Source organism: Pinus tabuliformis, chromosome 5_1, assembly GCF_031772625.1.
Source record: "Pinus tabuliformis cultivar Carrire ecotype Pingquan chromosome 5_1, CPIR1, whole genome shotgun sequence".
In the NCBI taxonomy this organism is placed as follows: domain Eukaryota; kingdom Viridiplantae; phylum Streptophyta; class Pinopsida; order Pinales; family Pinaceae; genus Pinus; species Pinus tabuliformis.
The window spans coordinates 685379633-685441308 of NC_142305.1; the positions used below are offsets into that span (position 1 = coordinate 685379633).

General features: G+C 36.0%; 1 protein-coding gene across 1 annotated transcript; it reads left to right on the plus strand.

Annotated features, from left to right (window-relative positions):
* Positions 1-53861: 53861 nt before the first annotated feature.
* On the plus strand, positions 53862-57482 carry LOC149166803 (S-adenosylmethionine decarboxylase proenzyme-like). Its single transcript, XM_089430266.1, has 2 exons — positions 53862-54907; positions 57440-57482. Exons 1-2 carry the CDS (start codon positions 53862-53864, stop codon positions 57480-57482), a joined length of 1089 nt encoding a protein of 362 aa, XP_089286392.1.
* Positions 57483-61676: the final 4194 nt, after the last annotated feature.

Here is a 61676-nt window from a genome sequence, read left to right on the forward strand (position 1 = left end):
TGAAGGTCCAAAAAACCTTCACATTTTTTAAAACATTCCAAATCTCCATAGCACCTGAATAGCAGATGGAGATCGCAATTGAGTGCATACCCCAACTTCACAACGTCACGACATCGAAAGATAGGTTTGAGGCAGTCGTTTAGTGCTTGCGGCACTGTATCATATAGTTTTATCATATCAAATATTAACACATTTTTGTCAGTATCAATTTGCAGAATAGAAATCTTGTTTGAGCCCTTTTATTTCCAACTTTTGAGTATCCACTCGCTATCTATTTCCACCAGCCCAACTTTAGTGAATTGTGTTACAGATGATAAAAATGGCAAGGTTTGTATTAAAATAAAACCCACTGGTCAGCTCTACGAAAGAGAGTCTGAACCAAGAGAGTCTGGCTCTGCAGAACACTCTACATTGTTCATGCACATTACACATTAAATAGAAAACATGGTTTTAGGAAGTTAGAACAACATCCTAAGAAATAGAAACTAATTCCTATCCTGAGGTTATATGAACCAACTCTACCTATTCTAGGATATTCTCCATTATTTTCAACGCTCCCTTTTAATGGAGAATGGGTTCACATATATGCCTAACATCTCCCTAAACATTTGAAACTTAACTTTTCCAAGAGGCTTAGTGAAAATGTCCGCAACATTATCACATGTATTACAATATTCCAGATGAATTTCTTTGGATTGCACTTTCTCCCTGACAAAGTGAAATTGAGTATCAATATGTTAAATGTTTTTGTGAAACACCGGATTATTGGCCAGCTTGATTGAACTCTAATTGTCGCATCTGATTATTGTTGTGACTATCTGTTCTTCCCCAACATCCTGGAGAAGTCTCCACAACCAAACTGCCTCACACGTCGCTGCGCACATGGCTTGATACTCTGCTTCGGCTAAAGACAAGGAGACTATTTTGTGCTTCTTGTTGCTCCATGTGATCACCTCGGATCCAAGACTGAATGCATAACCTGTTATAGATCTGCGATCATCTACATTTCCTCCCCAATCAGAATATGCAAATCCTGTTAGTCTAACATCAGAAGAGTCAGTGTAAATAATTTCATAATCTACAGTACCTTGTAGATACCTCAAAACATTCTTCGCTGCATTCCAATGGCTTTCGAGTGGCTTAGACATAAATTGGCTTAGCACATTGACTGCATAAGCCAAGTCAAGTCTAGTTGTGGTTAGGTAGATCAGACTCCCAACTAGCTACCTGTACAGTGTTGCATCCGCCGCTTTTGAGCCATCCTCACACTGAAATTTGATGTTCTGCTGCAATGGTACCAGTGCAGGCTTACACTGATCCATTCTAAACTTTTCTAACAGGCCTTTGACATACTTTTCTTGAGACAAAAATGTTTGACCTGAATCTCTCCAGATCTCATGACCTAAACAGTATCTGAGTTCACCGAGATGCTTCATCTCAAACATCTGTGACATCTGTTACTTGATTTCATCAATTAGATATATAGCATCACTTGTAATTATCAAATCATCTACATATAATGAAATCAGCACTACGCACCCTTGTTCATCTTTCATGGTGTAAAGATTAGGGTCATTTTTATTTCTATTGTAGCCAGCTTGTAGAAAAAATGAATCAATTTTCTCATACCACGACCTGGGAGCTTGTTTTAGTCCATAAAGTGCTCTCTTCAATCTACAGACTAAATGTTCTTTTCCTTTCTTGAAAAACTCTTCTTGTTGCTCTAGATAAACCTCTTCTTTTAGTTCTCCATTCAAAAATGCAGACTTTACATCTAGTTGGTGCATCATCCAATGTTTCTTAGTAGCTAAGGTGATTAACATTTTGATGGTGCCTAATTACCTACAGGGGTACAGGTTTCTTCATATTCTATCCCTTCTTTTTGTGTGTACCCCTTTGCAACCAACCTAGCTTTTAGTTTTTCTATAGTTCCATCTGCATTAATTTTCGGTTTATATAACCATTTACAACCTATGGTCTATTTCCTCTAAGAAGTTCAACCAATTCCCAAGTGTTATTTATGATTATTGAATCATATTCATGTTCCATGGCTGTTTTCCATTCACTACTTTCATTTGCTTCTTTATAACTAGACGGTTCAACCACATTCATTATACTAGTTATACAAGCATTTTCCCTATATCTTGCAGGCATTTGAGCTTTCTTACCTGATCCCCTGAGTGGTGGGGTAGTGGTTTCAAACCTTATTCGATCACAATTTATTTCTTCCTGCTGCTACTACTGTTATTGCTGCTGCTATTCATCCTCTGCCTTTGTTTGCTGCTAACCCTGATTGTTCTCTGCTTCTTCTTCTTCAAAGTACGGAATGTCCCATTCATCATAGTGTTCATTAGGTTCTTCATTATCCTTCTCATGGAATTTAACATCTCTACAAATAAAGATCTTGTGAGTAGAGGGATTAAATAATCTGTATGCTTTATATGATGAACAATACCCTATAAAAGTACATCTGGTGGCTTTTGAGTCTAATTTTCTTCTATCTTCCTTTGGTAAGTGGGCAAATGATTTACATCCAAATATTCATAAGTGTTTTACTACAGGCTTATATCCATACAATGCTTCAAAAGGAGTTTTAGACTCAAGACTTTTTGTGGGAATCCTATTTTTCAAATAAACCACAGTATTCACTGCTTCATCCCAAAAACCATTCGAAATATTCTTACCTTTCAGCATACTTCTAGCACATTCCACCAGAGTTCTATTATTTCTTTCTGTTACTCCATTCTACTATGGAGTATGGGGCACTGTGAACTGCTGCAAAATTCCATGATCTTTACAATATCTGATAAGCTCATCTTTCCTGTATTTTCCCCCTTGATTAGAACGAAGAATTTTTATCTGTTTCCCTGTTTGTCTTTCAATCATATTTTTAAACTGTTTAAAGTATTCAAATGTATGACTCTTCTTACTTAAGAAATACACCCAAGAAAACTTTGTACAATCATCAATAAACAGTAGGAAATACGATGCACCTCCTAATTATTTTGTCTGCATGGGACCACAAAGGTCTGTGTGCACTAACTCTAGTATATCCCTCTATTTCTTTTCCACTCTAATAGGGAATTCTTCTCTATGCATTTTTCCTAAAGTACATGCATCACAATCATTATGTACTTGTTTTAGCATAGGAAGATCTCTTACCATTTCCTTCCTTTGTAATAAAAGCAAATCATTGTAGTTGATGTGACCGAATCTCTGATGCCAAAGCTCTTCTGTAGTCAGGCTCACTGCTGTCAATGCTCGAACCGGTGCAGGTCTCACATCCAACTTGTACAGTCCTCCTGTTCAAATTCCTATAGCAATTGTCTTCATGCCATCTAGTAGATCTTTAATGTAACAATTAGATTTTAAAAATTCAACTTTAAAATTTTGATCTATAATCATAGATACAGAAATCAAGTTTTTTGTTATGCCAGGCACATACATTACGTTATAAATTTGTTTGATATTACCATCAGGTAGAATAATAGAAACTTTCCCACATCCTTTGATTTGATGACTTCTGTCATCACCTAGGTAAATTTGTGCACCTTCGTTGATTTCTTTAAAATCCTCTAGCCAATGCTTTTTCCCTGTCATGTGTGTTGATGCTCCTGAATCTACATACCAAATGTCTGCATCAACATTTTCATCACGATTTGCCATGAACAATCTTAAATTCTGCACCTTATCACCATTCGCGAGATGACCTGCATGTCTTTTTGGCTTCTACTGTTCTTCATGATATTTCTTTTTCCTACACTCTCTGGAAATATGACCCAATTTCTCGCAATAAAAACATTTAGTTTAAGAGTGGTTTTTATTCGGGTGCATACCTTGGGTCAGATTTGGTCGTTTCTGTGAACTTGCTCTGTTTTGTTGTTGTGTACCTCCTTTCCCTTTGTAGAAGTTTTTTTGCGCCATCAATGCAAGATCGACGCTCTGGGGCTTCAGAGTCGATCTCCTCTCTTCTTCCTACATCAGTATACCTGTCAGCTCTTCAAAATGCGGGATCCTCTCTGGCATTTATCCCAGTGATGAACATTTGATAATCATCAGTGATAGTATTGTCCATTGTATGGACCAATATCTGATAATTTGATTTTCAGATCCTTGATCCTTGCTACGAATGAAGCAATTGCTTCATTCTCCTCCATCTTCATGGATAGGATCTTACTCTTGAGGAACAGAAAATGATTTGATCTCGTACAATTCCTTCAGAATTCCCCAGATCTCATTAGCTGACTTACCTTCTCTGATCTGCGGTATAATGCAGTCTTTCACTGACATCTTTAACATTGTCCATGCTCTACTTTCTCGTTTCTCCCAGTCTAGGATCGATGCTAATCAAGCCGCGGGCCTCGGCTCATCCTCATTCACAATCGTCCAAGCACTCTGCGCTTCTAGCAGAGTCTACATTTTGAACTTCCAATTTGCATAATTGGAACCATTGAGCTTGTTATGTTCATTCATGCATGCTTCAAATATATTGTTATTCATCTTGGTGATTTAGAAAAAAAGAAAATCGATAGGTAAAAGATGTTAAGTTTACCCCAGATCTGTGACAAAGACAAATTACAATTCTTCAATGTTGTCTGATTTCACAGCACACTCACAGATCACCATGGCTTCCTTCTTAGCCTCCAGACAACCTTCTCTTGTCAGCTACAGCTTTGTTATTGACTTCCACATGCAACTTCTCTGACAGCTACAGCCTAGTTCTTGGCTTCCCCTTGCAGCCACAGTGTTGTTATTGGCTTCCACGACCGTCACAGAAGTTCCTGTCGTTTCTGCGATGTCGCTACGACGAAAAAGCTAGAAAATATACGCGAAGGAGCTACAGTGCACTCGTCACAGAGGTACACTCAAAACCAACGACGATTTCAGAATCGTCACAGTTATCTGCCTTACAATTGCGATAATATCGGTTCAAAGAACCACCCACCAGCCATTGTATAGGTTCCTCAGCCCTGACGCTCTGATACCATGATAAAAATGTCAATGTTTGTATTAAAATAAAACTCACTGGTCAGCTCTACGAAAGAGAGTCTGAATCAAGAGAGTCTGGCTCTGCAAAACGCTCTACATTGTTCATGCACATTACACATTAAATAGAAAACATGGTTTTAGAGAAGTTAGAATAGCATCCTAAGAAATAGAAACTAATTCCTATTTTGAGGTTATGTGAACCAACTCTACCTATTCTAGAATATTCTCCATTATCTTCAGCAGGAACATCATAAATACCTTCCCTTGTATCTATTCATATAACATTATCTTTTGAAACAAAATCTTCCAAACGCAAGCAACCATGGGCTCATTTTTCTATGTGCCATTTTCAACATGCGCTCATTTTTCTGATGGGAACACTGTTCTACGAGAAAGCTAAGCATAGTTTTACCAAACAAAGTAGCCAGATGTTCTACTACTTCAATCTGATTTTGACTAACCATAAATGCCAGAAATTCACGACAGGTAGAATCTTTGAGGGGAAAGCACTCTAACATAGCCTCTATTCTTTTCTGATCGCGACAGTTGGCGAGTCTCAAAATTATTTGTTCCCTACCTTTCTCTAATTCCTCAAACTTATTAGGATCTACTGTGACTTCCCTTAATTGACTCATCTCAATTAGAAATAATGTGGCAAGGCTGTGAACAAATTGGTCGTTGCTAGACACACTCACTGAAACTTATGAACCCTAGTATCATAATGCTCACCAACTCGGAAGCTAATTTCTTTGCTTCATAATACCCATCAAATGATACTTCTCGTTCGTGTTTCCCGGAACCTTCATCGCCATAATTTGTGCTTTTTATTTTCTTTGCTTGACAAACGCTCGTCTTTAACCTAGACAACACTGTCATGAATAACTTGTTTAGGGTTTCACCAGTGGGTCCATAGACGAAGGCCGAAATCTTTAGGCATTCCATAATATAAGCAGCTTCTTGATTTGGCGGACTGGTTCCTAGGGCATTTTTCATTCTATCAGTAATGGAGGCAAACTTCGAAGATGTCAATCCATTTTGGCCGATGCAATATTGTCTGAGATTAACAGCTAAAAATGGAGGCCATGTGCCCGGTAAGTCTGAAAGAATGTGCAATGTAAGATATTTTGCAATAATCAAAGTTGATGTTGGTTGTTGAAGTCGCCCACGGATAGTTCGACGAACAATTTCTGCAACTTCTAATGATAAAAATACAATATTTCGATCAAGTTCTCGCTCTGCTGAGAAACAATTCCACTCCAACTGTAACAGATGAGAATTCAGAATGACCTTCTATATCTCAGAACGGCCGAGAGAGATTTGGAAATGTTACTATAAGGAGAAAAAGAATAAATAAGATTCAAATCATGTTTTTTTCGTTTAATATAATTGAATTTATAGAGAAAGATAGAGTGTAATCCACGAATCATGCCTCTATTAGCCGACCAAATTACTAGTTTGAAAAGAAAACAAAGCCACGATTTGATTGCTAAATATCAAAAGCCATATAAAAGTTCATATATTTGGAAAGATATTGAATTAATAAGTAAGTATTAATGGCATTAATTATGTTAACGATTAAAACCGAACCTTGTGATGGCATACTTGGAAGACTTATACCAACAAGGGAAGCTGCGAGGCAGCAAGTCCCTGCATTAAGTTCAGCCTGAGAATGCACCTGCACCTGCATTGAGTAGGTAAGTCACAAAAAAAATATATTCTGTCAAACTGAATTGGGAACACTTTTGCATGCACAGTTGCTTCCTGAGCAGATTTAAGTCCCTTCCCTTCTCATGCTTGTCCGACGACTGACCTTGATTGTAGAAGTCACCAAGGAATCAAGAAAACATTGAATACAAGAGGAAATTCACACTGATTATGTAACACAAGTTGAAACTTGGAGCAAAGAGTTGAAACTGAAGTGGAACCCAATAAAACTGGAATACATGGATCAACCATGGATTAATTAGATGAGAGAACTTTGCAACGAGACAACGAGGATTTTGCAATGCAGGCGTTAGATTTGAAAGTGTCACAAGCGCAGGAGCAAGCTCTCTGTCGCAATAGAAAAGTCTTCAGAGATTCTATTGAACAGAGTTGCCAGACCTGACTCGGTACTTAATCCAAATGGCTAAGGGTCAAAGCTGATCTGTGACCCGGGAAAGACCCAGGGGTCAACCCAACAAAGACTCAGTAAAAAGGAAAGCATAAACATACAGACCATATAAAAGACTTGGCATGTAAATCATGAAAGAATTCTAAAAACCAGATCTGAAAAAGAGTTGACCCCATGCTCTTAGGGGTTTCATCATGCAGTTGGCAGTGAATTCTACAGTACAGAAAATGATAATAAATCACATGCTCTGAACATGTTTCTTATTCGGTCATTATGCAACTTGCAATTCAAAGACACATATGCATAATGCAAAATTTGTTGTATGAAATTCAAGATCCTTCTGACTCAGTGTATATTAGATATCTTAGATCTTGGATACTGTTCAATTGATCATCCTGCAAAACCTAGTCGGCCTTGCCACAGTTGCTTCCTGAGCAGATTTTTTAATAGTGTCACCTGAGTCCAAATTATTTTGGGCTACAGAGGCTCCTTGTAGCAGGACCATAAATACCAGGTTTAAAAACATTTGGGCTTGAAGTGTTGCCGAAAATAACCTTTTTCGTTATTTAAATAAGAAACTGGAAAAGGATCAGAGGTTGCTTGAACATTCAATTCCCCATTTTCGTTATTTAAATAAGAAACTGGAAAAGGATCAGAGGTTTCTTGAACATTCAATTCCCCACAACCAACAATGTCAAAGCCCTTGGGAGTTTAACTCTAACCTTTCCTCGTACATGAAGAAGGATCCACTACAGGAATGCAACAATGTTTCCAAGCTCTGTGTGGCATATGCCCAAATGTTAACCATGTCCTCCAGAGAAGTTGCTTGTGCTAATAGAGGGAAAATTTGGCATGTCTCAACTTTCTATCCTTTCAGATTCTCTAATTTGGAAACTTCTCAAGGTTATTCCTGAAAAGACCTACCAGTTTCAACAACATTTCTCTGTATGCGGTCTTGTCAAGCCACTGCAACCACACCATCATAGGCCTGGAATGGGGCATAGATAGATTGTATCTTTGATTCAAGAGAAAGGAACAAAAGCAATGTTTTTTGTTTGAACCAGCAAGCACCAAGAGAAAGCAAGCCAAATGTGTCAGTGGAAAGAAAGCCAACAAGACCTCCCTAATACTAGGTTCAGAGAAAGGCTTATAAATGTTGAGATATAGGCAGTAGGTAAGCACTTAAATAGACCCTGACACTGATAAACCTACTAAATAGAGTGGCAAACCATAGCATAAGTAATTCATTGATTTAGCTATTTCACAATTTTCTCTTCTTTGAGCGGTTAGCCCCTCCCCAATACTTGTGCTATCGCTATGTGCTTATTCATGGGGTGAGGCAGTGGACCTCATAGTGAAGACAAAGCCAGTAAGCCCAAGCAAGATAAACCATGGTATCGAAGTAGTAACACCAACAGAAAGCCATACCGATCACTTTATATTGGAAAACCCTGTTGTCTAGATGAATGTTTGTGCACTCATTCCCTTAACAATTATTGTTGGCTATTGAATCAGGTACTTTTGATGGACATATACATCTATTGAAGACTAAACTGCAATTTCATACTGCCAGAATATGACCGAGTACATTCTCCATTATGGCTCTGACTCCTTTTCAAAAGCTCTGATAAAAAATGGCTGCTAAGGATGAGCGAGTAAAGCTACCATCAATGTGAATAAAATGAGTGTGTCTCAAGCGTTGGCGGGGGGCTTGTGTTGCAATTTCACTTAGCTTGTATTTTGATAGTGCAAACAAAGTTGCTGCCAGTAAAACATTTTTACAAGAGAGCCTAATTATTACAAGAACAAGAGCATTTCCAAAACCTTGAACAACAGATTTTCATAGTGCTTTCTTGGAATTTCTATCCAAGACAAATGTTACAGTAATGATAGCTAAGAAAAAGAACAAATCATGGTTTGCAAGATAAAAAGTTCTTAGGGATAGGAGAAATGGGTAAAGTTAATGCAAGGCCCTATCCTAAGGAGGGTTAAAAGTGTCCAAATTCACGTGAAATGCAACTATAACAAGGGAATTTTCCCATGAACTTCACACCATGATATCTCAACAATGCAACAATCAAGTCATTGCTACCATTCACCTAGCTTGTCTTTTGATAGTCCAAACAGAGTTGCTGCCAGTAAAACATTTTTACAACATTTTTACAAGAGAGCCTAATTATTACAAGAACAAGAGCATTAGTTGTAACCCTTAAATGTGCATCTGAAAGTCACTCTATACATCAACTGGGTTTATGAAGGCATCTAGGAGATGAGGCACATCTAGAGTGTACTTCAGATTAGAGAGGAATTACACCATGAAAACTGGAAAAGTCAAACCCTACAGAGGGTAAAATAAGTCAATCTGTATGCACAATGACATCCAAACTATCCAACAGAAAACTGCTGTGTACGTGGAAATCTTGTAAGTTGTATGTAACATCAGCAACGTCTTCTAGATATTTTTCATATGTCAGACCTGTTAGAGATGGACAAAGTTCTAAAAGCAAACTGTCTTTTAGAATGCACTTGTACTGAACATTTGCCTCTGTTTGGATAATGCAATGCAATTGTAAGCAGTGTCGAATAGTTAGATAGAGGCATATAGAACAGCAAGAATGACCAATAGCTGTGGGTCAAAACGAGAGCAGCATAGCCCAGTGCAGAACGATAGCTAAAGCAGAATAGTCAAAGTAGAGTCAATAAGCACGTATCAGAGCAGCATGGCCTGTAGTAGTAAATTGGTGCGGGTTTAAACGCATTAGGCGCATGGGTTCAGTTGTTGAAATCAGTGTTTGTAATCTCGCAGCGGGAAAAGTTCCCTGATTTCGATGAAACAACAACAGGATATCGGATCTTTTACAGGGATTCCTTTTTCCCTGTAGGTAAAACAACACCTTAGACATAGATCTATATTATTACTAAAACTGAATTGAAAACAGAGACAGAAATCCTAAAATTGAATAGAAAATGATGGAACCAAACCGTATAATATGAAAGAACCGTTACTTAAATGTTTCACATAATATATCAGAAAAAATTGATGGGGTTTAAGTGCAACCTGAGGATGTGACATTCGACCTGACAATGCAATGGTCACGCCAGAGAAGGGCTTGTCTCCGGGAAGCGATTCTCTGATAGGGCGCTGGTTCGAATCTTGCTGCTTCCTTGACAACTGAACCATCGACAAAACATCAAGCTCTTCTTCAAATGAAAATCATCCCACTAGTTACAAAACATAGCATATGCTAATATTTGATGTTTACAATTTTAGTGATTTTTCAAGTCTATGATCCAACCAGCCTATTTGATGTTTACAATTTTAATGATTTTTTAGGTCTACGATCCACCCAGACAAGTTATAAGCCATCTTCAACAAGGTAGTTGAAGGTATGATTATCGCAATTGTATGTGAACTTCTTGTTGCTGGCGGGAAGCTTTTGCAGGCACTGAGCAACAATACTTGTAAAATTGCCTTTGAATTCCATGTACTCTGCAAGCACCACGGTGACCCTCGCGACAAAACTGTATATCAGAGATTGCTGCCCCATAATACCTTCGGATCTAAAGGCCCTTCGCTGATATTAACCGTAGATAACACTATAAAAACCCAACCCTCGAAAAAATTAAGAGAACCTCAGGGATTTTGTGGAGAAAATTGATGAAACCACACCTGATTTAGTAAAGGAGGAAGAGGCCTTTTAGAAGGGAAGAAATCACGCGTAAACCTGTTATGAGAAAGGAGGCAAGGAGTAGCATTAGAATGCTCAAACAATGAAAATATATGAAAAAGGGGAAAACAAAATTTTATAAACAATTTAATATATAATATAAATGTAAGTTTCAATTATTTATAATAACAACTTCGCTTACATGCATTTTGACAGACGTTGTCTTACTTGCTCTTGAAGCTCAGCTTGTACTGAAGGAAGACGTGTGGAAGGTGACCCTAAACACGTTGATAGACGCTTGTCTAAAGCCACACCCTTGAAGCCTCAGTACCCGCAACGAAGGTGTCGTCTGCTGCACCAGCCACGCCCATGGAGGCTCAGTACGCGCCCCGAAGGTGTCATCAGTTGTAGCAATGTCAAAATAAAACCAGATGGGAGCGACATATGCTTCTGAAACCTCCTTTACCATTGGAAGAAACGTTCTTGGTCTTTGTTTTTGTATGCTTTCATAATGCAGGTCAGTAGACATGGGAATGAATTCATAGTGAACCCTGAGAAGGCATTTGTTTATGGGAAAGAATTCATGGTGAACCCTGAGAAGGCATTTATTTATGGAAATGAATATTCTGATGAATTTAGTTCGGGCCTTGGGGTTTTGTATCGACCAACTTCAAGGGAACGCATGCATAGCCTAAGGAGGGGAAATTTGTGAAGGAAAAAGTTGTGAGATTCCAGAAAAATGAGGACTCGAGGGACTTTTTACCTGGTGGCAGTCAGTAGCAGGACCAGAGCCGCCCTTGACGGGATCTCGAGTTGGCCTATCTTTGTTTGAAAGAGGGGACACCCTTCATCAGCTTTGTGCATTTGACGGCGAACCAGGCAATACTCGAGGCACTGGACTCACAGACAGTCTGTTAACTTGTGCGATTATTGCGTATGTTCCATGTAAATTCTGCTCCTCCTCCCCAACATCCCACCTCTTTCATTGTCTTATCTGCTACATTTTTTTTTTCCATGTCTTTCGACTTCCGTCTAAGTTTAAGCCAGACATTCATTTTTTAATGGATACTAAGATCGTTTGCTTGTGATGGATTTACAAGCAAACAAATAATTGATTACTGGTGTGTGAGATATTTAACATGAACAAACATGAGGTTGAATCTGTTTCATTTATGTTAGTGTTGAGTAAGGGCAGGTGAGGGGCTTCATAGGAGGGGAGAGGAATTATGCAGAGCTGAGAGGGGACACAGGACCTTTAGTTTACCCTGCAGGGTTCCTTTACTTTTACACGGCCTTTCAGTTTCTCACAGGGGGTGCAGTCTTCCACATCCGCCTCACGCATCTGACGGCAAACCAGGCAATACTCGAACCAACGAAGGTATGAAAGGAAAAGGTTTCAAGGAAACCACATTAACAAACTCCAACTCCAGGTATGCCATTTGAGCAACCACATTATTAGGATTACTTGCCATATGGTAAAATTTATCATTTAGAAACGTAAGAGTTATAAACATAGTCTAAATGGCAAGACGAGAGTGTTTGTGCCTTGCAGGAATACCATAACTCCTGAGGGGACTGCCAAAATCGAGTGATTGGTTGGGACCACTTCCTTTTGTGATAAGCACCCACCAAGAACAAAGCCAACTACCAAAAACCTGGAATACAAAACAGAAAGATAAGTGTTAGCCAAAAACAAACTGCCATTGCAAGTTGCTCTACAGCAGGCCTCAACTTTTTCCTGTAGAGCATCACTGGAAGTTGAATGTTACATCACTCTCTCATTGCTTATCTTTGCATGGCATTCATTGCTTGTCTTTGCACGGCATGGTTAAACTGCTGTAGTTTTGACAACAATGGAAAAATGAGATGACTTACCACCAGAAGCGAAGACAACCACTTAAAGTGAAGAATAGTGGAATATTGCCTTGAAGTGAGGACAAGTGGAGCAGTGCATGCAAAGTGTGGAATATTGCCCGTGAACCAACGAAGGTATGAAAGGAAAAGGTTTCAGGTGAAAGTACTGATAATTCATGGTGGAAGGAGCAAGGACCATGTTCTTCAAGCCATCAATCTAGCCAGCCTGCACAACCTACACAAAGGTGAGTTTTTTTGTTTCATAATGGAAATTGATTTTGCATGAAACGACAGCAAAGAATGAAAAATTGTTTCTTACTTGTTGCTCTACTGTTTCAAGTTTCAAGCCGCAGACTGGCTCATCATAGCTTATCTTCATTATGATGCAGAAGAACTGACGCAGAAGAACTGGCTCATCATAGCTCATCTTCATTATCATTCAAAAGACTCAGGGACTGGACTCCATTATGATGCAGAAGACTCAGGGACTCCGAAGACTCAAGGACTTTGGCTTATGGAAAACTCTCTTATGCAATCTGGCGAAAGGGACAACTGTTCCAGTTTATGGAATGGCACCTATATTGAAGTGATGGTAGGTGGCAGGCGACAGGTGCACTAGACAGAAGCCTTCGCAGATGGACATGCCAAGTCTCTGACCTTGCCGACCTTGCCGTGAAGCTTATGAGCTTAGGGTTAATTCAATTCAGTTGCTATAGGTTTAATTTAATTCAGTATAACACTTAATGTTTTAAACTAATGCTGGCATTAGTTTACTCTGCTACGCAAAAATTCCAAATGCCGACGGAAAAAAGAATATAACCTATGTTTTAGCCCCTCCCGCCTCGGGAAGAGGCTAAATAAGACTATCAAACTAATTTTTCTTTAAAAGTTTGGTTATTCATAATAGTCGCTTGTCATTTGTAATGGTAAGCAGGTGAAATTAATGTTAAATTCCATCGTTTCAATTGCTATAGTCCCTGGCCATTGCCAGATGGCAGGGACTAATAAGTAACAACCATTTTTATAATTTTGTTGATTTTTTTTATTCCGAAAAGTATAATGTATATATTTTTATAGATTTTAGTTCTTAAATTAGTTACTAAGATATTTTCTAGTATACATTTATGTTTGGCTTTGCTATGATCTTATAGATATTGAGTGGGATTTAAATTATCTTTTAAATATTTATTAAAAGTTGGCTTTTTTATAATAAAGTTAAAAATATAGCATTTTATAGAAGGATTTATGATTATATTTTTAAATATTTTAATTTTTATTAAATTATAAATAATGTCAATATACTATATATTTTTTAAATCTAAAATGAAAATTATTAGAAAATAACTTAATATCTAAATGATAATGTATTCTAAATAAAAAATGAATTTATTCACTAGAAAATTATAAATAAATTTACATATTTTTCTTAATATTTAATTAAAAATAAATAAATTTAGAGAGAACGAAAGTTATTTTTAAAGTTAGCCTCAAACATAACTATAAAGTTGAATGTGTTGTTTTAATTGCTTTACATAGTTTTGTTTTGATAAAATTTATTAAAAAATACTAAAGTTCCTTTAGATATTTTGATGACATGGTTGTTGAAGACCTCTTCTATCTATGTACTAGGAAGTATTATATACCAATTACTACATAAGGAAAACTTTGAATAACTCACAATTGCTTATTTTACTTTGTGATAATTTGAAATTGAGCTTTTAGGCTTTACTGATAATTTTTATGTCACCATTAGCATGTGGGCGAAATGATATGTTCAAGCTACTAATGAATTTATAGTCAATAGATTTGTGTAGCACACCAATAGGAGGAAACCGATGCAATTGAGCTTTTAGGCTTTATTAATAATTTTTGTGTCACGATTAACATGTGACTGGCATGATATATTCAAGATACTAATGAATATATAGCCAATAGATTTGTGTAGCACACCAATAGGAGGAAACTAATGCACATAACAACTAGGCACATGGAAAAGGTCTATAAATAACATTATATTTATTCATAGTCCACCACTCTCATATTCTTCTTATTTAGAATTATAAATATTTCATAATACAAATATAAGTGTACAAATTTTAATGTATATTTAGAAAATATACCATTAAGGTATGGGTATTTCTTTTACATGCCTTCAATGTTGTTTACTAAGAAAAAATATTTCAAAACATCACATTTTTATCAATTGAAATTAAAATATCACTTCAATCTTTTCTTTTCCCTTTTCAAGCTTCCACATTCGCCAATACTAGTACTATCTCCTTCCTTTGGATGTCAATATAGTTTTGAGAATCCCTAACTACATCATAGATCATGCCTCCCCGTGCTTCCAAATGTGCTTCTTTCTATTCTTATTGATCTAGATTTAAGGATCCTTAACCATATCCCCAGATCACATTGTTTCACAGACGCACTTTTCCATCTTCATAGATAGAGTCATGATATATCTACTACTTATCATTGAGATATATACTATTATTTGGTCATGTCACACCACACAAATGATAGGACTATAGCTATATGTTTACCTCACCCTTCCCAAATTTACTATGATCATGAATGACAAATCATTTCACTATTACATTAGGATTATGAAAGACATAAATCATGCACAAATCATTTACACATGATTTTAGCCTAGAAAAACATTGTGGGGAAAAAACATCCAAAAAGATATTTGTTCCCTTTACCAATTCCATCCAAATCAGCTAAGTGATCCTTCATCCATAACCTCTAGGCCCATTACAATGGAGTATCCCAAGCCTTTTTAAGGACATCATTAGGTCACAATACATGTGTAGAAAAAAATGGCCTAGAAAAACAATGGGATTAAATAACACCACTATTGAACTTAACACAATGAGTTATTCATCAAGACAAGGTTACCTAACATTCACAATTTGAAACTTGACTTGAGATAATTATACAAGTCCTACCCTTATCAAATTTTATGATTATGTCTATCTAGGAATATGACATGCTACCCCTATCGCCTAGGCTTATGTCTAGACTTTAGCAATAATTCTCCAATGATACACATGCCTAACTAGGTCATACAATTGTATACCTATATATATATATATATATATCTATATCTATATCTATATCTATATATATATATATATATATATATATATATATATATATATATATATATATATATATATATATAGATATCCTTGAAGACTCCATGAAAATGCACTCACCATGTACATTTTTTCTTTTACCAACACTTCTTTGACCATTGATTCATAAATCCTTAGCCTCTTGTCACAAACATATTCTATCAATACCCTACAATCATAACTATCCTTGATACATTATCTCATTGAGGAATTCCATCAAACACTTTGCGTGCATATTTCAAGTTGTTGAAATTCTCATACATATTGACAATGACACTCTCCATCTTCCTCCAATCATTAATTGCAACAACCTGGGCATTAAACTTATTAGTGATCATCCATATGCAATAGCATATCCATTTCTAGTTATTAATATATTTCTAACCATAGCTAAAATACTAGTTATTAGGAATAAGTAACAGAACAAAAATAATTAACCAACAATAATAATATGAAAATATCATTCACTTATGATTTACCTTAGAAAATCCTTAAGGGAGAAAATCAGCTAAAGAAATGTTTGTTCCCTTGAACATATCTAGCCCTAAGTCAAGCAATTCATCCTCCATTACTCACATATAGGCTCATTGCAATGGTGTATTCCTATCATGATTAATGACTTCATTCCATCAAATTCCATTAGCTCAATAGCATGTTCCTAACAAATCACCACCACTATTGACCTTAACACAATGACTCACTCAATAACTCAAGGTTAATCTAATAGTCCTTGGTCATTGTCACATTTGAGCATTTTTTTCATCCATGTATTGCAAAGGCAGATTGGTAAATGAGCTACAATTGCAAAAAATGTTTTATCCAGGTCATATAGTACTTCATCAAAATATTTATGAAGGTCTAGTTCCAAATCCACATTATTAGCACTCAAGAGGAATTTATTATTGAATATTTAATTTATATCTATTACATTTACAAAGTAGTTTTATCTAAAAACATCATCCCTAATTAATATTTTCAACATACCCTAACCATTAAGCAAATGAATGATTATGAGAAGGTATTTTAGTTTTCATTTCCTAGACAACCTAGTTTACAACCCTCGTCCATTATTCCCAATATTGCAAGGAAATTTTCTTTTTTCCATCATAAATATAGAAATTAAACCATTGACTAATGTGCATTGTAGTCCCTATAAGAGTTTAAATCCATCCTTGTAATACCAACCTTGTATCCAAATTCTTATTAATAGATGATTATTTTGATTGGAAACTCTACTACTCCTAATTCTCATATAGTTTTACTAAGTAGTCCTTCCTTGATGGGTTATGAGTATATTTAGTTGGAAACCTTGAATAATAGTTAGTGGGGGGTGAATCCGTATTGTTTCCTATGATCAATTTTTACCATTTTTTCCCTTTATTATCACAAACCTTGATTCATTCATTTATCAGAAGTATAACACATAAGAATATCTATGCATAACCATGAACCATAAGCAGCAGATCTAAGCACATGACCACAAGGAAATCAAATTAGATAAGCATAGGAGAAACCAACAATAAAATCATCACACATAGAGACACCAAATGTAAGGTGGAAAATGAAAGGGAGAAAACCATCATTGGATGATCTACTTCTCTCTTCTTCTATTGTTATAAAATAATTTATTTTACAAATGCACGGGCCACAACCAGTGTGTAAGCCACAACTTTCCAATCATGCAAGTTGTTACTTGCTCCAGGCCACTACATGCATGAACTTTGCAGGACACCATCTGTAGGAAGCCACCACTCCCTTGACTTTGCATGCCACCATCTACAGGAAGCCACAAGTCCCTCGACTTTGCAGGCCATCGCCTACTGGAAGCCACCACTCCCAATAAGTCTTGCTGAACCACCACTAGACTATCCAACCACCCCTGAATGGAAGCCATCACTCCCAAGTTCTTAGGCCACTACCCAAAGGATGTCGTTACACCCTGAATATGTAAGCAACCACTTGCTCACTGAAATCCCCAACCTTCAAGCTCTCATGCAGATCATGTTTCATAATGTTTCTTACTAGTTCCATGATATATTCATACAAACACTTATGAGCCTCATTTTGTCCAATTTCATATTGGACTCAAAATAACAATCTTCTCATACCTCAAACACTGAATACATTCCCTCCAACACAATATTTGCAATACAAGCTCAATCAATACATCAACCCACACAATCAATCTACTCATCAAACTCAAACCTTTATGTGGCATACAATAATAATATGAACATCACACTCATCCATCACTAAAATATTCTATCATCCACGAAAAACAAATCCAATGAAGCTAAAACAATAAACAAGCTCCAAAGGAACCCCTACAACACAAACATATCAACAATTTGATATCTGGTCTACAGTTGCAACAAATACACTAATACTTTGTTTTCCATATAAAAAACAAGTGGCATCAATAAAATATGAAACACAAGGATGTTAAACATATAGATCCATAACAACTCCATCATCCTCTAACATATGCTCCAAATCTTCTCTCCTAGCCTTCTCTTTATCTATACATTCATGTATCTTATTCTGTCATACTCTCTAACCCCTTCTACTTCAAACTCCATCATTTTATCAATTAAGAAATATGCAATCAATACAAAGCACTAATCCTCATTATCTTTGACTTGATTAACTTCTAAAGTATGAAGGGATCTTGCCCGAACTATTTGACCATTTAAAACCCATAGAAAATACCCCTCGAATTAATTGAGTTTGTGCACAATTCAAAAAAATCACTTAACTATTCATAGCGCAACCCCAACACCTAAAAACTATGTTATAATGCACCTTAGAGGCTAATACTTGTGTTATGGTTGTAAGACACGCCCTACACATATAAATTGCATTGTAGTACACTTTTTGCCTCACTACCTACATTATAATGCACATTAGAGTCTCATACCTATGTTACCTTGATTTCATCTTATGTTTGTGGCCTTCTTCCATTTGATCTCCAACTTACCTCTTCTAGAACATGTCCAACTTTTCCAACACTTGTCTAAGCATCTCCAACACCTATAGATACTCTAAAAATATCAAAAACACCTTAGCAACATGTCATCAAACCTTTGATCATCATGGCAACTCCTCCAAGCTTGTTGACATCAATGCCGACAATAATCGACTCCATAGTTGAATCTTTAGTTAGGCACCCTAGCTTGACATCCATGCCAACACAACAAGACAACATGCCCAACACATTTTTCAGTATAATTATCAAATCAAAAATATTTTGTGTAATGATTGATTTTATGATTAAAGAATAATAATAAATAAAGTGAAAAGTAATAAAAAATAGTAAATATAAGTAAATATAATTTATGGGGAGATAATTAAAGGTAAATTCGAAAAAGGTTAAGATAATACATGATGACCCGTGGATCATGTGCGTGGATATTCTTCTTTTTATTTTTAAACAATGAAATGCAATTTAATATAGGAGGATAAGGATGTGGGGCATATTTTTCCTATTGGATTTACAATGAAGGATTGGACTGCAAAGGCTTTTAATTAGGTTTCAATGGTGGCCATGTGTAGAGAAAAATATTGCAGCTAAGCCTATAGTTGTGTTTATAGGTGTCTCCCACACATTTGTTGCAATCAATAGTATACATATTATTATAAAATAAATAATAGTAATAATAGTAATAAATAAATTATCATAATAACATAATATTGTATTAATGAAATAAAAAGCGTAAAATAAATAATGCTGACTTATGCGAAATCTAATTAGATCCAACTCAAGAAACACTATGATAATATGTGATGAAAAATGCATCGCGTGCATGGAAATTATCTATTCTATTTTTGGAAAAAATATTGTTATTTAATGGAGGAAGGTAATGATGTGAGCATCTTTTCTATCGGGTAATTATGAGAAAGAAAATATTATATACTATGTATAAGTATTTTATTAAGGGCTTGGGGTCACTAATTATAAAGAAAAATAATGTATTTGAGTTTATGGTTGGTTGGAGAGTCATCTCTCACACATTAGATGTGGTCAATAAGATTAGAGATTGGATCTAAATGGTTCCATGTTCACAATAGCTTAAGTAGATTTCTTCATCTACTAGGTAAGCTTCTCACAAATCATTACCCCTTTGGATTATGTATTTCCTCATGAAATTTTCTATATTGTTATCTATTAAAGGATATTAATTTTGTTGTTTAATTTTTGTTGACATGTGTATGTTATACTTTTTAGCTCATGTAGCCCTCAGGGTTAGCTCAATTGGTCGAGTACCCATTGTTAAATCACCTTTGCTATTGAGAGGTCACAGGTTGAATTCCCTTAACACTCTTGGGGTTAGGATCTATGGTTAAACCAACAGGAAGTGATTTGTTCGAGTGGATCTACTTAATAGAAATATTACATGGATGTAGTGGTCACCAATCTCCAAGGTCTATAAATCACTTATATATATATATATATATATATATATATATATAAAACAATATTTCATGCCTGACAACTTTTTCCCAATTTATCATTATCATTAATGATGGTGATTAAAAAATCTTCACTAATAATCCATCATCTTTAAATTAAGAATTTCCACACCTTCCATCATCCACCTTGTTAACTTGCTTTAATTCATAGCAATTAGACACATTTTCATTACCAAATATCATAGTTTCCATCAATAAGTTATAGGATTTTTATGTTATAGATTACAATATAGCTCTCCTTGATAACATTGATATCATCCTCAGACTCCAATACCAACATACTCATCACATTATCCATGATGGTTAATGTAATATCTACACAGTTTAGCAAAATGGAAAATTTTATATATCCACTTTGATTATTCCATCCCTTGGTCCAGATTTTGTTCTATGAGGACCCTTTCACTCTCATCTCCTAAATAAAAATATATATTTCTTAATAAGGGGATATTCAATAAGTATTTAAATACATGTGTGGTATACCAACTAAAAGTTGAGAATCTAATGAACTCCTCCCACCTGCATCGAGGCCACGATGAATACCTACGTCATTTTATTTGAGAAACATGTTAAGGATTTCAACATAATTTTCCTCTAAAATATTGTATTTACCTTATTCTTTGTATATCTATTTCCAATTATCTATCATATCACCTCCCCTTAATAAATAATGTTTATCTTTAAGAACAACTCTGAACACTTTGTAAGGGATGCTACATTCTATGTATCAATGATTTTTTCAATCAACTCAAAGATATTTGGTATTTTATAAGTGGGTTTAATGATTAAGAGCATGTGTTTCCTCTTAAGAGGCCACAGGTTCAAAACGAGAGGGTAAAATATGTATGCCTTCGTAGATTTATTAGTCAAATTACTATATGCCCACAAACAAAAAATCTTATACACTAATTTAGTATCTTGCTTGATAATAACAACAACAACAACAACAACAACCACCCTCAATTACACATGGAGCCGGGCCATAATTGTAACTCTGCATTTAAATCCATGTTCTCTTTGTACGGATAATTACATTTCCCTTGAAGTTCACCAATTACCCTATCACCATTATGCATCTCATCATTGCCATCTTCCCTGCATCTATGAAAACTCACTTATTTTTTTGATATGGCATTCTTAGTTCATCCAAATATGGGAGAATCATTTAATATGTATGCTTTCCAATTTGGATTTACCGCACATTTTCGTTGATCGAAGAAAGCCTACTCGTTCTCATCAATGCAAATTTGGTGTCTAAAATGCACATATTTCAAAAATTATTAAATAATAAACACGCATTCCACATCACACCAAGTATATGGCATGCCACACTAAGCTAAAGGTATTACCTAGTAACCATTAATCTATATTATCTCATTAACACTAATTGTCAAACTGATTAAGTTAATAAACAGATAAGAGGTTAGAACTAAATATTAATTCAAAGTTTAAATAAATGTGCACACACAATATTTGTAGTGCCAAATTTTAAAATTTTTATTTGCACACACAATACATGTAGTGCCAAATTTTAAATTTTTTATTTATATTATTTAAAACAATTTATAGTTGATTATGAAATATACCAAGGCGTGTGTTTTTTTTTTTAAATATTTATAAGAAATTAATTTACTTACAAATTAAACTAAAATAATATAGTAATGTCGTCCTAAAACTAATGTTAACTATAATAATTATAATTTATATAAAAACTAATACTACTATCATTTTTTATATACCTTCATATTAAAATATTGATTAGTTTTGGGTAACGTTTAAAAGTTTTATGTTTTAACAATTTTCAACCTCTTATAATTTTATGTAATCAATTTAAATTTCATTTTTAAGGTATAAATAGATTTAGTTTTTTGAAAAACTTTTGGTACTAAAATTTTTATAAACTTAACATGTCAAGTTTACAATTTCAACAAATTTTGGTTACACTTTTAGTAAAATTGATCAAGAAATATGTCTTATAATGAATGAGAAGAGTAGAATGCTTGAATATATATATATATATATATATATAGGGATGGTATGAGGATGCCTTGTCTTGGATAGAGCATTGGATGATAATGGAGGAGATCAATTTTTGAAAAACTGATAATATTAAAAAATATTATTATTTGAAAGTATATGGAGAAATTATGTGGTGATAAATATTTAGAGGGAAAAAGGAAACTAAGATATTATAAGGCAGTGACAAACCTCATTCTTGAAAATAAAAAACATTTCTCTTTATAGACTAAGTTTAAAAGATATTGAAGACTCCTAAAATAGGAACAAATTCTTATGAGCTTCATAGTGAAAATGAGCATTGGTCATTTTCCAAAATGCCATGGGATGAAAGATTCTATCAAATTTGTGACACTAAGACAATTGAAGTTGAAAAGAACATTCATTAGATTGATTATCTTATACTCACATTCAATATAGTTTTTGAAAATATTGTTCATGCTATAAACATTCTTGACCTTTTAAGTCAGCAAAACTATGGTGATTTTTTTTCTTTCTATAAATTAAAAATTCTATCAATTAATAAGAATAGAACAAATCCATAGTCTTGTACTTTCTCTACTCTACTACCAGGGAAATCAAACTAGTGGAAAAACGTTAAGTTCTTAGGTAAGCATACATGATAATTCCAAAACACAACAAAAAATATTATTTTTTCATCCATAAACCTACACTATCAACCCTACTAGTAGACATATGCATATAAACAAGAAAATATAGAGGTAGAACTATAAGAATAACACCAATTGATGATAATGGAGTTGAGTTAGAGGGGATCATTTCAATGGGTGCTTTGTTGTTTCATGGAGTATTTCTTAGCTTAGATTTAGGTTGAGCTTGTCTTCAATTCTTAGGAGACATCAATCCAGGGACTTCATAGCCAACTAAATATCATGCATCAAAAGGATACTTTCCACCTTTTCTTTATTCTAATTCAGTAAACATTTCCCTAACAACATCTTCATTTTCTAGTATAGGTCAACTATTTTGCTACATTGGTTGTGTCGACCTTAGGTATAAAAAGTGTGATGGACCTAGGTAACAATTTCCCCTACAATCTTGGCGTTAGATAGATAACCACATTCCCCATCAATATCTCCTTTCACCTCCACGAGCTTAGCTTGAATATTAGGTGGCATTTGGGGGTGATATAGGATGGCCAAGGCTACAACCAACTTGTAAGCATGAGAGTACCCATGATATTCATAATAGTTAGCTCCTCAACGATATTTGGCCTTCTGTCATGTCTTGGTGGAAATATAGACATAAGAGTGGGAGTATAGTGGTAATAAATGATTGGGAAATGATGACATAAGCTAATGGAACAAGAGTGGCACCTCAAGCCTATGACCAAAAAATATGAGGCACTCATGAATGAGAGAGGAGAGAAAACAAAATTATGTCAATCAAGAGAGGATACTCTGCAATTATAAATTACGCTACGCAAAATCCCATATTGATGCAAAGGGAAACATTTGGTTCAAATAATAACCCAAAAAATGGACACTGGAGGTCATACTATTGAGGTTGACCATTCAAACAATCAAAACATCATAGAATATAATAAAATCAGATAAAAAAGGTTGAGATAAATCATGAAAACAAGTAGTTTCAATATAGGAGTTAAAACCATATCACACCAATTACATAGCATGATTAGAGGCCAGAAACAACAATAATGGTGTTTTTTTACCATGTTATGACCACTTAATGGTATCAAACTATGATGTGAGGATTGACCTAAAATGTCCCCTAGCATTAGTGCTGGGAGGGTTGGCCAACATACTACCTCTCATATGCCATATCCCCCTTGATCACATATGGGGAAAAACTACGACGAACTTAAAATTCTTCTCTTAATTATTTTTTAGAATAGAAATAGTATGCTAAAGAATTGATTAATACCTTACCTTCTTGGGGTTCAATATACCATATCGATCCTAGTGGACATTAAACATCACACACATGTGTATGTGTATGTGTATGTGTGTGTGTGTATTCTAAAATATTGACATTTTCAAATTTGATATAGATTTATCTCTTTAATAATCACATCAAGAAGGCTATTGTTTTATTTCACACTTTTTGTTAATTATATCATTCCATGTAATTGTGGATCCATATAATTTTAGTAGGGAATATATTGTGGTTTATGGAAAAGATAAAAAAATTCATAGACGAAAAAAAAGTAAGTACATGTCTAATGGAAATCTAATGTAGAAAATTTAGCCAAAAAATACTAAAATTATGATTTATTATATTTAAAATTATAGACAATATAATATACATACATACATACATATTAAGTTAATTATATCACCTCAGAAAATAGATTACATCACTAATTACCAAAATGGATTAGCCTCACTTTGCTAGACAGGAAACCAAAGTTATTGGGAAGTCTATGAAAACTTAGACTATCTATTGGAAGAAAGAGCGACACTGATAACATAAAACCAAAATAATACCACTAACAGACAGTCATAACATTGTAACCAATTTAGGTGTCTCATGGCGTTAAAGGTTTAAACACATTATACATGACTTTCTATGTGAGCTAAGAGAGCTTGAATTATATCAAGGAAAGATTGCAATTTCCACTATTTGATAAAGTTGTGGTGATGAAATTGTTGTAAAGAGGAGAAAAGATTCCAATATTGTAGGATTTTGAAAAACTCCATAAAATTGATCAATTGTTGATAGCTTCTTTTGATGCAAGTTCAATCACACAAAGATCCTTCCAAGTTGGAGATCTAGTTCTCAAGGCGGACAAAGCACACAAAGAAAAAGGGAAACATACTAAATTTCATAAATTATGGCTTGGTCCATTTTAGATTGTTGAACAAATAAGCCCATCTACATTTATACTTCAAGATTTATCAAGAAAGGGAGATTCTCTCCTTGTAAATGGCCTCATCTTAAAGAAATTATTTTATTAATTTCTTAAAAAAATAAATAGAATAAAGAATAAAATCACTCCCATTTTACATCCCACTACCATATATTTTCCTTTTACAATTTTTTTTAAATAAATGTTAAATAGTACTGTATTGAATTTTCAAATATCTCTTGAAGTTGTTTTTTTTTCATTTTGAAGGTAGGAATTTTTAAGAAGTGGTTACCAAAATTGAAAATTTGATAAAAATTATATAACTTTGAAAATATTTTCCCATTAAGTTGTAAAATCTTAAAAAACCTCAAAAAATTATATCCTTTTACTCTAGTTTCAGTCAAAAAGGCTATCCTTAAAAAGTAAAGACCATCTTATGATTTAAAAATTTCAACTCAGATTTGTCATCCAAAACACTTAAGGAGTCAAAAATCCTCCCCATCCATTAAAAAGGGAATTTTTTGAGTGTAATTCTAAAACATAATAAATCTAAAAAGATAAGAGGTCTCATCATGAGCCTCTTACCATGTTCGTAGGGAACCAATTAAAATGAAATTACAACTTTGAACACCAAATCTGGGTAATGGCTTGTGATTTTTAATTGTAATACAAGGAGTCTCATCACAAGCCCACTTGTTTAGTTTAATTATTACTAGTGAATGGCATTTCCATTATCTAGCCACCAAACCAGGATAATGGCTTTTTAGCATATATATATATATATATATATATATATATATATATATAAGAAAAAATAAAATTTACCTCTAATTATTGCACTATTAAATGGATGGGACACTGGATTGTTGTTGGTTAAAAGGTAACCTTGTCGAGGCTATGAACGCCTGCTGGCAGCAGTGGCTCTACCTGTGACAAACGCGTACATTTTAAAGCTAAGTCGCAAAAGACCCCTTACTTTAGTTTTTATAAACTGATTAATGATTGATACAAGTAAATAGGTGTTTTTCATTCACAAAAGGTTTTTAAAAGAGATTGCAAGGTAGTGAGTTTTATAGTCAGAGTAATTTTATTTATCTAGATGTTTTGAAAAATTGTTTTCACTTCTTAGATTTTTTTTACTCAATTTTTGGAAAATTTCATTTATCAGAGATAATTGGTTCTTCCAATGAATCGCCAATTGTTGTACTATCCAACAACTCCATTTCAGTATATTATAAATTCCTTATGAAATTTATTATATTAAAATAAAGACCCTTCGTTTTAGAAAAATATTATAATCAAAGTTTGATACTTAGGCTTTTTAATGAAAACCTAAGTATTAAACCTTGATTATCCCAAAAAAGCCAAATTTTAATAGCCCTCGAGATCAAAACTATACTTAGGCTTAAAAAACCTTAAGTATTAAAAAATATGGGTTATTTAAAGAAAATAAATCACAGTTTTAATCCCTTAAGGTTGAAATCTTAACAAACTTTGACTCATCCTGCTTCCCCGCATTGCAAATAGACAAAGTTACAAAAGGTTCAAGACCCAGCGATTATGATTAAACCGGAAACGACGAGAAAATATACATCCTAATTCATAAGTCCCCACATCCATAACTATCGAAAAAGGTCCCAAAGAACTTAAGTTTGAGCCTTAATTGATTGCGATATGCGATATCACTCCGGACCCGACCACAGATTTAAATCTGGTAAGTTAAAATATCGCATCCATACCTCGCATCGCAAGTTTCATGAGGCACAAGACCGTCCACCAAACTCCATTGCGGTTGCGATATAAACCAGATCCACTGGGATTATCCAATACATACCATAAAACCCCACGTCTGTGACTGCCGTAGGCTTTAAAAAAGCTTAAGCCCGCTACGCACTACCGATTGCGATATGCGATTAAGCCCAGACCTGCGGGATTAAATTTTTTTTCATTTAAATCTCATGTCCAAAGGTATCGGAGTATCCAAGAGTCTAAAGGTTATGCTTGCCACACACTATTGATTGCAATATGCGATACAACTGGACCCGTGGGGATTATCAACTTCATTTCATTTAAATCTCGCGTCTAGAGCTATTGCTGGAACCATTACCTTTGCCGATTGCGGTATACGATAAGGCCTGGACTCGCTAGGATTATACATTGTGATTTATATTTATATCGCGTCTGAGGCCTATACCGCAATCAAAAAATTATAAATAATTCATGTCTCATCCCAACGCCGATTGCGATATGATGTCAGCAATGACGTCAAATCCACATCATCACTATGTCACCTTCCACGTCACTTGTCAGTCACCACATCATTTGCCATGTCACCATCCCACATCATCTGCCACATCATAGTGACATCACTATGATGTCATCCCTGATGTCACCCCGGGATCCCGCAATCAAAAAATTTAAACAGACATGACTTATGGTAAACCTTTCACCCCAGCCGATTTGTGATTTTCGATTAGACCAGACAAAACGAGATTATTCACTGCAACTCATACATACCCCGTGTCCATGGCTATCGTGAATAACAAAAGAACATCGTTTCTTTGTCTCCTTCCCATTTCAATTATGATTAGAATTTTATTTGAGAAGGCCCCTTTTTGGATTTTATATGAAATACTCTTGGTCTATACCGATTGCAATTATTCTGAAGTCCTGCCCCGAAAATATGATTTCCGATAAGCCATAAAGCTCCACCTCCTCATTATGCATTCCTCTCCATGATGTATGTCTTTGATTTATTGCGCTCTATGTTTTCCTGATTTCTTGAAAAAGTGATTTGTTTCAAATAAAACCCACTTATGAGTTTCATTTACTTCCATCTTATCGATTCTTGTTTGTCATGTTTTGGTTTATGACAGAGAAAGACAATTGTGTTGATCAGTGGTAGATTAGTTCAAGCAGACAGACAAGCATCCAAAAAAATCGATGGAACAAATGAAGCTAATGATGACAACAAACCATTTTCAGAAACTTCTACCAAAATATTGTTTTCCTTTAAGCATTGTTGAAGGGATCTATTTAATGCCCTCAATGCTTTGCACAATAGATTAGAGTTATTTTATGCTAGTTAAGTTTAGCTTCTGTAGTAAATAAGGGCCCTTAATTTTATAAAGAAAGTCTTATGAAATCTCGCACTATTGTACTTTCATAATTTTCTCAATAGAACGACTCTAACATTTTTTTTCAAATTTTCATAAAGAATTTTGAGATGTTGCACTATTGTACTCTTGGAATCATCTTTGTGAGAAAGAATAAACTGCTGCTATTTCTTTTATGAGCTGAGCGGAGTAGATCTAGTATTTCTATCACTGTACCTTTGTTTTGTTGATAAGTAAATAGTAAATTTATCTTTTCAAACTACTTATTACTTGATATTTAAAGAACAATGTTACATGTATTCAGTACTGATCATGCTGCCATTGATATTTTTATACATGTTAAGCAATTTGTTGTGATATTCTAAGTGCAATATGAGTTTACACATTATTTTGATTAACTACTTAATCAAACTAATTATCTTGAGACGAGTTTCATTTCCATTAGTGTTTGAGCAATCTATATTATCATTTACTAGGGAAAATCAGTATAGATCGCATCTAGATAAAAGTTAAACAATCCTGGGTTATAAAATAGATTAATGCAGTTATTTTTCCATTTGATTCATTACTAAAAATCCATATATTTCACTCCACTATAATAATTACACATTCATTCAATCATATTTCATTGGGAAACTAGTCCCATTATCCCTAGTCGGAGCCACTACATAAATGGAAAAGGAGTTGTCTTAAAGTCCGGACCGGGTGGTTTTCCCCCTGTGTTGAAGCAGCGATTTTTGAGGCCTCAACAGGAGGGAATTACAGTAGATCCAGAAAAGATAAGAGCCATCATGGAGTTGGTAGTTCCTAAGAATGTAGATGAGGTGAGATCTTTCATGGGGTTGGCAGGCTATTATAGGAGGTTCATCAGGAACTTCTCACATATTACTTATCTTATCACATCATGTCAGATATATGGGTATTGTGCACAGGTTGCAGTAGAGCATAGGTATAGGTACAAGTGATAGCATAGGTATAGGTACAGGTGATGGTACATGTGTAGGTACAAGTATAGGTATAAGTAGTGGTACAGGTATAGGTGCAGGTGCACAGGATATGGATTATTGTCTCACAACATATGGATTAGTTAGATTCAGAGATAGGATATATGTACCAGATAACAGTGAGCTCAAGAAGGTGATCTTGAGGGATTCTCATGTGAAACCTTATTCAGGTCACCCAGGTTATCAGAAGACATTACCTACAGTGAAGAGATTTTACTATTGGCCGAATCTGAAGAGAGATGTAGCAAATTTCATGGCTAGATGTTTTGATTGTCAGCGAGTGAAAGTAAAATGCAAACATACAGGTGGACTGCTACAACCGATCGTGATTCCAGAGTGGAAATGGAAGTTCATTTCCATGGAATTCATTATAGGTTTAAGGAATACAGTGAGGCAACATGATTCCATCATGGTCATTTTGGATAGGTTGACAAAGGTTGCACACTTCATTCCGGTTAAGTCTACATTCTCAGCGAGTGATGTAGCATAGGTATTCATTAGAGATGTGGTCAGATTGCATGGTGTTTCAAAGAAGATTGTGTCAGAGAGGGATGCAAAGTTCACTTCCAAGTTTTGGAAAGAGTTGTTTGCAGTTTTGGGTAGAGAGTTGGCATTCAACACAACTTATCATTCGTAGACCGATGAATAGACAGAGAGGGTCAACAAGATATTGAAGGACATGTTGAGAATGTATGTGATGCATCAGAAATAGAAGTGGGAAGAGTACCTTCCATTGGTTGAGTTTGCGTACAACAACAGTTATCAGGATTCATTGAGGATGAGTCCTTTTGAGGCATTGTATGGAAGGAGTTGTAACCCTCCCATCAGTTGAAGTGATCCGGTTAACAGGGTTTTGATTGGACTAGATATGTTGGCAAACATGGAACATGAAATGCAGGTAATCAAGAAGAATCTAAAGGAAACACATGATAGGAAGAAGAGTTATGTAGATAGGATAAATTTTTTCAAGGAGTTCCATGTTGGGGAACATGTGTACTTGTGCATCAAATCAAAGAAGAGATCCTTGCAAATTGGATCATGTGCCAAGATGGAACCACAATTTTTTGGACCCTTCAGCATTATTGAGAGGATTAGGCTAGCAGTCTCTCGACTTATACTACCTCCGACAGTGAAAGTCCATGATATTTTCCATGTATCATTGCTTAAGAAGTATGTTAAGGATGTTGATTGTAATAGCCCCTCCTCCCAGGTCCACCCAAGAAACCAGCCAACTAGGAAAATATGTGATGAGAGAGGTTATTAAGGGATTCAATCTCATAGGTGACCTTAAGGAAATGGAATCGATGGAACATATCAAACAAACCCATCCACATTAGAAAAACACCCTCAGGGGACATATCAACCACTTAGACAACCTGTCCCTGAGTCCCACTGATAATTTAAGCCTTTTAACCTAGAGTCACTCTCATGCTATAGGAAAAAAATGACCAACATTTTAGAGTCGTTCTCATAGGCCTCTGTGCCAGCGTTTGTGGACTTTTCTCAACAGACCTGTGCCAGGGACCCTGAGATTTGAACCATTTTTCTAACCCATAATCTCGAACTCTCCCCAGAACTTGCTACAACCTTCAGAATCCATCAAAGACATGATAACAATGCCGATAAATAAAAAATCAAAACCAAGACTAGGCCCGCGCATCCCTAACCAGGACTGACATTCTCTCAAACACTTGGCATCAATGCAATCTATAGGTCTAAGATACAAGACAAAGCATAAATGACCGAAAAAATTATGAAACATAACCAAAAGGATCACCTCCATCTCCATTAAACTGCCATACAATCAATTAGGTCTCACATCTAACCATTTAACAATTACAAGTAAATACATGAAATAACCATGATATGAACAAGTCACATAACCATTCTTATAACCAAAATTAAACCATATAAATATCAGAGATATGATAGCCATTAAATTCACATATAAACAAGTACAAATGTAAGAGAACTTAGCTTTTATTAATCATAGGAAAATCTGACTAGGTTTGGGACTTCCACGTACAACTTGACCATAGACATGGCTAAACGAAATCTCTCTTTTAGCCAGTCATCCCCTTGCCATATTCCAAGAATGAATGTGGGATCTCATAGGATAACCAATCCAAGAGAAACCAAGGGAATCCAAGGGTTAAACCACCTCCACCCTCATCAAACCGCGATCACACCAAAATCGGTGCTCTAATAGAACCAAACTTGGAATGCCATCCAGAATCCATCACTATCCTTGAGGAATTTTCTGTCTCCTTGTCTCTCAGGCTTTACTGCAATCTAATCCCAGATCACTAGGCCCTGAACCAAGACCAGTCTCTTAGGCTTTACCAAAATCCAAACCTAGATCACTAGGCCCTAAACCGAGACTTCTCCCTTGGGCTTTAATGTGTATCCTGCCAAAACCGGTCAAGGGATTCCTAGGCCTTTGGGAATGAATCTTGAGACCACCTCTGCCCTGGATTCTGAAATCAATTCAAAAAACCAAAGCTCATAACCGAGATAAACATCCCAACATACCATGGCATCCATAAAAAGGCAAGGTTAGGCTGCAAACCAGTGTCATAACCTAGAAAAACCATGCCACCGATGGTAAGAGAACCATACACCAACATGCAAAGCCATGCATGTCCAAACCAGCTAGGAAATCACACATGAAAAAGGTTACCTGCAAGTATTCCTACTGAAGCTACTTGTTCCTTCTCTTCTTCCTTAATCCTTTCTTTCCTTTCCTTTCCTTTCCTTGCCTTTCCCTCCTTGATCCAAAGCTAGTGTTCTCTAAGAAAACTCTAAGTGACCAAGAGTGTGAGAGAGAGAGAATAATGAGAGAGCTCTAAACTTGAACTGACAAATGGTTAGAAAAAGCTTTCCCACTGATCCTCAAAAACCTTTTTATTAATGAGGCCTCTAATTTCTTAATTTTCCATTATTTTCCTTCATTTTCCCCCTCACATGCAACTTGTGACCTTTCACCTTACTTTCCTCCTATTTTCCTTTATTTTCATTAAGAAATGTGCCAAAATGCCTTTTTTCATGTTAATGCCTTTACCTTAGCCTTTGCCAATTTTCTTTAGAGAAAACATACATCCATTGATGTCCACTAGGATATATTTTCCCAACATTCAACTTGGAATAAGTGTCCCTTAACCATGGTCTTATTTTTCCTTTATTAACTTTTATTACATGAAATTTTCACTAGGGCTATTACACTGATCATGTGACTGACTGGTATGTATTGTAGGTGGAACGAGATGGGGAATTCCAACTAGAGCCTCAATGTATATTGCAGGAAAAGGTACTCATGCTCCATAACCAAGAAATCAAGCAAGTTAAGGTGCAGTGGAAGCACTTTGGGCCCAATGAAGCTACATGGGAGATGGTAGATCAGATGCGAGCTATGTGTCCTTCCTTGTTTGCCAATTGAGGCAAAGAAGTTTTCGCTTGGTGTTTTGGTATATGCTTTGGTATATGTTTTGATGATGTTGGTTTATGTATATATGTATATGGATGTAAATACCGCCACGAGTTATGATATAAATCTTGACTATGTGGTATGTTGTTATGATGTCATGTTATTAGGTTGTTATGTTGGTTTTCTTTTTAGCAGGGTGATCATTGTAAATACTGCATTGAGCTATGTTATAAAGCTCCATCAAAATTTTATATTTTTCTACAACAGTTTTGTGGTTATAGGTGTTGTTGAACACTGAGGATGGTGTTCCCCCAAGGGGGAGGGTTCTGTAACAGCCCTGGTGAAAATTCCATGCAATAAAAGTAAATAAAGTAAAAATAATAACCACAGTTGATGAGACATTTATTCCAAGCTGAGTGTTGGGAAAAATCCTAGTGATGGTGATCACTTGTGATTGTTTATGGCTAAGGAAATTGGAAAAGTCAATGGCTAAGACTTTGGAAGGGAAAAATGGCATTTTTGGCACATTTATTTATGAAAATAATGGAAATTAGGAGAAAAGGGAGGTGAAAGGTCACAAGTTGTATGTGAGGAGGAAATTGAAGCAAAATAATGGAAAATGAAGAAAATAGAGGCCTCATCCATAAAAAGGCTTATGAGGATTAGTTGGTAACCTTTTTGTCATTTCAGTTTTGGAGCTCTCACATTATTCTCTCTCTCTCTCATACTCTTGGAGATTTAGAGATTTCTTGGAGAACTCTTGGAGGATGTGACATACATGCATTTTTGGAGCAAGAAGGCAAAGGAAGAGTAGGAAGATGCAAGAGGGCATCGAGATCAGCAACTACATCATATTTTCTTGTAGGTACTAAGTTGCATGTATGTTTCCTTCACTAATTTTGGCATGCATGGCATACGCAGGTGGATTTTTGGTTGAGATCTATCATTGGTATGGAGGATGGCCAGGATTGACAGTGGATTGCCTAGCCTTGCCATTTCCTAGATAGCCATGGTGATTGTGGGCTTATTTTCATTGTTGTTTTTGGTTGGTTCTCATGTTTCCTTGGCTTGGGTTGAGTTATTAGTTCCCGGAATCCCTAGTTAGACAAACGCTTTGCAAGACTTGTAACAACTTGGGTTGAGTTACTAGTCTTAGAAGCCTTGGTTGGAAAAACACTCCGGAAGCCCTTGGTGGGTTGAGTTGCTAGTCTTGGAAGCCCTGTTTGGACAAACGCTCTAGAAGCCCGGTATAAGTTGTGGGTTGAGCTACTAATCCTAGAAGCCTTAGTTGGAAAAAATGCTCTGGAAGCCCTAAAAGGCTTGGATGGAGACCAATATGATGATGGTTTTGGTGATGTCTGACCGGGTGGTGGAATCACTATTTGATGGGTTGAGGTCGATGGCCTCTAGAAGCCCAGAATGAGTTTTGATTGATGTGTTCTATGAGATCCGACATTCATGCTTGGAATATGGCACAAGGTTGAATGGCTAAAGAGAGATTTGGCTCAACCATTCTACAGTCGAGTGGAACGTGGAATTCCCATCTCAGGTGTGGATTTTGCATCATTAACGAAGGATTATTTCTCCTTGTATTTCTACGATAATTTTGATGGATTATATGTGGTTGATATGATTGTACTTTCATGAGTATTTCCACTGCTATTTTTCTCGTTGTGTATGTGTTTTATGACAACAACCATGTGTGGATTTCATCATGTTTTTACTTGCAATTGAATGATCAATGTATATATGACCTAATGGATGGAATGAAAGTTGATGTATTGGAGCATGAATGGTTTTTAGCAATTCTCAGCTAAGAATGAGACCCCTATGCTCAGGACTATTATTTACACCTGTAGATTACATATTCGTGATATCTTTGATGAAATGCTTGTCTTAACTACGAGGGGTCTAGTCAAGGTCTTAAATAAATATTTTCTTTAATAATGTCATTTCCATGTTATTTTACAGATTTGAAGAGATGGTTCAATTTTGGGTAGTGACATGGGATTTGGGCTTGAAAAAGTGGCTAAAATCCTAGAGTCATTGGCAAAGCACTAACAGTTTTTGTCTCTGGTCACTGGTAGGCTAGCTAGTGAGATCAACTTTGTGTTTCTAGTCACCCTCATACTTATAGCATGGGAGCGACTGAGGCTTAAGTTGTCCAAAAGATCAGTGGGGCCCCAAGGAAAGTTGTCTAAAGTATTTGATTGGTTCCTTAGGGTCCTGTAGCTGATGATTAATGTATGTATGGTGTGTTTCTATCAGTTCCACTTCCTTAACATGACTTAGGAGGTTGAATCATATCATAGTGGCCTCTCGTCACATGTTTACCTTGACTGGCCAGTTGCTTCGGTAGATGTGGGAGAAGGGTGTTATATCGGGTGGAAAGAAGTCAAGAAGTTTGAAATGTGGTAAGAGCTAGACTAAGTGTGGTGGTCAAAAGGTAGGATGGAAATGTAGAGGAGTTGGTTAAAATCATTAGACCGAACCCGACATAGAAGGTGATGTGGTGTTTTTGTGGTTTTTGAAATAGAAAAATAAATGTATTTATATAAATGTGGTTGCGTTTAGTTTTTTTTTGTTTTTGGATATGTTTCATGAAGGATATATATATTTTTACACGCATAACATGAAAGTTTGAATGTTTTCATACCTGGAAGGAAGAGAAGGTGATTGGAGACATGAAAATCAGTTAAAACATTTTTCTATTGGTTGCTCGATGTGGATAGAGTTGGGTAGATGGAGGTCGAGATAGTTAAGTGTAGAAGTTAGTTGGTGGGGAGGCAGACTCCGATGTGCATGGTTTTGGCTGTACTTGTGTTTTCAGTGTGGGGAGGAATGTAATCTGTAATTTTTTTATTTTTTTTTTTATGACAATGTTATTTATGAAGAATAATTAATTGATTTTTTTTAAGAAAAGCTAAATTGATTTTGAGAGAAGTAAAACATTTTTCTATTGTTGGTGGGACCTCGAGACGGTCGAGTGGATGGAGGTTGGGATGATTTATGGTAGAATTTAGTAGGTTCATAGGGCGAGCTTGTCATGCACGGTTTTTGACATACTTCTGTTTTGGGCATGCAAAGGGAAATGTGATTTAAAAAATATATTTTTTCCCGCAAATGTTATTTTGCAACTTTTTTACTTGAGATGACATTAAAAGAGAAGAAAGAGTTTTTTTTTTTGAAGATTGGAAAAATATTTGTAAATGTATTAAAAAGGAGTTGTTTTAAAAAATGAAATATTTTTAGAGAAGAATGGATGTTTTTTTATATGATGTTGTTTTTAAGAAAATGTGTTTTTCTAACAAATGTTTGCATATTATATTTTTTAGGTTATTTAATAGGGTGATTTTGAAGTTTGAGATGATGCAAGTACGATAAACTAGTTGATGGCACATAAATTGAGAAAAAAATGAAGAACTGATAAATTTTTTATATCCTGTTATTTTGACGAAAATTGTCTTTTTAACAAAAGTTTGCATTGTGTATTTATTTAGTTTTTTAATATGGGGGTTTGAATGTTTGACAAGATGGGAGTAACAAAAAGTGGTTGTTGGCATGAAGATTGGAAAAAAAAGTGTAACAACCCCTCCTCCTAGGCCCACCCAAGCAACCAGCCAACCAGGAAAACATGTGATGAGAGAGGTTATTAAGGGATTCAATCTCCTAGGTGACCTTAAGGAAATGTAATCGAAGAAACATATCAAACAAACCCATCCACATCAGCAAAACACCCTTAGGAGACATGTCAGCTAGTCAGACAACCTGTCCCTGAGTCCCACTAATGATTTAAGCCTTTGAACCCAGAGTTAATCTCATGCTATAGGCAAGATAATGACCAGCAACTCAAAGTCACTCTCATAGGCCTTTGTGCCAGTGACTATGGACTTTTCTCAGTAGACCTATGCCAATGACCCCAAGATTTGAGCCACTTTTCTAGCCCAGAATCCCCACCTCTGCCCAGAAATTGCTACAACCATTGGAATCCATCAAAGACATGATAAAAATGTAGATAAACAAAAAATCAACCTGAGGAGTAGGCCTGTGCATCCCCAACCGAGACTGACATTCTGTCAAACACTTGGCATCAATGCAACCTACAGGTCTAGCATACAAGATAGAGAATAAATGACTGAAATAAATTATGAAACATAACTAGAAGTATCACCTCCTTCTGCATTGAACTATCATACCATCAATTAGGTCTTGCATCCATCCATTTAAGAATTACAAGTAAATACGTAAAATAACCATGACATGAACCAGTCACTAAACCATGCTTATAACCAACACTAAACCATACAAATATAAGATATATGACATGCATTAAATCCACATATAAACAAGTACAAAATTAAGATAAATTAACTTTTATTAATCATAGGAATATCTGACCAGGTTCAAGACTTCCATGTGCCAGCCGACCATAGACATGGCTGAACCAAATCTCTCTTTCACCCAGTCATAGTCGTGGCATATTCCAAGCATGAATGTGGGATCTCATAGAACAACCAATCCAAGAACAACCAAGGGAATCCAGAGGTTAAACCACCTCCATCCTCACCAAACTGTGATCACACCAAAACCAGTTCTCCGATCACAATCCAACCGAACTTGGAATGCGATCTGGAATCCATCATTATCCTTGAGGAATTTTCCATATCCTTGTCTCTCAGGCTTTACCCCAATCTAATCTTGGATCACTAGGCCCTAAAATGAGACCAAACTCTCAGGATTTACCACAATCCAAACCCAGATCAATAGGCCCCAAACTGAGACTTCTCCCTCAGGCTTTACCTGTATCCCACCAAAACCAGTCAAGGGATTCCTAGGATTTTGGGAATTAACCTTGAGACCACCTCTAACCTAGATTCTGAAATCCATCCAGCAAACCAAAGCTCAAAACTCAGATAAACATCCCAACATACCATGGCACCTGGAAAAAGGCAATTCTGGGCTGAAAACCACTGTCATAACTCAACAGAACCATGCCACCGATAGCAAGAGAACCATACACTAACATGAAAAGCCATGCATGTCAAAATCATCTAGGAAATCACACATGCAAAAGGTTACTTGCATGTATTCCCGTTGAAGCTGCTTGATCCTTCTCATCTTCCTTGATCCTTTCTTTCCTTTCCTTTCCTTTCCTTGATCCAAAGTGAGATTTCTGCAAGAAAAATCTAAGTGAGCAAGAGAGAGAGAGAGAGAGAGAGAGAGAGAGAGAGAGAGAGAGAGAGAGAATAATGAGAGAGCTCCAAACTTGAACTGAGAAAAGGTTAGAAAAATATTTCCCACTGGTCCTCAGAAGCCTTTTTATTACAGAGGCCTCTAATATATTCATTTTCCATTGTTTTCCTTCATTTTCCTCCTCACATGCAACCTGTGACCTTTCACCTTACTTTTCTCCTATTTTCTTTTATTCTCATTAATAAATGTGCCAAAATACCTTTTTTCCTTTTAATGCCTTTGCCTTAAACTTTACCAATTTTCCTTAGCCAAAACACACATCTAGTGATGCCCACTAAGATATGTTTGGCCAACATTGAGCTTGGAATAAGTTTCCCTTAATCGTGGTCTTATTTTTTCTTTATTACATCAAATTTTCACTAGGGTTGTTACAAAACCCTCCCCCTTGGGGAACACCATCCTTGGTGTTAAACCACACCGTGACCTCAGTAAAATGACTAAAAAGAAGACATACTACCCATGGAGCTTTATAACTTAGCTCATTGCAGTATTTACAATGAATGACCTGCTTAAAAGAAAATCATCATGACAAGATGAAAATATAACAACCATAATAATATGACACCCATACTGCTGATTGAAGCTTTATAATTTAGCTCATGACAATATTTACATCCATATACATATACATACATATACAAAAATATCAACAAAACATATGCCAAACATATACCAACATCAAACCAAAGTGGCTTTGCCTCAACCGATAAACAATGAAGGATACAGGGCCCAAATATGATCCCCATCTCCCATGTAGCTTCTTCAGACCGAAAGTGCTTCCATTGCACTTTAACTTGCTCTATGTCTCTGTTCCTGAGCATGAGATGTTTCTACTACAATATGCACTAAGGCTTTGGTTAGAACTCTGCTTCTTGCTCCACCTGCAATACAGACCGATCAATAACATGATCAACATCCTTTATATACTTCTTAAGTAATGAAATATGGAAACCATCATGGACTTTCATTATTGGAGGTAGTGCAAGTCGATATGCCACTGGTCCAATCCTCTCAAGGATATCGAATGTCCCGGAATACCATGGTGCTAACTTGGCACATAATCCAATCCTCAAAGAGATTTTCTTGGGCTTGATGTGCAAATACACATGCTCCCCAAACTGAAATTCCTTAAGCACCTTGTGATCATCCACATTACTCTTTTGTCTATCCTGTGTTGCCTTTAGATTCTTCTTTATAACTTGCATTTGCTACTCCATGTCTAGTCCAATAAGTACCCAGTTCACTGTATCACTCCAACTGATGGGAGTGTTACAACTTCATCCATGTAATGCCTCGAAAGGACTCACCCTCAATGACTCCTGATAACCATTTTTGTATGTGAACTCAACCAATGGAAGATACTACCATTTCTTCTGCTTATGCATCACGTACATCCTCAACATATCCTACAAGATCATATTGACCCTCTTTGTTTGTCCATCTGTCTATGGATGATAAGCTATACTGAAGGCCAACTCTGTACCCAAAACTGCAAATAGATCCTTCCAAAACTTGGAAGTGAACTTTGAATCCTTGTTTGACACAATCTTCTTTGGAACACCATGCAAACTCACTATCTCTTTGATGAACACCTATGCTACCTCACTGGTTGAATATGTAGTCTTTACTTGAATGAAGTGAGCTACCTTTCTCAATCTATCAACCATGACCCTAATATAATCATGATTCTTTATTGTCCTTGGAAGACGTGTGATGAAATCCATAAAAATGACCTCCCATTTCCATTCCAGAATCACTATAGGCTATAGTAAACCACCTAGATGCTTGCGTTCCGCCTTGACCTGCTGACAATCTAAACATCTAGCCATGAACTATGCCACTTCTTTGTTCAGATTTTACCAATAGTAGAACTTCTTTATCGCTGTCAAGTTCTTATGATATCCTGGATGACTCGTGTATGGCTTGGTGTGAAATTCCCTCAAGATAAACTTCTTGAGCTCAAGGAAATTCAGCATATAGATCTGGTCTCTAAATCTCACCAAACCATCTTCTGTGAGACGATAGTCTACATCCTGATCACCTGTACCTATACTTGCACCTATACATGTACCTGTACCTTTGCTCTGCTGTAACCTATGCATAATCTCCATGTAGTTTTCATCCTGCTATCCTGCGTGCAAGATCCTATGCTCTAAATCTATCCCGTAAGAGCTCATAACTGCTATATGATTTACCTGTACCTTCCTGATAAGAGCATCTGCAACTCGATTATCCTTCCTTTGATGTATCTGATCTTGAAGTCGAACTCACTAAGGGTAGCCAACCATATAGCTTGTTTGGAATTCAGATTCAACTAATCAAACAAATATCTCAACCCACTATGATCACTCATCAATGTAAATCTCCTACCAAGAAGATAGTGCCTCCACATCTTCAATGCATGTATAATCGCTGCTATCTTAAGATCATGTGTCAGATAGTTCTACCCATGCTCATTCACTTTTCATGACTCATAGCACACTACCTATCCTTCTTGCATGATAAGTTCCCTCGGGCCTCTCTTGCAAGCATCTGCACACATTACAAACTCCTTTTCTGGATCTACAATCTTTAGCACTGGTGCAGGTGTCGACAACTTCTTAAGCTGCTAAAAACTAGCCTCACATTCTTCTATCCATTCAAACTTCTTACCTTTCCATTGTAATGATGTGATAGGATATGCAATGCATGAGAAGTTCCTGATGAACTTCCTATAGTAACTTGCCAATATCATGAACGATCTCACCTCATCCACATTCTTAGGAGCTTCCCACTCCATAACAACCCTTATATTTTCTAGATCCACTGCTATGCCATCCTTGGAAACAACAAGCCCCAAATAATGCACCTATGTCTGAAAGAAGTTGCACTTGCTAAGCTTATCATACAACTGATGCTCTCTTAGCAATTTCAACACTACTTCTAAATGCTCGGCATGTTCTTCCTCATTCTTAAAATATACCAGTATGTCATCAATGAATAAAATAACAAACTTGTCTAGATAAGGACACAACACACTATTCATCAAACACATAAATGTAGCTAGAGCATTATTCAAACTGAATGGAACAACAACATACTCATAATGCCCATACATGGTCCTCAACATAGTCTTAAAGATATCCTCTTCCTTGATGCATACTTGATGGCATCTCGATATGAAGTCGATCTTAGAGAACACTATTTCTCCCTTCAAATGATCAAACAAATCATGAATCCTCGGCAATGGGTACCTGTTCTTGATCGTTACTTTCTTCAGCTTCCTATAGTGAATGCACAATCTAAGAGTACCATCTTTCTTCTTCATGAGCAACAATGGTGCACCCCAAGGTGATACACTCTGCCTAATGTACCCCTTGTTCAATATTTCCTTCAGCTGCAAATTTAACTCAACTAACTCAGGTGTGCTCATCATGTAAGGTGCTTTTGATGTTGGGGCTACCCCTGGCACCAACTCAATAGAAAAGTCTACCTCCCTGAAGTGGCAACTCTATAATGTCCTCAGGAAATACATCCTTAAAATGTTGTAAAAATTGGTACGTGCTCAACACATCAAAATCCTCAAACTCCTTACCCTTGTCACTAGAAATGTGTACTGCAAACATCAGACAACCTTTTCTTCAACTATGCTTAGCCTGCATAGTGGTAACCATCCTCATTGATGTAGGATTCTTCTTCCCCTGCAGAGTCCTCTTTTCTTGACTATCATCCACACACTCAATGGCCTTATCAAAGCAATCCACTTTGCTTCTATGAAGGTATAGCCAATCCATACCTAAGAGCATACTATATGAACATAGTGATAGTACATTCAAATGTGTTTTTGTAGGCATGAAATTTAACTCAAATGCACAAGCTCTTACCCAATGGTGAACTCTCTTCTTCGTACCTGTAGCCAACTGTACCAACCAAGATTTTGCATGCACTTATTTTGTCAAACCACACTTATCCACCAAGTTAAGATTAATATAACTATAGTTAGATCCAGGATCAATCAAAATAGAAACAATTTTATCACAAAGCTTACCGTCCATCTCAATGATCGATGCCTGATGATCCACCTGCATGTTGTCGCAACTGCATAGATATGAGGAATGATATGACCAACATCACCAACTGTATGCACCTCCTGAGCACTGTAGATATGGGGTCTACCACCACTCTGATACTGTGGACATTCCCTCTTATGATGATCCTTACCACATATCCAACACTACAATGGTTCCTTAACACTGCCTCTAGCTTATTGCTCTCCATGTCCCTTCTCAGTTGTATTGAATCTCTTGTAACGAACTGCATTTTATTTCTCACTTGCATCTTGAGGTATTCCTCTCTTTGGTGGCCATTTTCCTTTAGATTTCTCATTTCTTTTCAAGTCATGCTTAGACTCAACTTTGCACTTTTATTTCTCATACAATGTTTCAACTTTCGGATGGAATCCTCCAATGGTCTAGGCTCATTGAACTCAATTCGGTCTATGTATGCAACTGGAATCCATTGATGAATCTTTGAACCTTGGCTTTATTCTCCTTGAGGTAAGGCACATATCTTAACAACTCCAAAAATATGCTAGTATACTCATCATCTATCATAGAACCCATATGCAACTCATAAAACTCCTTAGCTCTGTCATCATAGTACCTCTCAGATAAGTACTTCTTCTTGAAGAGCCTTTCAAATGCATGCCAAGTCAAATCCTCCTCATGTATACCTTTGACATTCTTCATGTCTTCCCACCAAATATCCTCTTTACCTTTGAGACTGAAAGTGGCTATATTTGCTTTCATGTTTTATGAATAATCATGCAATCAAAAGAATTTATCCATACCAAGCAACCATGCTTTTGCATATTGTGACTTATTCATCTCTCCATCAAAGGTAGCTGGATTTTCCTTGTTAAGATCATCCAATATTTATCCCCGATCACTCTTCCTATAAGGATGATGATGATGATGATGATGATGATGATATCTATCAGAACAGAACCAGAATAATACCTATGTCAATCACCTCTCTTATCTAGAGTGTCCAAATGTCTTCCATCTCTGATCATGTCAGATATATCCGACTTGTGTCTACTAGGAGACCTATTTCCCTATGCCCCATTAGTTCTATCCTCATGTCCATGGTTGATCTGAAGTGGTCCCTGTAACTGCAAATATGACAAACTTTGAAGTAGTATCACATTCACCTCTACTTGTTTCTCTTACGACTGCATGATTTTGTTATTGTCTACTTTGCAACTCCATATTTCTTCCTTTAGGCTTCTCAATGTATCTTCCAACTCAGAAGAGTTCCCCAAACTATGATGCCCATCTTATGCATAGGGAGATTTTATGTAGTCTACCACCTTGGTAGCCATCTGGTCTCTTTTCTGCAAGGCATATTATGTCATCTAAACCAAATCACAATAAACCAATGTACCTTAGCATAATTTAGGGAGGATACCTTCTCTACAAGATCATCAAATCAACATGATACATGTACAACATAATTATAACAATATATAGGCATATATCGAATAAGTGTATCAACACAAAAATATCATTCTAGCTAGGGTGCAGTCATCAATGCAAGGCCATATCAACAATACATGTTGTGACCCCATGCATGACAACAACCATTACTCCATTGCACACATTGCCACATGCAACTATCAACATTCATAAGCAATGCCTAATCAAATACACATATGTATGAACGCATGTAGTCCAGCATAAGTGATCAATTCTTGTAATCAAGCTACAATACTGATACATGTAGTCAAAACATTCAATAATGCTCCTGACATACAAGGATGTATTCAAGCGACATATAATAAACATGTAAGCAACATATAACCATATGGAACTAGTCATAAAATTCTGACGATGCATCCCACAAAATCACATCAAGCTCCTCATGATAACCTTACTACAATCATGATCAACATGTTGCAATGCAACAAGCACATGGAATGAAAATGTAAGAGACATACATGCAACTTACATGTATGCATGACCAAGCATATTCACTGAAGGAGAGTAAAACCATGCTTTGATACCAATCTGTAATACCCCCTCCTCCCAGGTCTAACCAAGCAGCTAGCCAACTGGGAAAACATGCGATGAGAGAGGTTACTAAGGGATTCAATCTCCTAGGTGACCTTAAGGAAACAGAATCAATAGAACATAACAAACCAACCCATCCACATCAAAAAAACACCCATCAGGAGACATGCCAGCCACTCAGACAGCCTGTCCCTGAGTCCCACTGATGATTTAAGCCTTTTAACCCAGAGCCACTCTCATGGTACAGGGAAGACATTGACCAACAACTCAAAGTTTCTATCATAGGCCTCTATGCGAGCGACTATCGATTTTTCTCAGTAGACCCGTGTGAACAAGCCCAATATTTGAGCCAATTTTCTACCCCATAATCCTGGACTCTGCCCAAAACTTGCTACAACCTTCAGAATACATCAAAGACATGATAAGAATTTTGATACAAAAATCGACCTCAGGATCAAGCCTAAGCATCCCCAACTAAGACTGACATTCTGTCAAACACTTGGCATCAATGAAACCTACATGTCTAGGATCAAAGACAGAGCATAAATGACTGAAAGAACTTATTAAAAATAACCAAAAGGATCACATTCTTCTCCATTGAACTATCATACCATCAATTAGGTATTGCATCCATCCATTTAACAATTACAATTAAATACATGAAATAACCATGACATGAACCAATCACATAACCATGCTTATAACCAACATTAAACCATATAAATATTAGAGTTATGACAACCATTAAATCAACATATAAACAAGTACAAAATTAAGAGAACTTAGCTTTTAATGATCAAAGAAAAATTTGACCAGGTTTGATACTTCCACGTACCACCCGACCATAGGAAAACAAAATTGAATTGCAACTATTTACTGAATGGAACTAATTGCAGAATGAAACAGATGAGAAAAGGAAGAAAGAAAGTAGAAATCACATCTACTTAGACACCTCCTGACAATGATGCCAAAAAGTGATGAGCACCAGTATTGCAGCAAGGATGTTGCAACTCCTGGTGCTATCGACTTTACTTCATCAACCCAGGGTTCGTACAAACTTGGAGGTAACAGTGTTGTATACACAAATAGATGTAATTAGTATACTCTTTTTCACTGCTGAGATGGGATGATAGACCACTAGGGTTTCTCAAACCAGCCTTCTATTGACTAGAAGAAGTCTAATTACCAACTTGGAGAAGGGAAATTTACCCTAATTGGAAGAAATGAAATGTTGTTTATTGCATGAAGGAAAGACTAAAAGAAATGCTTGCAAAATAACATGAAATCCTCTATCTACTTTCCAACACACTTTGCTTGCAAAAGAACCCTACTCTAACGTCTGTGAGGTTTTAAATATTCTGAGCATGAAATCTGATCTAGAAAGTACTATCTGCTGTGTGCATGAGTAAATATAAAATAACATTTTTCTTTTTATATATTTGTTTGAAACATGAAAATTCTAATCTTGCTTGGTTCTTTAGCAGGGGAGACAAGTGTGAAGGAAAAGGAGTACAATGGTTCAGATGGATTAGAGGGAAAGTAGGGACCTAATCCTGCTTTTAGTGATGATTTTTCTCAATTCGGGATCAAAACAGGCTACTACAAGTTTTCCTACAAGATGTCTACAGGAAGTGGCCGAAATCTTAGGGAGTGGTCTTGAAGGTGGGATGGATCTTGGAAAAGGTGAATAAGGAGGGAATAAGGCATGGGAGTGGTAGGAACTTACTTCGGACTCAGGCCAAAGCTTTGAGATGGTTGGATTTGATCAACAAGATGACAAGTTTACCTCATAAGACAAGAATTCGAATTGAGACCTTAGTGAATTTTGGTAATCATGGGTGGATATGGCTTAGCTGAGGCTGATGCGGTGAGGTCTCCCTATAATTTAGAAACTATTGCAACAACAAACATCTTTCTTGGCATTCATATATAAATTCATCAAAGACAAGAAGGGTTTATTCAAATAGAGGAAAAAACATAGTTTTCACCATTTACTTGCTAAGTTCATGCATGGAAGTGCTTGAAACCATTATGAAAGAGAGACGAGATCAGTACACAACCTAAGAGATTAGAAAATACCAATTGCAACTTATCTATGAAACTAAAAGATAATGACCTAATTAGCAAGAAAACCCTAGATTACACAAAAAGCAAGAATTCTTTATTTTTGGGTTGTATAAGAAGTGTTCCTCAAACCATGATCCCTGCAAGGGAGAAATGAGGTGAAAACCACTTGCTTCCAGCCTTTTTGGAATATCCTCTTATCACGACAATGCTACTGTTAGAACTATCCACAAATGGAAGCAAACTAATTAAATTTACCAATACTTGCAAATTAACAACACCAAAATCAGTTTAACTCTAACTATGAAGATAACCTAAGCATACATATACAACAAGAGGAACCTCTTCTGCTAGGGTTGGGCCCTAACCCAAGAGATTCAGCCCTCTGAGTCAAATCAGTGTTGGATCAAGGGAATGTTGCTCATTTTCATTAAATAAATAAGAAATACATAAGAGTGCTTGGTTACAATGCTTCAACTCGAAAACTGCTTAGCTATCTTGAACAAAAAATATTAATCATAATGAGGCTCTAGGCCTCTTGATTTATAGAACTGAAGTTAACAACAACTTCCTTAAATTTAGGGAGGCTTGGCTCCAATCTCAAGTTCAAATGGTCTTCAATTGTCACTCTCTTGGCTGCCAATGAACTTCATGACTCGGCTTCTTGCAACTCTGAGATGATGAGATTTGATTGAGGAATCTTCGAGTGAGTGAGGAGTTAAGGAGGGAAATCATGTCTCCTAGAATCCCTCTTGCTTGTCTCCATTCGAGTTCCTGCACTTTAATTAGACAAAAATTGTTCCAAAACCTGCAATCAATTCTCATTAGACCACTAGGCATGACATCTCATCTTTACTCTCCTCATTAAGAAAAACATAATTAAAACATGTAAAGAATGATGAGAAAAGTTGATTTTAGTAATATGGAGGTGCATTAAGGACCATATAATTTACCCATTGATGAGGCTCATCACATTGTGCCTATAGCACCGATTTTTAGAGGGAATATGAAACAAGTTCCTTTAGCAATGGCATGGGAGTTTAATATACACAAATTGTAGGGGATTCCTTTGCAACGAGCCACTGTCCATATAGGGGATAGAGAGAAGCATGGTTTTAAATTTACAGTTATATCGAGAGTGAATTCATTATGGTCTCCAGGTTTCACCACCTTTTTCTTTCCAGTATTTTGCTGAAATGCAGAACAATGCGTATGTCACACTTAGGAAGAAAGAGGAGGAGTAGTTAAAGATATTATCATTGTAAGATTTTTTTTTTGTTAAATAAGAAAATTGTGAAAGAAAAATGGTTGCATGTGCTGCTAGGAAAATCATTGCTTGTAAAGAAGTTTTGTTGAGAAGCAGATGAATTAAGTGCATTGTCATTTCAATGTTAGGGTTGAAAAAAAAAAATATGTGCAGTCAGACAATACATATTTGTTTTTTAATTGCAATGTCATAAAAATAAGTTTGTTTCATGCATCACAAAATACTATGCAGATTATTGTTACATACATAAACAACTAGACGTGAATAAGGTTAAGAAACTAGTAGGAAATACATGCACCAAGAAAATAAATTCAAGGCAGAAAATGTGTGTGATAGCTAAGTAGGCATTCAAGACACTATTTTTTTTTTTCAAAAACCTTCGAATGCAACAATTTGTTGGGAAATGAAACTGAAAATGTTGTTCAAAATATATATTTCCATGTGATGAGAGGAAAAATGTTACTTAAAATAAGTTATGATTAAAACATAAATGATTAAGTGCACTATAGTTTGAAAACAAGGGTTGACTATGAAATACATATGAAATCAAAGAACATAAAGCAAATTGGTTTGATAGAAAGAAACACACAGCAAGGTATGCTGACAAGTGCTGAACAAAATATTATTTTATCCAGGCATAAATATACATTGATAAAGTTAAAGGTTGGCTAGAAAATTTGCCTGTAAAGAGATAAAATTCATGAGACCAAATGAGTGTGGTAGGTCAGTCCACATTCAAGTAAGAGTTTTGTTGTACAAAAATGTGTATATTCGAAAATCCATATTGAAATACTAACCTTCTTTGAAATATTGTGGCATACATAGACAAGTAAAAATATTGTGCCATACATAGACATGAATGAAAAAATATTGTGCCATACATAGACATGAAAATAGTAAAGCATTGAGCATGATATACATCCATTTAAAAATGAAATAGATTGTAGGGAATGAATCCCAAAGGTGAATACGCATAAACTGGTAGTTTTATTTTTTGAAAAAAAACTCACACTTTAGAAATTGATAGCAAGTTGGTTTTAAGAAGAAAACAAGGTGTATCATATGGAAAAAAAAAATTCGAGCACATTATGCCAATATTGAGTGAGAGATAAACATCAGTAAATAGGCCCCTACTCCAATGTAAGAGGTCATGTAAATAACATTGAATAAAAGGAAAGTTTTTTGAATAGTATGGAATCAGAAAATATGTAAGATTTGTATGCAATAAAGCATAAATCTAGCTCTGAAATTTGAATCCTTCCTAAGAGCATTATGCCCAAGCGAATCCAGTAGGTCATTCAAGCATTCTCCTCCTCATCCATCTCTTCTTTGTCATTGTTGACCAAATGTGGTACGTTTTCCTTGATGTAGATAACCCAATCTGAAAACAATTGAGAAATTCCTGAGAAGTGGACAAGCTGAAAATGGGTAATATTGACTTCACACATAGATATCAAATTCTACACAACTCTTTTCTTTTTTTTGTACTTGATTCTAAATTTGGAAATGAATTTTATCTTCTCAAAGGGAATCTATAGAAATATCTGAAATTTTTGTTGACTCCAGGTTTTGTGGGTGCCTATGACTCTTTGGTCATCTATGGCATTATGTTTGAGATTGTGTTGCATTGAGCCAGGTTTCACATCTTTTAATGGTTTGGATCCTAAGAGATTGAATTCCTCTATAGAATCTATCCCCATATCCCATACTGACAGAAAATGTTCATTGACCCTTTTGATGCATGATTTGATTTCCTTTTCCTCAAACTATCGTTGACCCAAAGAAGCAAACATTAGCTTTTTATCTGTTTTAGATCATTTTGAGATGTGGTTAGGATGGAAGTTTGTTTCCCATTCAAGAATTGATGTGAATTTATGTTTGAAGTACTTGTCTTCTTCCACCAAATATTCTATTATGTCCTCAAGTTTGATGTTTTGTTGAAATAATGTGCAAATTTTGTCCATTTCTTTATAAAGCTTGGCCTTCTCTATTCTTAATATTTCTCTCGCTTGAATTTCTTGCGCCTTAAAAACCTGCAAGTTATTCTCTGCTTCATGACTTTGAATTGATTGAAACTTAATAGTTTCAACTTTCAATGTTGTTGTCATGGTCACAATGTTCTTGACACAGGGATCCCTTAAAAATTCATATTTTTTGTGCATGTGCCTTTTTGATTACCTTAATGTTTGCGAATTGTTTCAGTTTCAATTCATTCAACTGATTTTCGTGTTCATTCTGCAAGTTCTCTCTTTTGATGTTGAACCCACCTACAGGCATCGTGGAATGCTTCTGCAAAATTTATTCACTGAAAGCTTTGGCTTTCTCGATTTCACTTTCCAAATGTTTTATCTTCTGCAGGTTGTTCTTGTAGGTGATGGAAACTTTGCCAACATGGCGTTGGTTGTAATTGACAAAGGGTCCTAGAGCTTGGGAGGATCCTTCAGTTTTTTGCTCAACATTTCCTTTTGCTTTCAAGCTGAATTCTGAAATGGTTTCGAACCTCGCAAGCTTTATTTTCTTCATTTTTCTGACAACTGACTTGGCTTGAGCATTAAAGTAATGCTCGATCAACGACGGAATGACTTCACGAACAATCTGTAATTCAGTAACAAGTTTAAATAAAAATGAGTTGAGAGGGATTTTCATAGAAATTGGAGTCATGGATCTCTCATGATAGGTATGTAGAATGGATATCTGGGTACTTTGTTCTTTCTGTTGAGAAAACTCTTTTTCTCAAACTCTTTTTCTATGTTGGAGAAAATGGTCAATATTGACATAGGGGCCCTCATAATTTTCCTTATTTCTTTGTGTCAATGTCCATATATTCAAGTTCCTCTTTAATTTTCTTCGACTGTGTATATATGCCTCAGTCGTGTGATTTGGGTTTTCAATAATAATGTCACTGTCACTAGACGAACTCTGTTTTCATGTTGGTTTTTCTTTGTCTGATATCTCTTATTTCTAGCCTGTGAGTTTTGTGTTCCTTTCATCTTGTTGGTCATTTTGGGTGTCTGGAACTTGTTCTTTACTAGTGCCTTCTTTTGTTTTTCTTGTCTCTGGAGCTATAAAAGAAACATCAGGGACATTTTCAAGTTGCGACTCTTCTATTTTTGTAGAGGAGGAAACATGCTATGAAATAATGTCATTTGAAATTGTATTTGAGAATCTCAAAAGATTTCATTTGTTCAATTTTAGTACTTGTATGAAGGATATTTTGGTTAAGGAAGTCCTCATAAAGAGTTTCTCTAAACTATTGGAGTTTAATTCTATCCTCTGTACTCAACAACTACCTTCTTTGAAACGTTTGATGAAAATTATCAATATTAATGAAAATTTCATCAAAGGGGGGTTGCTAGTGTGTCTAGTTTTTGATGTTGTTGACAACACTATAATGGTCATTGATGATTTTGTGAGGGTCATACTGATGAAGGGGAAATGAATAAAACAAAACATGGTTGAGTTCTTCGACCTCCTTAAATGCATGTCCTTGGTCGTTGAGGCAAACTTTTCCAAAGTGAATTGGGAAGTTGGGCCAGATTTTCTTCTGAAGTTTTCTCAATTTTTGAGCTTGTCCATTCAAGGAAATTTGATTGGATAATTCTTGTAGATCTATCCTCTCTGGAATATATCTATAAAGGAGATGAGGTTGAAATTCACTTCCATAGACTCTGAGATATGTGAATAATTATTTGACAAATCGGTCTCCTATTTCTTGTAAGTCCTCCTTTAAGGCCTTCACTAAACCTAGGAAGGTTTTCTCCAAACAAAATATGATGGAAAGGAATCATATCACAATTATAGATGTAGTAAAAGTGAAATTTGAAGTTACTTTCCTACAAAATTGGGGCGTAATTCTAAATAGGGAGTTACTTCTCGACTGGGTAATTCCATTTCATCAGAGGAAACATAACAAAAACAATTATTATATCGATAATGTACGCTGACATCCAAAAGAGGTGATCATGTCCTCAATGAGACAATGGAAAACATAAGGGAATCTATTATATTATGAGAAATAATTTCGGCCCAATTGAAATGCTTTGAATCATTGAGTAGGTTGTGTGTTAAAGCCATCCATTGCAATTTGCAATGCTCAATGCCTTTCTCTCCATATAGACATGACAACATTTTGACGAGGAACCTAATCGGTCTTTTGAAAACGACGATCAAATATTATTTTGATTGATTAAGTTTGAAGCCTTCTCTATCTTCTCATAACCAATGTTTAACAATTTTTCCATTATTGCCTTCATACTTCCTGGACACTGCACTGTTGAAGTTATTAAGAAACTAGGTGCTCAAGGAGATTTCAGGAGTACTAAGCTTGTAAATTGTTGAGAGTACTTGCGGATTCAAAGAGGCTATAACATTTTTATTGTAGTCTAGTATACTGTGGGTGGGAAAATCCAAATGTCGCATGGCCCATGAAACCATGTCATAATAAGGAAGTGTTTTGGCTCTAGCAACAACTTTGTGCAATTTTGTACCTCTATTTTTTTCAAACTGATTGTTTTTTTCCTTAGTTGAAGTTTCAGAATTTAACCAGCTTCTATCCTCAAAGAAATTATATATTTCTTCCCACTTCATCATACCTTCCATTTGCATTTTGAAGGTGGTTTCGGAGATGAGAGATGTGTTGACATTGTAGAACTCTGGTTCATGATTTTCTCTTCCCTTTAGGAATTCTTTCATGTGTTGTATGGCTTTCTTTGACATCGTGGATTTACCTTTCTTTCCCATCTTGTTCCTTGAAGATGAGTGAAAATAAATTCAACTTTGTATGAGATATATGAAATTAACTGATGGAATTGTGTATGGCAGTGTATGTTTACCGGAAATGAGGACAATTGCAGTGAATTTCAACTTAATAGTTTGTAATGAGGGACAAGTTTCAGAGAACTACTGTAAACAGAGTGTAGAGAAGAAAGTGCAAAATAGGGAGTGGAAAGCAATAAAGTTGTTATGTCTAAATTTATGAAAATAATATTTTTAATATTATAGTAATGTTAATATAATAATAGTCAAAATTATAATATTAATTTTATTTCGTCAGAATTTCATATTTAATTTTTAATAATAAATCTTAATTCTATTTTTTTTAATAATAAATCTAAATTTTAAATTAATAATAATAATATATATTGATACTAGAATTTTAATCACATTTACTAATATTATTATGATTGTGAGTCATAATATACCAACCATATTTATTAAAAAAAATATAATTATACTAGTACTAATTAAATAATAAATATTAATAAAATAAATTAACAATAAATAATATAATTTTATCTTTATATAATGATATCATTACATATCTAAATCTCAACCTAATATCATCAAATATTTTTTTTCACATAATATCTTCATATAACCTAATATCATCAAATAATTTTTTTTTCAAATAAACCAATTTTATTCCTATATAACGATATCATTACATAGGTAAATCTCAACCTAATATTATCAATTATTTTTTTCAAATAAATAAATGGATAAAAGACCCAAAACCCAATTACAAGTACAATTTTCTATCGTTGAAATGCTCATTCTCCCGCTCCTTTTTTAATTTACCTTAATTTAAAAAAAATATATATCTGAGTCTTCTTAATTTACTTTATTTCTGAATTAAATATATTGAGCTTTCTTAATTTACCTTATTTCGGAATTAAATATATTAAGTCGTGTATGAGTGTATGGTCTTCTAACAAATCTCATCCCCAATTGGAAAAAGCTCCAACGTGCAAAACCCGCGATAAACGGTAACGGTTATGGTGAAGGCGTCACGTGGCTCTATTAGCTGCCGACCTATCTCAATATAGATTCTCCAGTCGTCCCAAAAGTTCCCCACCTCTATATATTGCATAATTTACCTTTGAACGCCCGTATTCCGTTTCGCTGCGGTGAATTCAAGTGAGGAACAAGATCTTCCTCCGCTTATTTTTACGGGGTTGGTTTTCTTGCGGGCTTCGTTGTTTCTCTGACTTTCAGCGGATAGAGAGCCCTTTTTATTTGAAGTTTTGGACAACTCTGATGTTCAGCTTACATCTATTCTGCTTTAAGGTCGCACTTTCATTGCCACCTCATGCCTTTTCTCTCACTTTGTCATTGTTATTTAGATGCCATATTTTTTGTCAATTCTGCTTACTCCTGATGTAGCTTGTTTTGGGTTAATTCAGAAAGGGCGAATGTTGTGATGGACGCAAAAGGTGGGACGAAGCTATTAAATTATTGGCAATACGAAACTCCCTTGGGATACAAGACTGAAGACGTTCGACCTCGCGGTGGCATCCAGAAATTCCGCACTGCTGCTTACTCCAACGTAAGTTTTCTTTCTATGCTACGAATTGATCGACAGACGTTTTTTGTTTTAGGAAACTATGAATTCATTTAGCTGCAATTGTAGATAGTATGCATCTTCATTATCAAATACTGTTACTGTACAGAATCTCACATCTGGTTTTGGTTTGCATTTCTGTGCAGTGCGTCCGAGAGCCATCCTAATATTCTCAGAGTAACAACTGTGCACTTAGGATTTAGAATTAGATCGCTAGGAGGAGGTCCTTGTTTTGTATTCCATCTCTGCTACAGTTCAAAATGGATATGGCCTGTGAAGAAGTGGTTGCCGGCCCAATGACTGCAATTGGTTTCGAGGGATTTGAAAAGCGGTTAGAGATTGAGTTTTTTGCATCTTCATTTTTTACTGAATCAGAGGGCAGGGGCCTAAGGGCACTCACTCGAACCCAATTGGATGAAATGCTCAACGCAGCCGAATGCAAAATAGTTTCTGAGCTCTCTAATGAACATTTCGATTCATATCTCTTGTCAGAGTCGAGTCTCTTTGTTTACCCATTCAAGATCATTCTCAAAACCTGCGGGACGACCAAGCTGCTGCTTTCCATCCCTCCGATATTAAGCAATGCAACCAGCCTGTCTCTCTCTGTAAAAAATGTTAAATACACTCGTGGAACATTCATCCATCCCGGAGCACAGCCATTTCCTCACCGGAGCTTTTCTGAGGAAGTGTCATATCTGGATAAGTACTTTGGAGCTCTTGGATCTGGTGGAATGGCTTATGTTATGGGAAATTCTGGAACGTTTTACAACTGGCATATCTACTCCGCTTCTTCTGATGATTTCGCATCGGAGGGTGCGTCTTCTCCAGTTTTTACATTGGAGATGTGCATGACTCAGCTTGACCGCAACTGTGCTTCCCTGTTTTACAAGCATCATTGTAATTCTGCGGCAGAAATGACACTTAATTCCGGTATATCGAAAATTCTTCCTCAGGCGAAAGTCTGTGATTTTGAATTTGATCCTTGCGGTTACTCTATGAATTCTATTGAAGGACCTGCTTTATCTACAATTCATGTAACTCCGGAAGATGGTTTCAGTTATGCAAGTTTTGAAGCCATGGGTTATGATCCTAAGGATTGTGATCTACAAGCGTTGGTGGAGAGGGTATTAAGTTGTTTCAAGCCTATGGTATTCTCTATTGCAGTTCATGTCAATGCTGGCGCTTGTCAATCTTCATGGACCAAACCAATTTGTCCGCAGGGGTATACTTGTGAAATGATAGCTCAACAGGAGCTTACAAAGAAGGGTAGTGTTATATATTGCACTTACAGAATTGCCAATGCTGAGTCTAAATTGGCTTCTGTTACCCGGGAAGAGGAACGTGAAGGAAATGATTATTTGCGAGTGAAAAAGAAGGCAAAGAAGCATATTGAGTGCGATGCCCCGAAAGATTGATACACACATCAAGCTTCTTTCCGAGTGGGCTTTATAATGTTCTACCATTTGCTTCACGATGGATCTATTTTGTTCCATGTTATCACTTTGTTAGTGCAATTTATTGTTCTCTGCAGAGGGTTGTAGCGTCGTACGTTCTCATGTCAAGAAAGTACTTCGGTACTAATTTGTTCAACAAAGGAATGAATTACAATCAAACAAACATGCATAATTTGTTGCTATGTACTCGAATGATCATCAATGATCACTTTTTTTTATAACTGGTCATTCGAATCTCTTCATCTTGCTATTTTCTCGTGTCATATATTTTGTACATAATTTAGTTTTATGTAGAGACTGTATAGTTCCCATTCTTTATCTCATTGGATTTAATGTAAAATTAAGAGGTTAATAATTTTGGAAAAAATGGTATGAATCACAGTAATGCGTATTGCATATATGAATAATTCTGTTACGGTGTCTTGGAATTGATTGTCCATTGGTATATCTGCATTTCGTTGTTTCTCTAAGTGCCTATATCCTGCAGTTGATTGGTATGCCTACTATATTTTGTAATTTCAGTAGGTTGTTTGTCTTTTGCTTATGATAATCAATACAATGGTCATATGATAATCGATACAATGGCCATGTTTGTAGTGGCAATTATAGAGGATTCTAAGTTTTTTGATTCAATTATATGTAGATAATTCTAATTCACCTTTGTTAAAGCCATGTTGAGATTATGAGAGGTAGGCAAAATGGGCTTTTATTTTATATGGTAATTATAGCCAATTAGCATCTTGTGAAGACTTGTTATTTCATCACAAGACAACACAATATTAACATTGATAAGAAGCAAGTTAGTTTATTGGTGTTTCACGGGGATAAGGATCCATCGTATGCAAGTGATGAGCAGGGAACACACTTTGGTGAGAATATGGATCAAGAAGAGTTAAGAGGGAATTATTATCGAAATCAAAAATGAAACAAATGAAGAAGGAGACAATGATGAAGCTATAGAGAAGGAAGATGATCTTCTTGATGAACAATATGGTTATCAAAGAAACAAGTTCAAAGAAATGAGCATACATGGCTCTTAGCACTACAACACAATGAACAACGTTATTTATTTGCAAGTAGAAGAAAGGGAACAAAATGCTGATTTGCAAGGAGGAAGCTAGTGTTTCTCTTTGAGGTTGTGCAATTAGGGTTTCGACAAGCTAAAAAGCTAGATGCACACAAACGTCTAGAACAAGTTAGTAATATCAAGGGCATGACATCAAAAGTTGGTAGAATAAAAACAAGGCACAAGAAAAGCCAGAAAACAACACAACCTTGTCCCTCACGTGGCAAATACATTGGCAACTAATACCCTAGGGTTTCCAAAATTCTTCTTTATTCTCTTCGCAGTTTCTCTTCTATCAAAATGTACATATTTGTCAATGTAATGCCCATATCTATGCATAGATCAGTTGGGCATATGATAGTCATTGGACAAGAGAGACTTGTGAGGAAGTTCAATAGTGTTGAGAGTAGGTCAAAGGTTATGGTAATTGAAAAATCACCTCACCTTTATAAATATGCCCCATACCTTTTTTCAAGGGGGAGATTTTAGCACTAGAACTAGGACTACCATTAGATAGTTGATATGTGCTTGAAGAGCTAGAGTCACTAAACTCTTGGTAACTGATAGCGTGAGTTGTGGCAAGGCTAGAGTTTTTCACTGGGTAATGCTATGAGTAGCCCATATTCCATTGTTGGGCTTTGATGAATCGCAGAATATGTACTTGTATTTTCCACAACATTAATAATAATTTATTTGTTTTCATTAGTGTTCCCGTGCATCTTTATGATTGTTGTATTGACATTCTTATATTTCCACCATGTTTTCAAGTGTGCTTTCATGTCTTCTTTTAATCTGTGCTTATTTATAACATGTCATGCCAGTAACCTATTGTGAATTGATTTGTAATTAACCTTTGTCACATTCTTGTTCGTGTATGTTTGAGATGGTTTTAGCTCACTCACCCTTCTCATGGCATACTTCTTCTTGTTGTTGCTATTACTCTCTTGTATCTCATGAATTTGTAGTTTGTCAATCTTAGGTTGACTTTGTTTCCATGTTTCGGGCATCTCATTCTTGCCTTCACTCTCACAACTCCTCACTTGATATCTAGGAGCGAAATCGACATGATGATAGATGGGCCTACACATCATATAGGTATCCTATCCCAAAAAATGTGAGGTCTAACTGGGACTTCACATTGGGGAGGCCCATGAGCTATTGGAGGTACATTCCATCTTATCAGAAAAATTTTAGCATTAGAAGGAGGGCCAAATGACAAGCTGAGCTCATAGAGCACTTATCTCAACATCATATCGTTGGATGGCTTTGTCCCAAATCTCTATCTTGGGTTGTTTTTCTAAAAGCCTTAATCGTTCAGTGCCCACAGAAATAGTTTGCCACTTATCACTTGGTGCCTATAAAGATAAGAGATCAAGACACAACAAGGCATGAAAACAGAAATAACATATTCAAAAGCAACATACTTAACTAATCTAGGAATGTTAAGCTAAACGATACATGAGGATATACATTTAGGGAAATTGAACCAGCAATTGTGTATTAATGGAAAATAAGGAGAAGCATACAACTAAGCCTTAATGTTGATAGGCTCTACTTGAATGAATATCCAATTCCAAGCTAAGCTCTCCAAGCACTCCTTATTCAGGCCAAATGAGTAGCATATATGCACAATCTTAGCATAAGGGTGCAAATAGACATAGACCAACCAACCTCTAACCATTTGGGAATGGGAGAGGATGAATATATAGGATAGGAAGGGAGTTAGGATCTCTCCAAAGATAGGAGTAGGCCCTCATATCAAGAAGGTAGCTCATAGAAATAAGACCAAGAGGCCAAGTTGGGAGAATTCGATCTCATCTACACCAAAAAACCTCCATCTTGCCGCTCTAGAACCTTTTAGATCACAAATATTCTCATCCTCTTCGAGAAAGTTTCCTTTTTTGGATCATCGTAGGTATATGAGAAACAGAGTGATTCCATCGCGGGTCTGGTATAGTGCAACATGTGACCATTGTGGTTTTTAGCCTCATAAGAGTGATGATTCTCAAATTAGGGTTTAAGAGCTCTTTCTCCATGGAAAGATGAAGGCATTTTCCAATAAATGTCTTAGGAAGGATCTGAATTGCATATATGAATGAGTACATTGCATTATGGTCATGTTTCGGGCATTTCGGGCAGAACAGGGAGTGATTGCTGAGATGCTTTACAAGATTTTGCAAGGACGAGAAAAAAACTGTCAAGAGACCTGAAAATCAAGGATGCATATACATATACATATGTCAAAAAATGAATCCACGGTATGGATGCAACCATCCAGATAGTAAGGACTATATGAAAGGATCCATGGCATGGGCGCAACTATCCAATACAGAAGGATCATCTATAATCTAAGATCCAAGGTATGGACGTAGCCATCTGATATAGAAGCATCATCATAAATGTAAAGTCCCACGGTATGGTCTCATCCATCGATATAGAGGAAACTTGTGTACAATGATGAAAAATACACAACTCCACGCAATCTGAGTCATATCAGATAAAACTTAGGGTCTTGTTCTCCATCCCAACTTGATCAAAGTACAAATTCTAACATGCGAATGAACGTGTCACAATAGAAGATGCTAGAAAACCACCTGATTACCAGCCATTTATGTGGACCGTTAATAGGCATGAGAGGAACCACCCATAATTACAATAGCTCTCAAGGTAGGACAGTACAATTAGTGAATGTGATAACAATGTTGAAGTCAAACACTCATGGAATCACCCGATCAAATGCCAAAATTGAAAACCTATCGTCAAATGTGAAGAACTTTCCATTAAGGTATGCAAGATCTAAGGTATTGAAAGGGAGTTTCTATGTCATCTTCCTAGATAATAACTTGAAGTCGACAGGAAGTGCCCATCGAAGGAGGGCCATGATGATTTCCCCATCATTGACATGAAAAAAGGAATAAAATGGAATGAAATGAGTAGGATCCAAGACTGTAGAAAAGAGTCAGACAATGTATAGGTAATAGACTGTAGATAGGACTTCTCTTGAATATATCGGCGACATGACTCCGGATCGTGGCAACATTTGACATAGCATAGGAATGATGACATGGAGTAATCGAATGAGAGGAAAAATGGATTACCCAAACCTGAAAGGACAAGAGACTAAAAGAGAATATCCCAAACCCAACACGAGAAAAAGATGAGTGTCATGTTCAAGAGCGAAATGCTGCCTATACAAGCGATGTTTCACTTTCACTTTTCCCAACTATTTGTAGTGAGTACCTCTTTATTTTTACACAAGCTCGAAGAGGATACCATATGCTTGTCGTATATGTTCACCCTTCAGGTGAATCCATCCTAGTGAATTTTACGAGTCCTAGGAAGGAGAACTAGGGCTCATCATGGTGACAAGTCTTTCGTCCTAACATTTTAATGAGTTCGGCGTAAGAATAACTAGGTATATTTTTCATATTTATGTAGTTTGAAAAAGAGACAAAAAATAAAACTCCATCATGTCCCTTTTCGTAATTTGTCCCTTGAACCCAAAATGGTAGAAAACAATATTCGAGAGAACCTCTTGACCATGTCAACCAAGGTGTAGCTTTTTTGTAAATAGTCAATCTCAGGCCGAAAAATGGGTAAACGTATACTGAGTAGACATCATTTTATTTACTTTTACAAGTTCCAAATGACAAGTACTCGACAATATTTTTATTTTTCGAGAGCTAGAAAAGAGTTGAAAAATGACTCTACTTGGAAGAATGAGTTGTATAAAAGGAGAGCAATTGGTTCCAGTTATCATGGAACTGCTCGAAACATGTAAAGGTCAAGAGGTTGGCGAATAAGACCACTCATTATCGATGTTCCTCAGGAAAGGGTAAAACAACCAAGTGAAAGTGAATGATCGGCTAAAGAGATAGTGGTGATGGAATGCAACAACCAAGGCTCATCTAGCAAAAATCGATTGATAGAAACAACAATCACAATAGGTAAAAAGGGAAGTAGTTTCATTTTTACACAAGCTTGAAACAGAAACAAACTATGCTTGGATTTGGTTTCATTTTTACACAAGCTTGAAACGAAGATAAACTATGTTTGAGATAAGTTTACATGCCCTCAACATAATGAATTAATTAGAGGAACATGCCCCCCAAGCTTCATTTCATTCACCTAAGTGGATGGAATGAAGGTTCAGTTACGAGATCAAGTGAAAGACTTGACTAGATTTTATGAGATCTAATCAAAGAATCGAATCATAAGGGGATTTATTTCATTTTTTAATGAGCTTGACATAGGAAAAGAACCATGCTCATGGAGACCCATTTCATTTTTTAACAAGGCTGACATAGTAAAATAACTATCCTTGTGGGAACCTATTTCATTTTTTAATGAGGTTGACATAGTAAAATAACTATCCTCATAGCCTTTGTTTCATTTTTTTAAGGAGCTTGACACAAGACAAGAAACTCTGCTCCATGGTCCCTATTTCATTTTTTAACGAGCTTGACACAAGCCAAGGAACTCTACTCCATGACCGTGTTCATAGAACAAATGAGGCCATGGCTTCCAAGAGGTTCTCATCAGATGGGAGAACAAAACTCTTGAAGGGATACATGTCTAGGTATCCAATGGAAAAATTGAGCTCCAATGCCCCTAGTACATGGCATACTACAACACATACTAGATCATCAGTAGATGTGGGCATGGAACATGTGGCCACATAATTAACCTATGTCGAGGGCAATAATGTTTTCACATAAGAACCATTTAGGAATGATGGTCGATGGGGATTTGATTCAAGACAAATGAATGTAAGTTGATCAATGGTCGCAATGCTTCCTTCATGCCAAAAACACATCACTCGAAAGAGGGAAGATACAAGAGCTCCCATGACATAAACATAGTCACAACCAAGGAGTAGATTAAAATATAAGGGGCTTTGGAAAACCATCACATCTATATAGACAATCCTTCCTCCCAAAGTAATAGGTAACTTAGGAAGGATCCCTAATGGTTGACTAGTTCCTTTGTTAAAAGCTAACATATTCTGGGTAATGGGGACAAGCTAAGGAGAACCTAAATATTGCCATGTAGTTGGGGAAAAGATACTAATAGATGCACTCTCATCTATGACTATGCTAGGTACGACCATATGGTAATCTTGTACTGTAATCTGGAAAGGAACATAAGATGGAAGATGATATCATGCCAGTTGACTCGAATCAAAAGAAGTGACTAAACTACTCGAAGGGGGTGTCGTAAGAATGTGAGAGCTTCCCTCTTGATCTATGGGAATAGGAGAATTACTCTCATGCACCTAGGGAACAGGAGGATTTCCCTCGAGTTCATTCAAACTAAAGAAACCAACAGAACCTAAGTAGTACCAGGTTCACTCTCTACCAGAAAGGTACAGTTAACTGAAGGTGGAGCCAAGTCTATCATTTTCTCAACAAATGGTTGGTTAAGAAAAACTCACGAGACTCACTTTCAGAGAGAGTGGGGTTGACCAAATATGACTTTTGATCAATCATTGGATCAACTAGTGAAGGATCAGGGGAAAGTTTTGATACCTAGTTGGAAGATGAGGTTGAGAAGCT

Coding starts and splice junctions, on each gene's coding strand:
- LOC149166803 (XM_089430266.1), top strand. CDS start 53,862: ATGGATATGGCCTGTGAAGAAGTGGTTGCCGGCCCAATGACTGCAATT. Junction 54,908..57,439: donor TACAGAATTGCCAATGCTGA/GTCTAAATTGGC, acceptor TTAATCGTTCAG/TGCCCACAGAAATAGTTTGC.